General features: G+C 39.9%; 1 protein-coding gene across 1 annotated transcript; it reads right to left on the bottom strand.

Moving 5' to 3' along the window:
* Window positions 1-13,519: 13,519 nt before the first annotated feature.
* On the bottom strand, window positions 13,520-69,759 carry ATP10B (ATPase phospholipid transporting 10B (putative)). Its single transcript, XM_029998516.1, has 21 exons — window positions 69,119-69,759; window positions 56,451-56,655; window positions 53,243-53,328; window positions 50,392-50,498; window positions 46,634-46,765; window positions 44,008-44,135; window positions 42,626-42,878; window positions 41,475-41,710; window positions 33,995-34,174; window positions 32,860-33,439; window positions 32,221-32,327; window positions 31,342-31,468; window positions 29,635-29,819; window positions 26,021-26,333; window positions 24,746-24,822; window positions 24,083-24,208; window positions 21,923-22,123; window positions 20,034-20,114; window positions 19,820-19,924; window positions 19,175-19,362; window positions 13,520-16,213 (listed from the first exon to the last, which is right to left on the bottom strand). The coding sequence occupies exons 1-21, from the start codon at window positions 69,619-69,621 to the stop codon at window positions 15,706-15,708; spliced, it is 4,428 nt and encodes a 1,475-aa protein (XP_029854376.1). The 5' UTR covers window positions 69,622-69,759; the 3' UTR covers window positions 13,520-15,705.
* Window positions 69,760-72,089: the final 2,330 nt, after the last annotated feature.

Genomic DNA, 72,089 nt, shown 5'->3' with positions numbered 1-72,089 from the left:
CTACGGGAACTTTGCAGCATAAATAGATGTGTATACATTGGTGTCAGACCTTGTGGCATATAATATGTGCTCTTAAGGGAAAAAAATATATTTAACGACTGTGGTAGTAACAGTGCTTTTATCTTGCACTAGACACCCCCTAGACACTGCCACCCTCGCCCCACTTTGCAGGCCTGGCAGGCGGGAGTGTCGGCACGCCGGCGTGCCCCGCAAACCTGCAGCTCTGTGCTGAATGTGCTACCTCAGCTCTGCTCATCGCTCGGCTGCGGTAAGAGAGATTGACAAAGATAGAAATGAAAATGATATAACACTCCAGGAATAATTGGTATCTTCAAATATGTTTGTTGAGTGATTCCGGGAGTAAAATCTGCTACCCTACAAGTCTGATCCCACCGGCCCTTCCTGCGGCGGGGAGGAACCACGGGGCAGCCCGGTGGGTTTACAAACATGCACAAAGCCGTGTTGCCCCCGCAGAGCGGGCCTGGGTGTGAGAAGTCAGCGGCTTTTTTTTGTGATTCCTCAAGCTGCTGCCGGAGGCAGCTTGCTCTGAAAAAGTCCTGCCGCGAGCTTGGGCTCGCTCTCCCAGCTGCATTCAACACAGCCCATGCTTACCTTCCGGGGCACATCAGAGTACCGCGTCCCACTGACTACGCTGCAAAACACAGCATGTTGTTCTCCTGCTGAGGAATCAGCTCCTCAGTCCGTCCTCTCTTTTTCTTGCTTGTTTCTTCTGGTCCTGAGGCTCTGTGGGGCCGTGCAGAGCGGGACGTGGGTGAGATGCTCTCATCCCTGCATGAGCGGGATGAACCCAGCACCATGAGCATCTGAATGCTGAAGCAGATATCACGAAATCTGAAATTTATTTCAGGTTGCTGAAAGAGGACTAGCTGTGCCAATGATGTTTAACAAAACGTCTGTTTGTCCTGGGTCAGTGGGCACCAAAGGCAACCACCCACTCCTGCCCATCCGCTCCCACTGAGCAGCCTGGACCTGACTGCCAGCCAGGCTTCTAGGTCATGCAGCTGCCATCGGTTTTCTCGGAAGCTGAGGAAACCAGAGTCCTCCCAGAAGCAGAAGAAAGCCTCACGGCCAGACTTTCTGGCCGCCGCCGCTGGCAACTTTGTCCAGGAAATTGGGAACCTTTTCCTCTGACACTCAGGTTGGAAGGGAAAGAAGCGTGTGACTGGGACCTGTGTTTATCAATGTATAGAAAAGAAGTCGGTTGGTGCCAAAATAGTCAGCAACACCTACCCCGGTCCTTAGATGTACAAATAAGATATCCATGAGGATCAAGAAATTAAATCTAACAGAAATAAAGCTGTGACGCTTGCCTGGCTGTTGGTGTGTAGGCAGGCAGCGGGCTGCCCTGCCTGGCTAACCTTCCCTCTCGCCACTGACTAACCAGCACCACGCCAGGGAAGGGAGTGCGCGGGAGTTGTTTGCCCCTTTATCAAATTAGAGGTATGCTTGTGAAAAAAATGAAAGGCGGCAAAGGGATCACTAGGTATCACACACAGGGTAGAAATGATTGGTCCTGCTGAGCCCAGAGGAGCTGTGCTGCTTTCCAGCAGCCAGGTATCCAACCTGCTGATTCTCAGTTTTAATGCAGGTTAAGCCCAAAGGTCACAGGAGACAGGAGGAAAGCAGAAAGGAAAGGTTTTGGGGTAGAGCCATTAATAAATTCCTGTAAAATATTTTTTCCACTCTCTCCACTATTAAAGTATTTATTTTTTTTTTTCAACACTCAAACTGATTCCTCTTTTCCAGGCTCAGATTTGATTTAAAGCGCTGGTAGGCTTCTTAGATCTATTTTGGATTAGCCTGTTCAGACAAGTCTGCAGGCAGATCCCGTTAGCACCTACTCTTTCCCCCGCCTTGGCGAAGTCCCTTTGTGTGACCTGGAGGGTGGTGAACAGCTGGAAGTGTAAACTGGGAAACGGCCAGCGACCGCAGCGGTGAGCACACATGCAGGGACCAACTAATTCACCCACAGAGGCCGTGTAGGTAAAGAGAAAATATCACAAATAGCCAGACAATGCAATGCAATAGGGACCCACTTGTCTCTTTTCCCAGAATATTTGCAACTTCTGTTTCCCTTACTTTTAGCAAATGCACTGATGCATAACATGTCTGATAATTCTCAGGCAAGTTCCCTGTCTAAATTTCTTTTCTTCTGTGAAAGCTTTTAATAATTCAAATCCAACGTAGCAAATCACCGCAAGGGACACTTTGTCTTCCCAGCTGTGCAGAGGCAGGCCTAGACCTGCCTCTCTGACGCTGGACTACTCGAGACTCCCCCTTACAGATTACTAGGCCTAATTTAGCTTTTATTAATTCTGCTTTTTCCTAATTTTAATCCACAGACCAAAGAGACTGGGTGGTTGACATGATCCTTACCACAGCTGATCCATCAGCCAAAATCAGCCTAAGTTTTGCTGACCGTCATGTCTGTTAATTTTGCCTAAGCTCTTCCATAGACAGGGAATTATCTGCTCCATTCTGGCAGCAGCAATTCAAAGGGAAGTTACTGGATTTCAACACTACAGACCAGCATGGTGCTCCATGCCTCGATCTTCAGGTGGGCTGGCAGAGCAGGGGAGGTTATGAACTTACTGAAGAATTAGGAATTGTACATACTAGGAGGTATTAAATAGTATGGGCAAAATTTAACAGATTAATCTTTCTTCTTTGTTAACATAAGTACCTGGAAAAACATGGAACTTAGATCTAAAATAATATACATAGATACATTCATACATATATGTATATAAATCTTATGGGTATGCATATATATATTTCAAAGCAGGGATATTGGAAGTGCACACCTTTGCTTCCCAGGGTTACAGTATTTCATGATTACTCAGTTTAAATCCTCCCACTGCATAGCTGCCAGGATGAAAATTATGTTTTGGTTCCTTTCCTCCTGTACAGTGTTAATTTTTTAATGTCAAATGTGATGTTTTTGACACTAATAAAAAGTATTAATTTGTAAATTAATTTATTTATAGGCTTTTCTATAGAGTTCAGCACCGTCAAGTCTGAATGCCCTTAAAAAGTTGCTAGGTGACACTGTCATACCTCAGTCTGATGAACAAATGAGAGCTTGTAATGTTGATGCAGTGACTTCAGCCAAACATCCTGCTTTCATTTTGATAGAGGCTTTTTTCTTTTTTTTTTTTTTTTTTTTGCAAATCATTGTAGGTTTGTTATGAACTGCAAGCAAGCTCAAATTATACTCTTCACCAGTTATGATTTAGTTCATAACTAAACTAGTTCATAAAGTCAATGCAAATCTTTCCATGTTGTTTTCACGGAAATCAGAACAAATTCATATATTTGCATGAGCAACGATATTCATAGACTGATCCAAAAAAAAACATTTTCAAAACTTCTAACTTGAACTGCATTTATCGAAGATGTAGCTAATTCGTTGTTTTCCTGCCTGCACTGAAATGGAGTACAGCTGATCTGAAGAGCGCATCGTCTTTGTTACACTCCTTCGGGAAGACTAGTTAAAAAACCACACGTACAGTGGAGCCAAGGGCCTGCATACAAAAGAGAAACATATGTGTGTACGTATGTGCTTGTGAACCCAGGACAGAGGGGTCAATTCTGACAATATGGATCCTTAATCAGAACAGGCATATTTTTTTCCGGCTCCTTCGCAGTAGCTGGAACCATAATAGCTAATATTAGAGCTTTAGGGCAGGGAAAAGGGTGATAAGGGCAAACACCCTTTTATTTTTTCACATAATTTTCCTTCCTTTTTTTTTTTTCTTTTTTTTTTTAAAAAAAAAAAAACCCAAACATTTCCTGATTTCTTTCTTCCCTGTTTTGAAATAGTGAGGACGCTACATTCACTCAGAGTGGTCACAAGGTGTTTCCACTTACATGAAATCCATGAGAAATGTGTTTCTAACAATTTCCCTGCAGGCAGGAACCTATGGAGCTGGCAAATGTCTCAGTGGGGCTCATCTGCAGCAAAATTGTGAGTTTGAAAAGGGGCTGTCGATGGGCTTTCAAGGCTTTGGCCTGGCTCTCTCTAGCAACATTTTTGTGATCCGAATTGGCATTGATTCGAGATGTGTTCCTGTGCAGGGTAAACAATAGCTTAAAGCAGCTGCTAATTAGCACAGCTCTGTTCTGTTATTGCTTTTCATGTCTAGATACCTCCTTCAGAAATAAGAAGCAGAAGGAAAACATCCAAGCAGAAGAATCAGAAGGCAAAGGAAAAGAAATGGATGGGGATTGCAAGTGAAAAATTAATGAGGAGAGACCTCATTTCACAAAGCTTATATAAAGCTGGGCTGCTTCTGTGCAAGGAACAGTGACCCAGAAAGAGAAATCTGTAAAAACTGAGAGCAAGGTGCAAAGCTTGGTAGCTTTTTTCCCTCTGAGACGCACCTACATTCACAAACAAGGATCCCTTGTTTACGGCCACTGCGAGCTCATCTTTGAAGTTTCTACCTCTCTCTCCCTCCCCTCCAGCAGGTCCTGGCTCGGGAAGCAGCAGGGCGCTCTCAGCGCTCACGAAGAAGACTGTGGCCGAGTGTGAGTCCGGAGAAACTGCGCTGTGGGCTCAGCACGTCTTACCTCACATTTATTTAGGGATATCAAACCTCCTTATGCAGCCATTTCTTTTCTATCTGTTCTTCATATATGAATATATATATAAATAAAAGCACTTAGCTTCTGGCCCAGATGAAACCCTTTGTAACACCGCTGCTGCCCATCTGGCTGCCTTATAAGAATTCCCTTTCTGGAAAGCTTGGGATTGTTCCCAGTGTAGGTGAACAGGTAAAAATCTGTGTTTTCAGGTGCAGCAGAAGTCTGCAGAAAGTCATTCTTGCTGGAAAAAAAAAAAAAAGGCACATGGAGAGTACTAAAATGGTTGGGGAATATTTCTCAGTATTTCACAATTCAAATCCTCAATTAATGGGCATCTCCTTTCATAGCCGATCCCAGAAGAAAAAGACCTTTAGTACCTTGCATGAGAGGGCTGAGATTCTCACCCCAAAGGCTCGCTATTTAATACCTGAAAACCAGGACTCTTCACAGTTTCCCTGGAAGAGAGAGTAGCATCGGCAGGAGTGCCAAATCAGCATGCTAGTTTGAATTACACCCCTTGCTTACTTGCCTGTTGCCCTGAGTGGAAACTCAGGAGAATTATTTAAAATGAAACCTTTTGTCTTCTACATTAAGAACATCACAGGTAATACTGAGCAGCTCACTCTGCTATTAACGGTAGGTAACCTCCAGGTATTAACACATCACTTATCTCTCCTACTAATTTCTCCTGCCGGTCTTTGCCTTACAGTTCAAATAAAGGATCGAGGCATCATATGCTATCGCATCACATAAGCTTTTTCTCCGAGTAGCATCATCCATTAGCAGTCAGTCTAATTTGACTGTTTCCAAACCAGAAAGGACAGCTGTCAGCCACCTCCCAGAACGGATTCAAAAGCTATAATCAAGAAATCTTCTCCAAGAAGTTGTTTAAAGCTGGTGCTTATCACTCTTCAAAAGACCGTGAAGACAATAAACTAGTCAATTTACTCTAATGGACAGGTGCAATCTGAGTATTTAGTGTCTCGTTAATATTGACTGGCAAGACTTAAAGAAATTTGAATGCCATAGATGTCAGCTGCTAGACTGGCAGGACATGAAGCAGCGATGATCAATATTTGTACTTGCGCAAGAAGATAATTCCAGTTTATTTTCTGAGGTGTTAACTATTGAAATTAATGATGTTTAAAACTTGCATTTTGTGAATCTGTTCAGATTTCCCTTTGAAATAATTGCTGTTCGCATAAGGTTGCAAGGAACCACCATACAATAGCAGGGATTTCTCCTGATGAATCTGATCTGGTTCTCTCTCCATTTGGCACCAACTTTCCTGCCCTCTTCTGACTCCCCCAACTCTGCCAGCATCCCAGCCACCGACGACTTGAAGCATGCTTGTTCTCATATCACTTGTGCCAGGTAGGGCAAAGGATTATTATTTCCACTTACAGACTGGGAGAGCAACCGCAGAAAGACTGCTGCCCACCTCCTGGAAGGTATTTAGCTCTGTCAGAGTCACTGAGCGGCACCTGCAACCGATGAACCCTGAAGCAGCGTGTTTATTTTCCTCAGGGCCAGACCACCTTGGGGGACGTCAGCTGGCAAGGCAGCCTCACCCCGGCTGGTTTAGGGTATTTATGTATTTTAGTTTTGTTTAAGAATGCTGTTGCAGAAGGAAAGACTATTAAGCCATCTGTTGCACAGTTAGGTCTAGAAAAATACACACTGCCCAAAGTCTGGTTTCTTTTTGTTTTAGCAGCACGTTATCCATTTTGCTACTGGCACCTGCATCTCTCTGACCCTGGGAGCTCTGTGCTGAGGGAAGAGCATCCCTAGGGGCTGGCTCAGGAAAGCCTGGGTAGCCAGCAAGTGACTTCTTAACCTCAGGATACTAATTAAAAAATGCCCTTGAGTCAGCTCCAAGTCAGGTAACAAAAAAAAGGCCCCGAAAGGCCTGGAGAAGGATGGATGTTCAGTAAATAACAAGACCTGTAAGACCTTACGGTTGGTGACAGGCAGATAGTTTCAATACATAGAGCTTAAGTCTTACTGAAAGTTGTTTAAAACCACTTATATACAGTTTCTTTTTCAGAAATGCAGGCGAATTGTTAACTTTCCTCTTCCCAAATATCTGATTATTTAGCAGAGTTGAACTATTAGCATCTTAACAAAGAAAGAACTATACACAAGCTAATAACTATTTTTACAATAAATTCTCTGCTTTGCCTTTTGTGAGCTGAAACATCTTTTCGATACTGACAATGGATTAGAGATAGATAAACAGTATTAAGAAGACAAAATATTTCTTGAATGTGAGCATTTAGGGGATTCTGAATAATTTCCTATCCCTTATCAACCTTTAAAAGGATTTTCATTTACCACTGAACAGCATATCTAAATAAGTTGCAAAACAGAGGTTTGCCCGTAAACCGTTGACTTTGACTATCTGCATTTTATCAAACACAACTAATTTGCACTTTAACCTATTTCCTGCCCTTTTTTTAGGTGATTGTAACTTTCCAGTATGAGAATAAAACATTATTACATGTAACAAATAGAGCATATCTAAGGACATACTTTCAATGAAATAGTTTCTAAACTTTTGATGTTTGTGGTCGTTATCATGAAGGTTAATGATGATAGGAATAATAGCAAGCAATAGGTGCTGAAACTCTTACAATAAAAGAGCAACAAAGTGAATATGGAGCTTTGATGCACTGACATTTATCTGCATCTATTATCCTAGTATTTTACTAACTCTGCAAATTCCATTTTGCTTCAAGATTTCTGCATTTTTATAGCAAAAGCATTGTACGGAAAGCTGATGTTTTGAAAATGAACTGATCTCATATTAATTCTGCATCATGATAAAATTTTTGCCATAACCCACATGACTGCTATGACATATATGTTTCTATTTCAGCTGATTTAGAAAAAAATTATCAATTTCTATATAGTGGGGGTGATACAGAAATCCAGAAAATCTAGACTGTAGTGAAAATGATGAAGCCTATTTAATTAGGAAAAAAGTGAAAATATCGAAGACTTTCCTGTTTCTTAGTTCATGCAGGACCTGTCTCTATGCCATCGAATGCAGTAGAGGCTTTGCCATTGACCCCAGAGGGTGGCGGGGCGCTCCCTCCAGCACAGCACCTACCCCTCCTTTCACAAGAGAATTCTACTGTCTCTTCTAACCTGCCCTTCAAGTCTAGTATGTGCTAATGAAATTGCTTTAATAAATTAGTGATTACTGATCCAAATATTTAAATGTAGCTCCCCTCAGCGGAAACCAAAAATGATGAAGCCCTCCAACAAAAAATTCTGTATTTTCAAATGCTGTGATTAAAAATCCAGTTTCAGAAACACATAATAAACATAAACCAGAGAGAGCTCTTAAAGATGGGCTATAGCTGATTTCCCTGTACAGCTTGTCTTTTAGTTTCTCTGGTTGCTAAGATACTAGCAGTATTACCTTTCACTATGTCTTGGGATTTGAAGATGTATATTCTCTTACCCCCTGTAAAAGTCTCCTCCGTGTATTGCATCCGTACCTTTACCTGCACCTCTCCTTTCAGAAAGAGCAGGTGGAGAGTGTAGGTGAGATTCTCCACACATATAAAGCCACAGACCTCCAGTTACTCCAGCGGAGCACTCCTACCTTCCAACCACTTACAATCTGGCCTGGTAAATGCAACTGCTTTATTTAGAAATTAACAGTTTTGAGGTTGTGTCACACCAGGTAATGTAGACTCTTCTATAAATGCAAATAACTTCACTGTCCTAAAAGATGCCAGAATTATTTTATATGAGGGTTCTGATTTTCAAAGTTAACTTTCAAATTCTATGCTCAAATACCTGATTGCCTCAATCAAAATAATTTTGATGTCTAAACGGTTTTGTATTTTAGCGCTCTACCATCAGCCTTGAACCATCATGAAGCCTCCAGGCTGGGGAAGTTATCTTCAAGATTTTATAAATGATGATGTCCATTTCCAGAAGAACTGAAGATGGAGTGATTTGAAACAAACTCTTTAAAGTTCATCCCTTGCACTAAGCGTGATTAAACACTATATAATTTAACATTATTTGCTGATAGAAAATCAAAGCATTTGCCCCCAGCATGCTGACATTTACAGCAGTGGAGAACATTTACACATTTTATGCTTATAATAACAGATGAGGTATGAAATGGATTCTGATAATGCTTTGAACACCATGGAAGTCTTGTCATTTATCACAACATATAAGCTTGCTCTGGATCCCTACCATTATTGTGATATATTTCTATACAGTAAACGTAAAGAAAAGCTTTATTTCTATGGTGGATGGTGGATGAATCTTCAGAAGTCCAGTAAGCAGGTTCTCTTCAAGCAAGCCCCACTGTAGTGCTAGTCTCATTTCTTGCAGTTTTTTTTTTCTTTGTTTTTTTGTTTATTAATAAAGTGTTGGGTAGACAAATAGCTGATGTGGATCGTCTGTAACTCCTTACTGCAAAGAGATCAGATTCTCCCTTGAGATGCTCTACTGTCTTACATTTCTGTGAAACTATGATATATCACAAATAACCAGTTATGTGGAGTAATCTCAAGAAACTGCAAATCAGTCTAAATTTTAAGTGAATGCGAGTCAAATGCACACACGGTGCCAGAATATTCCTTTTAAATAAGCTGCCTTCCAAATCAGTATTAGGAATTAAAATATTTATTTGGTGTGTGCTTGGACTTCTTTATTGAAAGGTGCTGGAGAGTTAGATTACTTTGGGCTGTAAAATTTAGCTTTGGGTTTTTTTAATCTGAGAACTAATAGCTGCAAGCACAATTCTGACTCTTTGATGTCTCTGGACTATATTACCTCCTTACTGTGAAACTGAAGATTATGAAAAGGAGCAAAGGATCTTAAGAAGAGATTCCCATAATTTATATATGTTCAAAATTTTTGAGAAATCATATTTGAATCTTTACAGCATTATCTCCTCTCAAAACAAGATTAAAAGAAAATAAATTTAGCCTACTACAAGTGTGGGGCCATTCTTCACAGTCCTCCATACTTAACTGAGAACATACATGGATGCATACTTTACTCGTTTTACTCATAAAACGTGTTAGATAGAGACTTCAAGCCCTGAGTGACCTCTGAACAATGCTTGAAAGTAGTTTAAGAATTTTGTTTGGAAATGTCCAGGAGACCTTGGACATGTTCATGTCCTTCCTTTGTCATTATGGTGCACTCCAAGTCTTGGTACTTATTAGTCCATCTCCCACTCTATCCCGTGTACACAGTAACAGAATGAAGAATCTAATCTCCTCTCCAAATCTTGATTCAGACCATGACATCACTGACCACAAGCCGCCTAAACATTGTGAAAGAGGAACCATTCAGATCAAGCACATACAGAAGTTTGTTCTTCCTGGCAAAAGTCTTTAGAATTAAAGTATTAACAAAACAAGATAGGCTCTAATAAAATTTCAGTTGAAGCCAGCTGATTTTAAATGAGCTGTATTGACCTGCCTGCAGCCCATTGATTTACATTTGTCCTTTTTTGAATAAAACCAAAAAAAGTACAGGAGTTCCTTAAATTATCTGTTTCAGGTTAAATAGAACAACGTTAGTAAAACAGGGAGGAATACCAACATAAAAAAGGAAGGTCCCAGCTGTGTTTAGACTCATCTTCCAACGTATTGGCTACTTATTTTAAATATTTTTCAGTGTTTGAGAAAAATACATTCTTTCCATTTGAGGTTTTTTGGATGCCCACCACCTCAAGCAAAGTACAATGCCCACGAAGTCTAAGGTATCTGCTGACTCACTGGAACAGCCCATGGTACTACAAGCATAGAAGCTAATGAATTCAACATTAGAGCCCAGCTTCACTTTCTGGCTGGCTTCAAACTCTCACAGGGACTGCAGGCAAAATGGAGAACAAGATGTGAACAACTGAAAGCATAACAGAGAACTCTGACAAATTTCTTGTCAGGATTATCTGAAGCAGTTGAAGAGATTATCTGTGGTTGTTGTGCCACCCTCTTGATGAGGGCAATAAATTGTGGCAGAGAAATAGCCCCCAGGGCTGACAGCAATGATGGGTTAAACTGTTCCCTCTCCCCAGTCCCATAAAGATCTTGACTCAGCTTTGTGGGCTTGAACCAATGGCAACAACAAATCAGCAGCTAATGACTTGCTTTCTGTGAAGTCAAGGTCAAAATTCAGTTTCTGTGGAGCCAAGAATTGACCTTTTAGTTATAATGATGATCATTTATAGAGCTCTGCTCTCCTGTTGAAGAACACAATAACCACACAAGTTCTTTTGGCACTAACATGGGAAGAAATCTGCAAAGTATGCCTGGAGGTGGGAGCCTACTTCAGTAGCTGCACTGGGGATGGTGGATAAATAACCGTCGCCTTCAATGACTTCAGGCAACAGATGGCTACCCCTCTGATATTTTTGGAAAAATAATGATTCAGACTCTATTCAATCTCAGTCTTGTTTATGTAGCTGAGAATAATCAGGTGTTACATTAAAGAGCCGGGCAGCAAGTTCTGTTCACAGTCTTCTCATGTACTGATAACTGCAGCAAGTTCCAGGCACCGGCAATGTCAAAGTACTTTATAGATCTTCAGTGTTATTTGGTCAGCTCTCTAAATCCCACCCTCTGTGATCATTATCTTCAAGAGTCTCTTGTCTCCGCGTTTATATTTTTACTCATCAGTGCTGCTTACAAGTACCTAATCATGCCACATCCTGCCTGCAGTCACCTTACTCCTAAAGCAAATAGCTCTGTACTCGCACACCACCTCAAATGGCAATCAAACAAACGAATTAAACATTGCAGCATCAGCCAACAAAGTAGCAAAATATACACAATTCACCCTTGGGAAAAGTGGTTTCTGTGCTGGAGCACGATGCACACCTATCTCTACATAGTTTAAAACCTGGTTTTGCATTTCTGAGATATATAAGAAAAGAGAACAAACTGGATTCCTCCCTCTATCCCACCCGAATAATTCTGGATTTTAGCCTGAACAGTTATTGCTGATATCAAGCAGATAATCAGCTATAACTGTCAAAGACCACATCTCCAACTTGCTGTGCTAAGACAGACACAAACAACGAGTAGACATGTGCATGCGTTTCCTGCACCTTGTATTAACGCCAACCCCCCCCCCCCCCCCCGCCCCCGCAACAACTGGTCTCTGTTGAGAGCATGACGGATGGCTCTTCACTGACCTTTGCAAGCAGCCTGGGATTGCATCTGTTACTCAGCCAACAGACCTGGTAAGTCAGCTCCTGTTCACCTCTATATGAGATGCCACCTTCAGTTTGTCACATAGGAATAGCTCTGTATAGCTCAAAGTGTTATCAATTAATATGTATAATATGATTGAAATAACCAGGGAGCCACTAAAGTCCTGTGTACAGCCCCCGTCAGTTAATATTTAAAACAGGGAAACAATAACGAGATACAATTTAGGGTTTAGGAACTAACTACTAGACAATGGAGCTTTATATATATGTAAGAAAAGGTAATGGATTGTGATCTGGTCAATAAACCTTCAAGAACCACTTGGAACTGTCAAGACAGACTAAGAAGGTAATTCCTACAGGAGGACATCGCGACCACCAACTCATTGCCCACCTACTCAAATGATACCACCTACTCAAAAGAAGACAACGAAGGAAGAAGACAGAGTCTGCGCCCTAATTTACGTGAGGGGCAAAGAAGAAAGAACCAATCATTAAGGAAAATAACAATGAATATATATTAGTTAAGTGTATAAATGTGAGAATTTGTGAGACAAGGGTGTGCTGTCTTGAGACAGGCACCCATTAATGCTCATCAATGAAATTAATTTGAAAATACCTCAACTCTGTGCGTTATTGGCTTGCACACTGGGTAAATGAACCCCGTTTGTGGGACAACAAAAGCACTGTTGCATAGGCAGTATCATTATTATAATATCATAGATCAAAATAAAAAGTATGCAGTAATTTCACAAAAACCCATTAATTTTAGTGTTTTCTCCAAGTGTATGGAATGTTGAATTTCTCCAGAGGATACATTAAAAAGTGAGACACCTGTTCTGTTGTGAAGCATTCACATTAGAACTAATGGAACATACATCTTGACAGTATTATTAAATATGTCTTGAAATAAAAACAAGCTATCTTGAAAATCCAGTTAGGTCTAAATAACCCATTTAGTAAATGCACTTCCCCTCTTGCAAATAAATTCATTGGAGGGCTTGCTTTCTTACTGTAGGCTTGCTTTCATTGGAAAAAAATAATGTTTTTTAACTCTAGATCCTACTTCCCAAAGGGATTGATAGTCTTAGCTAACTTACCTCATGATCAAAGGGAAGTGCCTGTTCACCATCTTTTTAACATGAGATAGTTCATGATCACTGCTTACCCAGGAGCACAGAAAAGATCACACTGTTTAGCGGTGAATAGTAGGTCCTGAACTATGGCAGCATCTGCTTTGGGAGAGGGATGGTAGCGTTGTCACCCAGGAGGAGGGGTACCAGGGGAGAGCTTTATAAAGCTGCGGAGCCAGCTGGGAGGCAGAGGCCAGGTCTTGCCTGACGCTGCCTTTTGTTTCTGGTTGTTTCAGCTTTCTCTCTCCTCAAGGATCAGGCGTGCTTTTCCTCTATGTTGCAAACTCCCCAGGTAAATCATCTATTGGACCCTTTTTTTATTATCTACCACACAACAGAATTCACAGATTGCAGGTCTAGCTGTAGAATTATTTAAGGCAGCCATGCAAATTTGGATTCTTTCTTTCTTTTGACTGAAGTAACTATTTTTGGTTACAGCCTAGAAGCTACTTAGAGAGGGATTGTCTTCCACTTCTCTCATCCCCTGACACAGCAGGGACTCCATCACTATAGAGCTTTTAGGGGCTATTTTGCTGGAGATCATAAGCAATCCTTCCTTCATTCCCCTTCTTAAAAGGACCCTCCCTTAACTATATGCCATTTCTCAACCGAGGCCCAGCTGTCAGGGCAAAATGCATGGTAGAATGGTTTTGCAGAAGCTGTGGTGAGAAAATGTGAAATTAATTCTTGGCTTTGAATTCAGGAACGTCTACAGGTCTTCCAGATTTGCTTAAACATAATCCATCTGGCCCTTTTCCATATATGCTCAGTCCCCTTGCACATTCAGATAAATTTGTTACCTAGTTTTTATGATAAGCATTCTATAGCGCAGCCTACTAGGTAGAGGAGTGGCCTTGGAAAACATGAGTTTGCCACTCATGGATGACAATAGGAAATCCACTCCTCTGCCTCTGTTTTCGTCCTCTCAACAACACACCAAGTCACGACCATATTACATTTATTACTATAAAAACATTTCACATTTTGTAATAAAATGTATAAGAAATTGGCATCTTCTTTAAGTTCAAAGGAAACGGACCATTTAATGTAAGGACACGGCTGTGAATTGTAAAGGCTTGATCTTAAGTCTTGTCACCCAAGGTCCATTCCCAGCTAGGAAGCAAACATTTGAGCAATCTCACACTCCATTAACAATAATCTCAGCTATGCCTAATTCCCTTCATTTTGTACATCATGCAAAAAATCTCTTTCTGAATTGTTTTACAGCTGACAATTAATACTTTAACGATTGCAGTTCTATGTGTGCTCTTGCTCTGGCTACCAGCAATCCCAGTGGCAGATATGCTACTCAATTTTGCCTGAGTTGCTTTAAAGTAACATCTTGAAGACTCTAGTTACAGTAATTATTATAACACACAGACTTTAAATTAGTATTTGCTAAACAGATTATTAAACAGATCACACATTGTGATAGGTAGTAAATAGCTAAATTAACATAGCATGTATAAAAAAGGCTAAAAACCTACTTAAATCAGAACCAGTGGTAGATTCATAAAAGTACAGAGGGCTTGAATTTAAAACATAGTTACGATTTCACCCTACATTGTGAATAAAAACTTGGGAAATGGTCTTACTAGTTAACATTTCTATAAGAAATACCAAAGTCACCTTTCATTGCATTGCAATAGGTAGTGATGATAGTGACATTTTATGATTTTTTTTCCCTGCATCTTGTTGCCCTAAGATACTGAAAAGGATGAACGTATTATGCATATTTTGGTCATTCTACAACATGTACTTACTGCAGTGTGATTAGTAACCTTCATATATTGCTTGTCAAAATCTCCATTATTGAGCTCTCCATCAACTACTGGATGTAACCAACTGTGGGCAGGAGCATGATTTAGACTTGATTGAATGCAGCAACGCTACATAATAATAGAAAATGGAAGGAAGAAACTGAACTTCTAGATGAAAAAGCAGGGACAACTTTAGAATTCTAGAACATAAATTCTTGAATTTGACTTGTTATATCTGTCTACTTTTGTACGTATGAAGAAGTAGACTCCACTTACCCCTGAGTTATCCTGTCAGTTCTTGTACTTCAGTATTTGCATTCTTCTACTTCATAAACTCATTTGTTCTTTTCTTAACAGTATCAGGTCAAACCACTGCCTGCATAAAAATACTGAGCTTACTGTTCAGGGAAAGCAGACTATAGACCTGATATTGTTATATGTATAAAGTCCATATATTAAAACCCAGAACATTCTTTAGTCTCTTTCCGATGCTGTTATTCTGCAAATACCTTTAGTACCAGGAGGTAACATTTTTTCTAGGCAGAACTGTAATTTTTATGTTAGTAATGTCTTTTTAAAACTTTTATAGTAAAAGCTAGAGTGGGATGTGTTGCTCTAAGACTTGGCTTAATATAGAAAGGATTCTCTTTCTATTACCTCAATAGCATAATAACATTGAAACATCACTAGTACAATTATTCCCTATTACTGTGAAAGAAAAATATTCCTTGATGAAAGAAAGTAATTGTACATTTCTCAGCAACTGTGTGATGCTTATGTAACATTCCCCTAATGAGACAAAACCAGGAAGATCAAGAAGTCATGTAATGACAAACCCAAACTATATATGCACTTAGGAAAAGTTGCATATTAGAGATGTTATTGCACTACTCCACACGTCTCTCTCTCCTTTTGCAGTGAGCATCACAGTTAAGTACAAATAGACTTTTTATTTTCCCTATGGTATCCTTCTCCACATGGGCTGTGGATCCCATTTCTGAATGTTTCTTCAGAGTGTCACTGCACTCACAGACCGCCGATGGCTTCCCCGGTTAAAACTCTTAGCATTATCTTTAGTCAGTTTGCCACCGTCCTGTCCAGGAGTTGTTACCCTGCTGGGTACAAGGAGGTAATGGCCAGAGAAAGGTCCTGCTGAAGAGTCCGTAGCAGTAGGTTCTTCCTCTGCCCACTTATTAAAGAAATAGTAGCCTTCTTCAGGTGTCTGTTTTCTGAGAGGATTCACTTCAGAGGCGGAAAGTCCCCGAATTTCTGTGTCCCCATGAGACACAGCTGTTGCCACTGGATGTAAAAATGGTGACACACATAAGTGGCTGATGTTTTGGTCAAGGTCATCATGAGATGTAGGTGATGCTACAGGTGCACCAGAAGTAGTTTGTTTTCTTGACCTCAATTTCTGGATTTCATGATCCTGTTGCCCTTTAGGAAGTTTATCTATTTGCTGTGCTTTCAGAATCAGAGATGCTCCAAAGGTTCCTCGTAGAGCAAAAATAAAGAACCTGATGAAAGAGGAAGAGAATGGATTGTTTTACCAGTGGGTTCCTTCCATAATCTGCATCACATAACACAAATCCAGCTGTAATTTTCCAGTGCTCTGCAGGCATCTGGTAGACACCTTATAGCTGGTAGATTAAAGTTGACTCCTGGATCTTAACGCAACTTGTAACACTTATCTTGACCTGTATAGAGTCAAATACATGCATATAAATACTAAATAAATGATACTAGAACCATTGTTGAACAGTGCAAGAAAGATACACAGAAGCTCACCAAGAGATGCAGTATTTGAGGAGATTGAGATTATATTTATACTGCTAAAACAGGCTAAAGATAGAATATTAATTTGATAGATAACATAAGCCCAGAAATTTAAAAACCTCAGCTTGTTGATTTCTCAGGAAGCAATAAAAAAAAAAAAAAGTGTCCTATCTGCCCTTTGCAGGACAGAGAACTTATATAACTGTATGTTGTGTGCAGTGAGAGAACACGCTTCCTCTCTCCCTGTCTTGTAAGTTTTGTCTGAAAACCAAAGTCTCTTTCAAAGCATCTTTCTAATAGGATTTGACCTTTACATAGATGGCCTCAATATGCATTTTAAAACAAACACGGGGATTCTTTGAAATTGCATTAAGAAAGCTGCCGTCTTCACATCCTGCTGCTAAATGTATGCATAAATAAGTATAACAAGATTAAAAAGCCTAACAAGCTAGACTAAGTACAGAAAGGGCCTTTAAGGCAATGGATTTCCCAGGCCTATCTGCACAAGTAGGAGTGGATAAACATATTCGCTGTGCTTATGCTCAGGCTGGTCAATCCCATAGCATCTCAAGTCTGGGAACTGTGCAGTTGCTAGTTACAGTTGGACAGCTAAGAGCACAACTACAGAGATCCCAGGTCCATCTGTGTAGATCTGGTGTGGATCATGTTCTCTGTATCTTCTGTGCGAGTTCCAGGTGGACCAGACAGGATGAGAGAGAAGGGAAGGAGAACTGTGTCTTCCATCCCGTGAAGTGCTTTAATTTGCTCCTGCCCTTCCCACAGCGCTGCAGGGTACGAGACTCAATTACCTCTTGGGCCCCTGCGGGGCTTCCTGGCAGACTGCAGTCTGCCTTCCACAGCTGGAGAAATAGATTTGGTTCCTATGTTGAAATCCTCCAAGAGACACACTGCCTTCCCTTGCCAATGAATGAACGTGAAATTCCGATCCCTCGCTTCTTCTCAGACTCAAGGGTTTTGGTACCTAACGCTGTGCAGTCTGTGTCCCAAAACAAAGCTCAGAGGCAGTTTTGAGATGCAGGTGCACAGAGGATGCACTGCAAAGTCCTGCCAGACAGCGCTCCGGGAAAAGGCTGCGCGCAGGCAGGGCACGGACAAGCCCCCGGAGCACCTGCAGTGTCTCAGACGTGGCAGCTAGCACAGACGGCAGTAGCAAAAGGAAGAAGCCTTTTAGAAAGAAACCGGAATCTCAAGGCTCCAACTGGTCTCTGAAGGAGATAGGGAGCAGGCGGCACGGCGAGATGAACCAACTGAAACTTAAAATTAAGTGCATGTTAACAAAGGGTGGTTTCACCACTGCTGTGATATGCTGACAGCTAAGTTGTAGCAGAAACTGGGGGCTGGATATCCTGTGAACTGAGGACTCTGCAGAAAATAATCTGGGGTACCTACATGAAAGAACAGCAGTTCTCCAACTTTGAAGATATCAAGATACAAATCTTAAAGCTCAGTATCCTGCTGAGGCAGCAACAATCTTAACCTTGCTGAATTCCCAAGATGGAGATACGAGTTCTCTAACCACGTGTTTGATGTAGCTCTCGGTAGAAAGCTCAGGGTCAGAAATGACACTGTGAATGAGGGCTGATAGGAAGACAAAAATCACACAGGAGCAAAACAGACTGGAAAAGGATGCCCTGCCTAGAAGACAAGAGACCTTACTGAACTATATGTTGTTTATCCTGACCTGAAGTTATATAATGTAACATGAAATCACAAGAGCATCTCAACTCAAATGGGGAAATAATAATTTGAAGAAAAATATTATCTAGTCTTGAAAGGTTTCTTTTCAAAGTTAAACCTCAGATTCTAATGCCTTACAGCACTTACGAAATCAGATACTAAAAATATTTTCCTGATTCTTGCAATACCAGTGTGCTGCACTACTTCATGACAATTAGGATGAGAGAGAGACTAGCAAGATAGTCAAACCAACCTATTTCTTTCATTGTGCAAGCACAAATAAAGATTTTTAAATAAGTGGTGCAACTCAGACAAAGCATATCTGCTTAAAGAATGATTCATGTATCAAGCACCAAAAGTAGTAAGGTTACCATATACATATATGGGAGCAGAATCATTATGTTTTTCATCCTAGTTTTTTTCAGCAACCTATCAAAAGAATTATCCCTCTCCAAATATTATTCGGCTGCAGTTAAAGCTATCTTTAACATACCTGATTTGTTGCACAGAGTAAAACTAAAATTCTGGATGCAGAAAATGATTCCATATGGAAACATGTTCTCAAATTTGGCTTACTAATGCACTGTCACGTACTTAAGAAACAAAATACATTTTGTAACTCTCAAAACATACAGGAATATTTCAAAGACTTGCTTTCTAGTCTTGATCAGCTCAACAACGTTGTGTTTATGATTGCGAACAATCATGTAGCAGATTTGTACTGGTAAACTTTGAAGCACCCCAGAAAGAAGGGGTTTCCTGATGGGAAAGCAAAAGCAGTAGATATATAGTGACTTATCTAGGGTTATGTAACTGAATAAATTAATGGTTCATGAACTGGAAAGTTGAACCCAGGCATCTGACTTACACACTGATCGCTTATCCCTCTGCAACACGTTTGCCCGACATATCACATATCCGTACACATCACTATTGTTATTTCACTCAAATGCCTACAAATCCACAAAATGAAAATGGAGAGGAAAACAGTGCATCATTCAAACCTTGGCAAGAGTGCGATGACTGGGGTAATAAGACACAGTAAATAGAAGGTGGGATCTGAAAGCTGTTTCTCCATAACCCAGTAGGGGTTGGTGGGAGGGTTGCAGACCACGCAGGCGGCATTGTAGATCAGAGAGAAGATGAAGTAAAACACCACGCTGCCAATCATCGTTACCAAATGGAACAGGGTCTGTAAGCAGAATTGCACAAAATGACAGTGATGCTTGCGAGACCCTGACTCTGGGTGTAAGACAGGAGGTTACAAAGACAAATTGGAAAGAACGTATTCAATAGTGCCTGCTACTGAAAAGTATAGTAGGAGAAATACCTGGAAATTATCTTACAAAACAACAGTGACAGTGGATACAGTTCTTTAAGAAACACATTCTCATATATTGAAGTATGTAAAAATTGTGTACTGTCCTGTCCAAAGGCACAGTAGAAGCAAATTCTGTCGCTATGCACATGAAGGTATTATCCTGAGGGTAATAATAAATTCTGGCACATTGTGAAATCTCAGTGCATCTGTTACTTTTTGTGACCCAGAATTCAGGTAAATGACTCTGAAAGACAATGCCATGTCTATACAGCATGCTATGTTCATAAAAGAAAAAAAGTCATGGGAACAGGACAGGTCAAATACATACCCATGTTTTCATTTCTAGAGCCTGGTGCAAGAGAATGGTCAGGAGGGAGATGGTATTGATGGGGTTTCCAAAGGAAAACACATCTATGTTAGAGTCCTTGTATGTCTAGAAAACAGGCAGATAGACTGTGATGAGCCCCGACTATTCGGAAGTGAATTTTTCTGTTTTTTAAGGGGGATAGGAGAATGAGAATATTAATGAACCTGGTACTTACCAAATAGGGGACAAAGAAGCAAATGAGGCTTTGGTAGAAGGCATCCAACATTGTAATAATAAAAGTTGACAGCTTGTATATCTGCAGGAGTTTATAGATAACAGTCATTATGATTGGACACACATCTCTAGTCTGTCCTGCAGACATATTTGCTGCCTGTTTTTCTTCCATTCAGACTACTGATTATAGCTAACTGGTCTCCCTTCATGAGTAAATGGCTCCTGAGCAGCTGATTTAGACCACAGGCTTATCTCTGAGCTGGCGTTTTTTCTGTGTTAACTAAAGGCAGACCTTAGGAAGATTAGCCAGTCAACTAAAGGTCTTAAAAGCTGAAAGTCATGAATGCCCCATCCCTCTCCAAAGGACCCCATTCCTCAAATTATCTTTCAAACAAAGCTCTTCCTAGAGCTATAGAATTGGTCAAAAATCCTTTCTTCTAAGGTTCCTTCCACTGAAACATCTATTTTGTCCCATTTTAATTTGACTACTTGTCATATTTAAACTTATCTAGCAACCTGTGGGGCCACAGCTCCCATGGAGTGGGATGCATTATTGGAGTGACAGAAGGCTGGGCTCCTGTTGTTTCAATGCAGACAAAATGCCAAAGCAACAACAATGACCTCTTCAAAGTGGTAAAGAACATATATTTTGCATATATGTGAGGTCCAAGAGCTCCTAAGAAAAGGAATGGAAAGTCCTACAGAGAATCCTGAAATCCTGTATTCCCTTGCCTAGGTTTTTCAAAATATCATTAAACATGATGTGAACCATCAGTTCATCAGTGCTAAAAATCACAGTCCAGGATAATGGAAGTAGGTATTAGGAGAAAAAGGAGGAGAGAGAAGAATTCCTCAGTACCCTGCAATTTTGTGATTTAAAACTAAGGCTGCTTCAAATTTTGCTCATTAACAGTTTCATAATTTCCTATTAAAATGTTAAGGCAATTTGGGAATAAGTGCTACTATACTTTATGTATATGCAAAACCAGGTATGTATGTCTGTATATGTGTGCTCCTCGCAAACATACAGAGATCAGACTGGTTCTCTAAACCTGACAGGCAAACTAAGGTGAATACATAACATATTTCATGCATATTTTCTGATGGTTAGCAATACTGACTATTCAAAGAAAAAGAAGTAAACAAATGAAACAGTTCATGCCTGGAACAGCCTAGACACCAAACTGTGACAAAATCCTTTATGTGTTAATAGGTATATTTCTGAACCTGAGAATAGAAAAAAAATGTCGGGTTGTTTATTGATTTAAGGGTTTGCATTTTCTTGTCACTTTTTGCTGTAATCTTTTTAACAAGCTTTTCTTCTTCAGTAGGTTGAGACTGTTCAAAGCACCAAATCTGAGCAGAGTTTAATCAGGGACAAGCTAAACTATTTTACCCTCATTTGTTACATTTCTCACCCTGTTTTATTTATTTCTTCCTATGTCTTCACTGCGAAATTGTCTATATATTTTAGTGTGTACGTATATACACGCACACACACATATTTGCTCCATCATCTCTTCTTCAGATCAGAAACACCAAATACAGGGCTGATTCACTAGCACATCACTTTACCTATTATAATGCAGCATGCTGGTGCCAGACTGGCTTCATATATTTAATGGCAGAATAAATCTTCCCAGTTACATCTTCCAACTATGACCAAGCACCCAGCCTCATTTCCAGGAAGCAACTTCAATCATATGTTCCTTACCAGTTCTTCTGACAGCTACAGTTATACCTTCTTTTACTGGACATCAGTAAACTAGAAACCATAAATGGGTCATTTGGTTCCAAGTAAGTCTAAACTCTTTTCCTTCCCTCCTCACAAAACCAAAAAACTGTGGTCCTTTGGCTTATCAAGCAGTTATTTCAGCAATCAAGACATACCTCTGAATTTTGTCCATTCTTGTACAACTCGGGCAAACCTAGAAGTGTTTCTGCAGAAACATCTCTATCCAGGATTCCGAAGAGGAGAGGGGGCATCGAGGTGAAGAAAAGATTGAAAAAAATCATCTGCCAGTAATCTATCATTGTGCTGCCTGAGAAGCCACAGAAGAACTGGTACCAGAAGAGCAGGTTGACGTAGCTCTGTAGAGAAGCAAATACAAACACAACATACTGTTACAAGCCAAACCGTGGCTCCCTACACACGCAGAAGCACACCGTTCATGCTGATGCGATTTCATTTCTCTCTGGGTTGTGGAAGTCAGGAAGCGGCACCTTTCCTGTGGCCTCTTCTGTACATCCTTTTCCTTTCCCCATGCTGTTCCCTACCGTTACAGCTGATCTGGACCCTTTAGTTTGCAATGCATAGATGGTCTATGTCTCTCATAGTTTCACCTAAGAGGTTTATGTAGTACATTGGTTATTAACAGAGTCTCCCAAGAATACATTATTTTGGTTAAAGGTACCTTCAGTAGACAGCTCTGCACTTTATTCTGTAAAGAGGTATATCTTAAGGGTCTACTTCACATCAAGCCACTGTGATACAGCTTTTTAAAAGCCATTAGGTTTCTTTAAGAAAATAGCAGAGAATAATTAAGTAAACTGTTCACAGCTCTGAGCACCAGATTTTAAAATCCTTTTACAAACTGGTTGTCCCTGTGGAATCAAAGGCCTCCTGCTCCCTAATGGTACTGGGGAGATAATAGAACAGCAGCATCCCAGTCTGGAGAGCTATTACGCATTGCAAATAAATATCCTTTGAACTCTAAAAGGATGCCCAAACAAGAAAAAAGAAGTTTCCATTTCCACTACAAATTTTAACAGTGATAAGAATTAATCCTTATTCGAAATTATTAAAAAAACCCCCAACCAACAGATGCTTTGAATTCTAAGTAAATAGTCTTTCACGCTGAGAGTGTATTTCATGTCAAATGGACTTGTTTGCAGTCTTGTAGAAACTGTATTACTATCAGGTTTTTCCACTTCACATTATTCTTCAATGAACAGCTCATTTGCATATGCATTAAATTTTTAATAAAAATGCCAGATATGACTGCATCATTACTTGCAAGTGGTTCCTATCAAATTAAATGCAAAAATGCAGAGATTTCACAGGCAACCAATTCTTACTACAGAATCATCTTCTGTATTCTAGCACTAATAATCTGCTCTTCCTTATGCAAATTTTATTTTGAGGCCATGGGTATTATTAATAAAGTTTCTTGAACTACCATATAAAAGTTACTAGCCTTAAGTCCTTTTCCCCTCTGGAATCATGCTATTTCAGAATATTTAGAACCCATATTTTCCTCAATGCTTTATGCAGCACATTACTAAGAAGGAGGTAGCATACTATAAACTTGCAAAGTGAAGAAACAGGAACGGTAGCTTCATGAAAAGTAAGAGAGGTGTTCTGGTTTCAGCTGGGATAGAGTTAATTTTCTTCCTAGTAGCTGGTATAGTGTTATGTCTTGGATTTAGTATGAGAAGAATGTTGATAACACACTGATGTTTTCAGTTGTTGCTAAGTAGTGTTTAAGACTAAGTCAAGGATTTTTCTTTCAGCTTCTCATGCCCAGACAGCGAGAAGGCTGGAGGGGCACAAGGAGTTGGGAGGGGACACAGCCAGGACAGTTGACCCAAACTGGCCAACGGGGTGTTCCATGCCATATGATGTCATGCCCAGTATGTAAGCTGGGGGGAGAGGGCTGGGGTGGTGGATCGCTGCTCGGAAACTAACTGGGCACTGGTCGGTGAGTGGTAAACAATTGCATTGTACATCTTTTGTTTTGTATATTCCAATTCTTTTATTATTATTATTGTCATTTTATTGTTATTATTACAATTTTTATTTGCTTCCTTTCTGTCCTATTAAACTGCCTTTATCTCAACCCACAAGTTTTACTTTTTTCCCCAATTCTCTCCCCTATCCCACTGGGTGGAAGGGGAGCGAGTGAGCAGCTGCGTGGTGCTTAGTTGCCGGCTGGGGTTAAACCACGACAAAAGTATAACGTGCAAAAACCAAAACCAAAGCAAAAAACCCCCCATCCCTGGACTTGACCCTTGCTGGGCTGAAAACTTCCAGAATTTTAATAATCTTACCACATTTTTGTAGAAAAAGTAAATCACCATCTTTGCCAGGCGAGCATAACACCAATGTCCATGGACAAGGAGGAGTTTTTTGAGATGCTTGAATCGGGATATTGCAAAGTCACTAGCCATCACAGCCTTTGGTAAAAAGAATAGAAGTTAATTTACAATATATCTTTTTCCCACCCAACATGATGAAATTTGAACATGGACATTGAAATGATTTCCTACTGTTGAATATGGTAGAAAAAAAAAAAACCCTTGAGAAAATAGTTGGAACTTTCTATCTCTGCAGAACTCTCCATCTTAGAATGAGGGAGGAGGATGTGTGAGAAAGAATTTGGGGCAGAAAACACTGAAAGAGAATCAACAAAACCTGGAAATGCTATAGCAGAGATGATTCAGAAACCAGATGCTAACCTAACACTGGACAGGCATCTGCTAATTTTCCAGGCTTATGAGCAAACGCACGTTTGTCCATGCATGCTAATTGTTGGCTCAAAACACTCTTCTTTGGCTGGACCCATAATTAGAAACTGCATATTAATTTACGACAGTAATGATGCCAACTTGCATTTTTAAGATGACACTTGAGAGTACAGGGCTGCTATGAAACTTATTAAGCAGCAAGAGACCACGTGACAAAAGAGGAAAGGAAATAAATGGAAGGGATACCTGCATGCCTTCTTGGCCAGATATTCCAATTCCAACATCAGCTGCTTGAATCATACTTACATCATTTGCACCATCACCTAGAATGGGAACACAGGAGGGAACAAAAAAGGTGCAAGAAAGGGTGCTTAATACAAAATGCCTATATCAGAACAAGAAAAAAACCCTAGCTATGCTGACAAACAAAGGCTATTCTGTACAACCATGCATCTTAATTAGGGCAACTGATACTCAGCATCAAGCAATTATGACCTCTGGGGTCTGATCATGGTTGGAACATTCTCCTTCCCAGGAGACCTAGATCCACCAGGGCTAAGCTCGACATTGGGACCGGCTGGGTGGTGGCACGGACACCCCGACACCATCTACACCTGCATTGTTTTGTATGTTTCTGCTCGGTGAACTCCATATGCTCAGCATCATGCTTTGCAGCACCCTACTTCACTGAATTCTCCAAATTATATGATAAATTTGATTGCAGTTGACAACTTAACAAGCCAATTTCAGGAGTTATTGTGCTCATTTCAACTTGCAGCAATATATTAAATACATAACGAAATTTCCATGGAAAGAACAGCCATGGTTGTTGCCTGCAATGTGGAGACTGTGAATTAGGTTAGCTGGTAAAGCAAAATAAATGAAGCGGAGGGCTGAAAGCTTGTATTTTGAACTCTAAGGCAAAGCAAGAAATTTTAAAATACATCAGGCTCTTCCTTTTCTCTTTGGTCCGCAGAGGTGTATTTTTTAGTTTTAAGTCATAAAAATCAATTCTGCAAGGATTTTAGTGGGATCACTTATCAAGAGTGGAACAGGAAACTGAAAGTATTTCACATTATTTGGAGGTAAAAAGCAAATGAGTCAGCCCTTAATACCACTCTCGGGATAACTCTGTTTTCACCAGTTGGGAAAATCTGACAGGAAAAGGGCTTTATGAGAAGACAAAAGAGTGACAACTATTGACTGCTTTCTACGCCCAAAGCAAGGGCATTCTGGAGGGAATGTGTACATACGTTTGTACTGATGTGCATGAAAGGGACCGCTGGGAGATTCTGAATTTGGAGTGCCTTCATCTTCTTTAAAAGGGGGCCAGATTTGCTCAGTGAAAGCTGAAGAAGGACTTTCACATGGTTTTTGATCAGGAAAGACTATTCAATGCTATTTTCCCACTGTATCTATCTGAGGCACAAGAGATGGCTCATACAATATATTCCATACATTTCCATAACTCATAAGGAACCTGCTTCCCCCTTTCTCCTGTGAGAGTCAGAATGGAAGTACCTATCGACAGGGTCATCACTTTAAGCTGCCTCCGGACGAGCTTGACCACCATACTCTTCTGAAGAGGGGTGGCACGGCAGCACAGCACCGAGCGGCAGTGCTTCGTCAGCGCCAGGAACTTCTCCTCCAGGCCCCCCTGGAAGATGACGTTCAGCGTCTGTCCATCAATCACCAGTCCGAACTCAGGACTGGGCGCCTCAGAGGCTGAGAAAGATGTTGGGATAACGCCAAAAAATCTCCTCCATGGTTTTTCAACCTCATAATTCTTCCTCACCTCTTCCAAGGTTAAATTCAAGAGAGATTCACAAGTTTCCTGTGAGAAAACAGAAGCGGTTCTGGAAATAGTTATCTCCATCTCCCTTTACAGCACAGCACCTTACAAAGCGTATGTTTGTATAATCATGCCAGTGGTATTAAGTCTATCAGATAAACATTAGGGAAAACTGACTGAGAAATGCACCGATTCATCAGATTGGAGATTATTTCAGTGACATCATCAAATCCTTCAGTGAAAACACCACACATCTTATCAGCTAGTTAACTGTAGTAAGGAATTATTTAAAAAAAAAAAGAAAATAATCTTCACATCAGGAGGACATATTTGTATTTGCAATGCTGAGAGTTCAGAAATTAAAAAAAAATTCCTTTTTTTCTAAAGGAGATTTAAAATATGTCATTCTGGTACAAATGATGTGAGATATTGCAGCACTTGCTTCCCTCGGAAATAAACTGTGGTAGAGAAACAAGAGGTTCAGATTTTCAAAATTATCCAGTAACTTTGACAGTTTGGCCTTTTCTAGGTCACAGTTAGGGACAGAAATAAAGCTCCATATTGCCCAGCACTGTGCCTCAAACACAAACTAAGTCTTTCCCTCTTAGCAAAACTGCCTCATTTTGGACCAAAGTCCCCCTTTTGATGCAAACACCTGGAAATTGATTTAGTATCAGATACAGATAGATTTAAGGGGAGCACTTTTACCTCCCTCATACAGATCTCCTAAATTGGCACACCGCTATCAGAGAAAACCCAGAATCATCTAAATGTTATTTTGCTGCCTGTTAGTACTAAAAGTCCTCCTTCTGTGGCATGGCGCTGAATACCTGAGGAGCTAATCACTCCCTTTTCTACCTTTTCTGTCAGCTTTATTGAGTGATGATTCAGTTCTAAAACGTTATTTTCACTTTATGTTGCATAAGGTACATGTGTAGGATGTTTGCAAGATTTAAATTACACTTAAGTGGGAGGTTCTGGAATCAAATGTGCCTCTGACATCTAATAAAAAGCTGCATCTAGCCTGCACGCTTGAAACCTCTAAAAAATACTGAAGAAGCATCATCTTTCTGTGAACAACCCAAAAATTGTAGTGGAAATTCCTGGTTTGCCTTGGGTTGCCTTTTTAGATGAATCCCCCAAACTACCTCCTTGTGTTGCTTCTTCCTGGAAGATATTTAATTTTTAGTGTTTGGATAAGCTGCTGGGCTCAGGGGGTGAAGAGAGTCCCTTCCCACTGAAGGCAGTTCAGGGGTTAACTTTGGCAAAATTAACGGGTTAAACGCTTCGTATGTATTATTTGTTTTCCCCCACTGCTGCCATTGGGAGACTCTTTCAGAACCAGTGTCCTCGGCTTCATTTTGAAAGGGAGGGAACTAAATCTTATTATGGAGCAACTCTGGTGCCCACTGAACCACGGGTATTTACACAAGCACCCATATAGCTGCAGCTTGCACCTGAGCCTGGATCGAGGGCCGGGTAGGGTGCTATGGGTAAGTGCACACGCCTGTGTTTCCTGGAGCCGGGGTGGTCCCGCCTGCAGCATCGCTTCTCTGACAGAAACCATCTTCTAATTTCCATCCTCAATATATTCATTCTGCCTTCCATTAAAGCAGATATGCGTATCAAATGAAATTACACATTGAAGCAAGGAATGTATTCCATGCCAAATTCCATATCGTCTTTGCGTGTTTCCCTATTTCCGTGACATTAAAAGAGAGAGACATTTGCATAGGATTTTATTCTTGTTTGGAGAGCTACTAACTGCAGACAAAAGCAGTTAGAAAGTAGGCCATCTAACTGCTCTATACAATTGCCTATCACAAGTAAAACAGTACTTTAACTATATTTATTAATCCTTAGAATAGCTTTACAGAGAAAGGCAAGCTCGTATCGGTAACCCCCGTCTGTGGGGAGAAAAACTGAGGCAACCGAGACCAGTGACTTGCCCAGTTGCAGAAGGAAGCCCTGCCTTCCCTCCTCAACCTCCTGTTCCCCCCCAGAAAGGCTCGTCTCATGGTAACTCCTGTTATTGCTGAGTATGGGCCACAAGTGTACGCTGCATGAAAAGGACAGAGCAGCACACTGGGAAAAGGGCAGCGGCTGCTGCCTGGGGCATCTCAGGGGCATCCAGGGCTATATGGGAAGTAAGAGGTCACGAACAAGAACATAAAAAAGGGCGTTGCAGCTGGCATTTTGGACCCTGCTTTTGGGCTTTAGTGATGATCAGGGCTGACCTCTCCTTAGCAAAGGGGTCTGGTTTAACTATAACGCCTGAACTCCCTCTCCCTTACATCCGTCTCACAAAGCCGTCTGTCCCACCAGGACGCCCGGAGGGATGAGACGCTAGGCTGTGCACAGTGGTGGCCATTCTGCTTTCCAAAAGCAAGGCATGGTTTTCCTGGTACCCTACTTATGTTGCTTCACAACCTGCAAAAGCCAAGGTTGCTTTTCTAAAGACTTTTACTTTCACCAGCCTTAATTTGCCCTCTTCAAAAGTTAGGACTCTATTTTCTATCTTCCGTTCAGACAGTTTCAGGAATAGCCATAGATTGCACCACAGACTGTTCACTGGATTTTAGTGAGTCACAGGAGCTGACAGATGCACCCTTGAAATGATTATCCCCATTCTGGAGTACGTTTGCTTTGCCTACTGCCTGACCTTCTTATTGCCCATGGAAATTTGGGGAATATCTGTGCACGTCAACAGTTACGTGTGCCACATGGAACGTCAAGAAAGTGACTGTGGTTTTACCTGGCCCACAAGAACCATATTTAGGTTTCCAAGAAGGTGAAATGGTGCTTGCACAAAAAGATACTGGGATAAATTGTTCACTAATAAATTTCTGATTAAGCCTAATCCTATTAGAGAACATGTGACTAGAAAGTTCTGAATTTAATTAAATCTACACCTGCATAGTTTTCCTAGACTGACTCATACAGTACTTTCTAAATATCTTCCTACAGATATGACCTAGGGTTAAAATATCATTGTAACTGAAATTTGCTTTGCAAGGTAAAAAGCCAGATATCAATATTATTAAGGAATCAAGCACTTAAACGGCATATTACCTTCTTTCTAAAGCTCACTATTCAGGTAATCTTTTAAAGAATATATTCATTTGGAAAAATCAGTGTAATTTAATTGAATAAAACTCTACATAACTGTCTTGTGTTTCAGTTCACAGTTACGTGTGGTCTAAAGAGTTTCTGGCCTAATGCTGCTATGTGGGTTTTTGGTTGGCTGTTTTGTGTTGAATGCAGCCTAAAGAAAAACAGTGCCAAGCTGCAAGACACAAAGAAAGGGAAAGACAGCAGATTCTGTGCATCTCTCTGTACTCACCTTACTTTCAGTGTTAATGGTGAAGACAGTGTCTCTCTGGTTCAGGAGTTTACAGGAATATGCAATGTTAACTGCTGTTTCTTGTTTGTCTCCTGTCAACACCCAGATTTTTATCCCAGCTTCTCGAAGAGCCGCAATAGTGTCAGGCACTCCATCCTGCAGCCGATCTTCAATCCCTGTTGCTCCTGGGCAAACAGGAAAAGAAGTAGTGAACTAGATTTCTTTCATTTGGAAATCATGTTGCTATTTTCTTTTCTAAGAAAAGGTCTTTGACTTCCAATCGTGATCCTGAACCTGTCAAGACCTGAGCCAAGGTATTGTCCAGCAAATAAGCACAGAGGCACAAGATCTGCATTTGGATTAAGATCTGAATGTGTCAGCAATCAAGTTCTGGCTCTTCATTTTACTTGTTGCTAGAACAACACCATAACAATTCTTAATAATTCAAAATGACAATGCTAGAACAATTCTTAATAATCCAAAATGACAGTGTACTGGCAGAGGAATTACACCATATGCATTTTTAAAATACTGCATTAAGTCCCATCAAAGCAACCAGAAAAGATGAACTTTGACTATTTAAATGAATGTTATCCCTATTGTCAAGTTAGGGGCTTCACCCGTCAAAAGGAGAAGAAAAGGTACAGTAAGTTTTCTTTTTGAAAATGCACAAACTTAGAAGCAGATGCCAACTCTCATCCTGATGGTAAATTACCATCTGAATGTTCTAATACTTCTCTTCTTATCTCTTCCACTAGAGGTCAGTTTGAAGATGCCGTAACTGTGATACATTAAAGATAGATTTAAGCTAAAAGAACACTTTTTGTGAAATAAAGTATGAAAGCACACAGAGCCTTAAGAGTTGGCAAAGGTAACATTCTGACAAGATCTACATTACCTCTTATGTGGTTCTGCTTATGCCATTTACTGTTATTACTCTAATTTTTTAAATCACTGCAGAGATTATGAGAAGTCATAATGCTAATAGCTTGCAATCACAGAAATTCAGGATAATGAAGTATGGGCACAGATTGTATTCAGAGAAACGTGAGAGTGAGACAACTCTGAAAATCAAAGTCCAAAAGAGCAAAATGTTTGGAAACAAAATAGAAAAGAAAGCACTGAAGTGCTCCATAATTTAACAGAATAGCGTTAGATACGACAGTGATGGATGATGCACAAGTGCCAATGAATGTAAGTTTTAACACAAAATATCCTTTTACAAAGTGCAGAAAGCAAACGTGACAATGCAACAACAGCAATTCACTAGCAAAAATGCCTATGTGTTTAAGTCACCATTTTTTAGAATACAGTTTAATTACCAAAATTCCCTTGGAATTTGTGCTCAAACTGAAGTTAATTTATAGTATTTTATAGGTTTATCTAAGGACACAGACACATGATTGAATTATGGGAACTTAGTCATCTACTGTGTCAGCTGAGCCACAGTAACAGCTGATGTACATGTTCTTTGCTCCTGCCACGTGATAATTTCAGTACACTTTTTCAAAGTTACTGCTGCTCAAAATGCACAAGAACTTGTTTAGACACTGTCATTGGACTGTATACCCTAGGCCTGAGATTTCCAAACCTCAGAGGAAGACTTTTTGACATAAGTTAGTATAAGCTGTTGTCTGTGTGATTGCCAAGAATATCACAGGAGAGCAAGTGATACTTCACGCAATGATGATTCTTATTTTTAGCTACCCAGCAAGGTGAGTTTGGTCTCCAGATGCTGCGCTGTCTCCATTAACAGCTCATCTCTGTTGTCAATTGCAGCTTCTGCCTCCCGACGAAAATTGGCCCATTTTTGAAAGTCATCTTCATTCAAGACCTGCATAACACAATTTAAACAGAGCTCATTTTAAATTTAAATAAGAGAAGAATGCCAACATTCTGGATCAGAGAGACTTAACTCCTATCCAGGCTGGTAAAGCACTGTGCTACTGTGTCGTCTTTAAAATGACACAAACTTTTCTAAGAGAAGACTGCAAGAACTAGTAGTAATGAGAAAAATAGACCTGCCTTCCTGTTTGTCTAAATGGCCTACAGCTGAGACTTAAAAACATGACCTAGGGAAACTCTTGGTCACACAGCCCTTAGCTGGGACTCTGAACTGGAACACACAGTTTCTGAAGGTTGCTCTACATTTCTCCAGAGCTTGAATATGACCTATTTGTTGCACATAGACAACTTCTGTATTAAAGTATCGGGCTAAGATGTACTAACCCAGGCTGACGGCAAGATTTCTGAAAGCTGAATGCAAAGCAAAACAGAAAAAGGTTGGCTCCTCTGCGGACTTTTTATTTCTTGCTTAGAATCACTGTAGAGAGGGTCAGCCAGAGTTACCATGAGAGAAAAAGAAAATGAATGTTTTTGAGGCTGACCAAAAATCCATCATCTGCTCACACTGAGGAAAAAGAGGAAAAAAGGACTGCAGAGCAATCAAATAGAGGGACAAGAAGATGGGCTGTATCTGGCTTGTTCTCTGAAGCAGAAAGACTTATAACCATTACACTTTTCTAATAAATCTATTGACATGTGCAGAGTAAAGCTGTAAACAATATTAGGCTAATGCCCTCCTACCTTCTTAGCTATGCACAGAGTTCGTAGGCCATCACGGGCATAGTAATCCAGATGTTTCTGTGTTTTTTCTTTTATTCTTTTCATTCTCTTCTCTGCACTAATTTCAGCTGTGAAATACAAGGAAAAGATTCCGTATTTTAAGCACAGATTAACTTCAGACCTAATGGCCTAAGATTAAAAAAGAGTGGGCATTAGAGAAAACTGATTCCAGTATAATAGCAATTCCTTTAAAAGCTCAAAAGTGTTGGCTGTGCATAAGCTGAAATCTTGCTAAAAATCCTTGTTTTCTTTAAGATAACATTGCTTGGGATTTTTTGTTTGTTTGTTTGTTAATGTTATAGCACTCTTTCTGACAAGCTGAAATACAATGGTCAGGCCCTTATGACAGTATTACTGCAGAGTACACAATCCACATGGGTTAGCGCTGTCAGTGAATTTTAATAAGCCCATTCCTTATTCTAAGCACTACTCAGCTTAAATAAATACCTCAGTTCTCATCTGCAAGGATAACACTAGAGAAAGCTTATTCTTTTTTTATACTTCTAATGCCTAGATATAATATTTCATGCAGAAAAGAGTACTGCAAACTTCTTGTGCTTCTTTATAGGAGACACAACAGAAAGCTCATTGGCTAATTACCTTTGGAAGAGTCTTCCAGCAAGTCCATTATCACAGAGTCAGCTCCTTTTGTGTAGACAACAATTGCCTTGGTTAGAGGGTGTCTCACCACCACAGACATCCTTTTCCTTACTGAGTCAAATCCCAAAGTGTAGAGAATATCAAAAGTCAGGAGTGTGCCTTGTGGCAGCCGTACGGTCACCTGTTCAGGAGTTCGGGACACTAAAGTAAAACTATATGCCTGCGCAGCATAGACAAGCGCTGCCTCATCTGGGCTCTCAGCCTCATAACAAAAGTCTGTTGGCAAAGAACTGTTAGTCACGGATTTAAAAACCTCATCCAAGGAAGCACTACCAATATCTGTGCTGCCCTTGCCCTGGAGCTCATCGCCTCTACTACAGCAGTTGTCGTCATTGTCACAGCAATCCAACACAGCAAGATGCTCCTCGGTGCTCTTTGCACTGAAGCTAGCACCTAGGTCTGAACTAGACTGAGAAGAGGAAAAAGACTGACTAAGGCTTGCTAATTTTAGCCGTTGAAATATCTGATGAATCTTCTCCAGGGTGATTCCTGAAGGTTTTATTGGTGGTGGGACTGTGACCTAGAAATATGAGAAAACCTATGGTTAAAAAAAAATAAATGTGAACTAAAAGATAGTTTTCAAAACCTCAATATATTTTTCTGTATGTAAATGATGCTAATTAGAAAAGCAATTTTTTTTTTTTTCCTATTTAACTGTGGTGGGGGAATTCAGTAGAGGAGTCATAGGTGAGTTGGCATCCAAATTTGATGGTGATTTGTATCTCTACCTCTGAAGCAGAGATGAAACCAAGCCCCTTGTGGTTCTGTCAATGGCCTGGGAGATCAGAGAGAACCCAGTATCTTCAACATACTTCTTACAGTACATATAATATAAAATCTAAAAGAAAAAGTGCGGATACTGGGGTAGCCATAGCTGTTCATCAAACATAAAAAGCCATGTTAGGAAGGGATATACACAGGCAGGGAAACAGCAGATATTACACAAAAGGTAAAAGAACTAGAGGAGAACTCCCAAACAAACTATTTTTCACCATTTCAGGTTTCACTGAACACTGCTCTGTCTTGTTAAATGGAAGCATAATCAATTTTCCTCATATACTTAAAGTTAGATTACCCTTTGTCTTGGCTCGGTAGCTGTGGAGACCAGGACGGTATTGCAGATGGCAAGGGCAAGAAAAAAGTCCGTAAAGGATGTGGAAGTCTTTGTATGCATAAAAGGAGAAAGATTTTCAGTCTGGAACGCAGCTTCTCTTACTCGCCTCAGCAGCCTACTATCTGGAGTCACATCCTTTTCCTGGAAGAAAAATTACTTAATTAGATTTATTCCCATTTACCTTTGTCCTCAAGGAAGAACTATCAACTTGATAACTTCTTCTTGCCCCTTATTGAATTTATACCTAGAATTATGTAAGGTAAATGCCTTTTGTACTTAACATCTAGGGAAAAAATCTACATTTCTAAAAGCTGCATAGCTAGATAATTAGAAGGAAATGCATCTTGAAACAGAAGATGATTTCAGAATTTTATTTCTTTTGAGATCTAGAAATGAAGAATAATCTATACTGTATCCCCCAACTTTGAAACTGCTGACTACTGCATTAAAGGGCATTCCAGATGGAAGTGGACTTGGGATCTCCCATTTCAGTGGGGGGGCTGATTGTTATTTCAACAGAGAATATATTGCGCTTATGGCTTGGTTACAGCAGTATCACTTTTTGTTTCCAGAGTCATTTTGCTTTGCACCCAGAAAGAGAAGCTGTCTCAACCTGTTCTTCCTCAGTTTTTACAATAAATAAATAAATAAATACATAGTTGATTTGTTTCTGAAATGTTACTGTAATTTTACTACCACTCTCTTTCTAATCAAACCTAAATTTGCAAGCCAAACTACATAACTATGTCACTTACCTACAATTTAATTTGATGTAGGGCTACGGGAGTATTACTTTTAAAGGAAATTTCGTGTTAGCAGAGTCTGGTTTGGATTTAATTCAGGGCCATATTTAACAAGAGCTTCCAAATTTAGAAGACACCTTCCTGTGAGCCAACACTTTTGCATGCTTTCTTTAAGGAACTGCCAAAGTGATTTAGCTGCTTTCTAGTTCATCTCAGCTATTACCCTCACCTCTTTCAGTCTGGCACGGTTTTCCTAAATTCCCTAAATATGCAACAGAAGCCAACCAACCACCTTCACGGCTGTGTTGTCCTGAGCTGTACATGTTGCACTGTAACTCCTACTTGCTAAAGCGAACAGCACTTCTTAAATCATTCTAATAATTGCAAATAAATCTACTGCTCATTTTGCAGCACAGAGCTCAATTGAAATCCAAAGATGAAAGAAGGTTTTGCACTTTCTCTGCTGCAGGAGGTTCTGGTTCCTTTGGCTCAGTGTTTTCATGCTTTTTTGTTTCCTATATGGGGAAATGTTTTAAGTATAGATGCAGTCCCTTCTCTAGCAAAGTGATACATACTGAGGATAAGTCTGATTTTTTAGTTGTCTTCTCAGGTCTCTTAAAAGCAATCAGAGGCTGAAAAATTAAAGCTGTCATTCTTTAGAAACCCTTTCACAATGTTGCACTGTAACAGGCAGTTACTGCAGGTAACTGTGTCTGTTGCCAGTACTGTGCTTTGTATGCATAGCAATCCCAGGTAGGTTAACTGGACAATTCTGTCGAAGAACACATATGTGCAGACAAAACCGTCAAAACAGTTATGTTGGGAATTATATTAAATTCAAAATATGAAAGATTAGAAACTCACTGACTGTTTGCCCAGCTATTCATGTAATTTCCTCATTCCACAATGAGAATGAACCTCACAAATTATTACGCATGGATCTCAGCCTACCCTATCCATCATCATCCCACCGAATTTCTTTTGCATCTATATCCTCAATACCTGCCAAAAATGACAATGCGCTAATGGATATTCCACTTCAGCAGAAACTTTCTGAACTCAAAATTTTCCTCTGGAAAAATAGAAAATTGTCACGTCAATTGTGGCAGAGACAGGTTTCAAAAACAAAATAATACAAAAATCAATATTTATCAGAAAAGTTTTTCTCTTTTTCTTTTTCACATTCAGTGAAAACAAGGCTGAGCTGAATTTCCAGCCTTATGGAACTTCAGGAGATAAAAACAAATTCAGACAAACAAGTCTGTTCATTGACCAGCCTGAACATATATAAACCCAAGGAAACAAATGAAAAAAGAAAATGAAATAAAACAGTGTTAATGATGATGACGATCAGTTAAATTTACCACCTTTTCAATGTTAGCGATTTTGTTAGTGAAAATGCTGATGTTATAAAATGGCTAGTGCCATTCAGGTTTTAAGATTTCCTCATTAATTTGATAGCATTTCTTCTACTTGATGGCACTAAAACCTGATGACAATAGGACAATTGAAATCTTCATGAAATGTTTCTAATAGCAAGGCACTATTTATTGGAATTATTAAATCTAGAAGGAAATGTGCTGTCACGATCTTAATTCAGAAGAACACCTAAAGGTAGACAGAGTAAATATTAATTCTCTATCTTGTTCCAAATTTGCTTATCATTTTATATTTTTCCTACTCTTCTACAGTTTCCTTAAGTCCGCCTGTCAACCATAGCTCTGTTGTTTTATAATACATTATTTTATTTTTTCCCTCTGAGAAGTTGCAGCTGCCACAAGGGAGCAAATTAGTAAAGTATACCGGCATGTCTCCTTTTAAGGTACCCAAAGAAACCTGTAAGTTGGCCAATGCCACCTCCTAGGTTCTAAAATGTTGGGCTAAAGGCTGTCTCTCCAGAGGGTTAGACAGGCAGGATGAAATTCAGTTTCTGTTTTCACAGGAGGTGTGACAGAACCGGTAACTCTGTTCTTTTTCCAGTTGCATTAGACGCTTTAGATATGGACATATCCATGAGCAGTGGATATTTTCTATCTGGACTTCAGTAAGGCCTCTGACACTGTCCACTCTAAGATCTTCAGAGACGAGCTGTTGCTGTATGGGCTGGATAAGCAGGCGGTGAGGTGGACTGAAAACTGACTGAATGGCCGGACCCAGAGTGTGGTGGTCAGCAGCGCAAAGCCTAGCCGGAGGCCAGTGACAAGCGGTGTACCCCAGGGATCAGTACTGGGTCCAGTCCTGTTTAACATGGGTGGAGTGGCTGATACACCAGAGGGTCGTGCTGCCGTCCAGAGGGACCTCGAAAGGCTGGAGAATTGGGCTGACAGGAACCTTATGAAGCTCAACAAGGAGAAGTACAAGTCCTGCACCTGGGGAGGTACCAATATGTGCTGGGAGCCACCCAGCTTGAAAGCAGCTTGGGCGGAAAGGACCTGGGGGGCCTGGTGGACCCCGAGTTGAACATGAGCCAGCAACGTGCCCTTGCAGCAGGGGAATGATGGTATCCTGGGCTGCATTAGACAAAGTATTGTCAGCAGGTTAAGGGAGGTGATCTGACCCCTCTACTCAGCACTGGTGAGACCACACCTGGAGTACTGCATCCAGTTCTGGGCTACCAACTACGAGAGAGACACGGACATACTGGAGAGAGTCCAACAAAGGGCCACAAACATGGCTAAGGTACCGGAGCATCTCTTTTATGAGGAAAGGTTGAGAGCCACAACCGTTTAGCTCAGAGAAGAGAAGGCTGAGGGAGGATCTTATTAACGTATATAAATACCTGAAGGGAGGTGCAAAAAGGTCAGAGCCAGGCTCTTTCAGTGGTGCCCAGTGACAGAACAAGAGGCAGTGGGCACAAACTGAAACACGGGAGGTTCCATCTGAACATCAGGAAAGACTTTTTTACTGTGAGGGTGACTGAGCACTGGCACAGGTTGCCCAGAGAGGCTGTGAAGCCTCCATCCTTGGAGATATTAAAATGTAGTCTGGACACGAACCTGAGCAACTGGCTGTAGGTGAGCAGTGGGATTGAACCAGATGACCTCTGGAAGTCCCTTCCCTCCTCAACCATTCTGTCATCTTTTGATGTCTGCCTCCCTCCAGATTTCTCATAAATGTTTATGAAATTAATAAATCAGTCACTATCTTTCTCTCTCTCTGACACCCTAGGAGATTTCTGAAGTAAAGACTACACCGTTCTTCTTTCCTTTCCATTCCACATAAAACCTAAGATGTACACAGACATTGCACATTTTTATGGAATCAATATAAACACTATAGACTTGGCAGCAATTCTCGAGTGAGTTTTTGGAATAGCTTGAATTTGTGTTCAAACAGATCTGTTCAGCTCAGTCTCCTGACTGAGTGCAACTGTTAATAGGTAGATCTCTATCTCTCTGTATTTACGTTTAGTAAGAGTAGCAAGAGAGATGATTGCTGACAATAAGCTAGGACTTTGCTTTTCAATCATCTAAGACTTGGTCAAGCTCCTTCACACTGAACAGGCTTTGCCATTGAATTTTTGGAAGCTGTAACTGGACATAAGATTCATCGTTTCTGATGAACTGCATAAATTGTATATAAGGAGGCTCCACAAACTGCCACGGACCATGAAGACTACAGACAAAAATATTGGAAGGAGCAAAACAAGAGGGTAAGCCCTAGGAGTTAGGCTCTGCATCATACCTGTGTTACTTTTACTCCAGACAAGCAATGTTATTTAGTTATTCTTCTAGGATCTGCAGGCTCCAGTTTAATTAACTTTATCAAATGCCATGAAAAACCCATCATCCTCACCTCTATCTCAGAGACACACTGAAATGAACATGTTAATTGATAAGAGCTTCTCGGATTTCAGCAAAACATCAAAACTTGTCAAGCAGAGAACACTCTCACAAGCAGGCAGGCTGAAATACATTCTGTAGCTGCAGAGCCTCCTAATTGCAGAACTGCTCAGAATACTGAGACAAAGTTCAAACGTGCTGATTTGCAGGCACAATCAATTACCACTGTACAAATGCACTTAAAATACCATATGCAACCTGCTTATCACCGATTCATGTAAGGCTGATTGAGAGTAAGTAAATTTTGTGATCACTGCATAGATAATTTTCCTTTAAAAACTGTTCACATATAAATTTGACATTTGTAAATGATTATCTTTTGTTTGGCACAGTTACTTTCCAATTAAACTCTTTACATTTTGTAGGATACTATTATGTTAACCCCTCTTGCTTTAAAATGCTTTTCTTGGCAACAGTTCTGACATGCAGGTGCTCATAACAGATGCTGTGCTAACCCTTACCCAAAACCCACTGTGTCTTCTCAGCAGTGCAAAGTTCTTCAATTTTACTGTTACCTGAGGCTACCAGTTTTCATGAATAGTTTTCATGCAGCTGGCGCATCAGCCCTTGGAAACTCGACATTTATTAAGAAAAAAGCCATCAACATCAAATTGTACAATGCCAACTGCTGGCCTTTGGATGGTACGTTGTTTATTACGTAAATCAGTTTTTTTTTTTTTTCTCTTGCATTTTGTTGATCTGAAGCTGTGTCTCACAATTTCATAGTGAGGATTGTGTTTGACAATCATTGACTGCTACTGAATACTTCAATGCTTTTATTTTAGCAGAGCCATTCATCCAGAAGGGCTCTGCAAGCCTTAAATTAATCAAGTTAAATAGCAGTCTGTGTCTTCACTCATACATTGTTCAAAGATGGATTTTTCTTAAGAAACGTTGAGTCCTGAGATACATTCAGGCCCACAATACTATCTGTATAACTGGAGCACTTAAGATGCTCCAGATTTGTAGCAAAGTACAAATGCATCAGACAAGGTGATGTAAGTTCCAAAGGTCAGGAACCATAGAGACACAGAAAATTTTATTATCCCCATTTTATTAATAGGGAATTGGCTTGGCTGGTAAAGAAAGATACTACTATGCATCATTTGAAGGATATCAACATACAGGACAGCCTCTGGGCAATATCCAAGTGTTTCCATTTTTACTACGTCTTCATGTTTGTCATAGAGGTTAAACGATTTATCCAGATAGAGTGACACCTATTAGCACCTGAGGCTGGTTATTTCCATGACAGCAGCTTAATCTTCCTCTACAAAGGAGATGTGTGATACTAGTTCCTCAGATATTGCTTTTACAGTGGAAAAAAAAAACCCCAACATGGCAGTTTATTTATAGAAGAGAATGAAGAGGTCTGGCAGCAAAAAACATAATTGGGGAAATATACTGCAAGAAATTCCTTTATCACACTTAAAGAGTCATGACCCATAAGAGGTTCTCAAAAGGCATGACCCATGGGTTCTCAAGAACCCATGGAGAGGTTCGCAACATCCCATGAGGACTGGGCTGGAAAATGCTAGGATAACAACTGACAAACCCCCCATATTCCAAGAGCAGGAGGAGTACTGACTGATATCCACTACATGACAGAGGAATTGAATGAGGCAAGTAGGATCTTATCATGAACTTAAACTTACATCCTCCAAAACAACCAGTCAGTGAGTTAAAAACTTTGCCAAGAAGAACAACTGCAGAAAATAAAGTTCTGAGAATTCTGTATTTATCAGATTTTCTTTTTTTTAAAATCAAGATTTGGAAGGGTTTTCCAGGCATTTAGTTTTAATTGGAAGTCTAATTCTGAAAGTGTTCTACCTTCTCCTAGAGTCCATAAAAGCCTTGTCTGAAATGTCTGTTAAAAAACTTTCAAGAAGAAAAGAACAGTCTGACTTAAATTATGTTGTATTAGATTTTGGGAAGTTTCAGATCTAAAATTCAGCAGAGTCTAAGATTTTCCTAGAGTTGCAATGCAGACAACATGTACTTCCAAGTCAGTACTCCACGTGAGGCAGAGGCCACCTAGCTACTGAAGGAGGACAAGGCTCTTCAGCATCTTGCAGAGTTCAAGAGCTTATTCTGATAAGCCCTTTTAGCTTAATTTCTATTATCTTTGTGAGAAGTGCCACTTTTTTTTTGCCTTGAAAAATGCAATGTTTATCTTTTGACACACTAACAAACTCCCAGAACTGCTCTGGAGAGTGCAGCTTGGACATTTTGCCTGCACGGCACAGGGGTGGCTGAACTTTAACAGAGACGGTATGTTGCAGTGCTAGTAGCAGAAGTAGTTTGTGGCTTTCTGAGTTATGTTCAAACTCAGACTTCAAACCCATACCCTCTTCCAGACCATCATCTCCTAGGAGGACCTGTGCCTCCTGTTTCTGCAAACCCAGGCCCAGACTCACGTCCCTAGCTCCTCTTGCACAATCCCAGCCCAGAATCCCCACCTCATTTTTCCTGGCATTTTAGAGTACCAGAACAGTACAAAAAGCTCATTCCACTTTGTGCAAAGTACCTCTTGCTGTTACGAACCACAGCCTCAGTCCTTGGACCCCAAATTCATGTCTCCTCCTCCTATCACGCAACCATCACAGAAACTCACCCGTGTGCCCCCACTCTTCTGCTGCAGTCTTTGATACAAGGACGCGGATTCCCAAATCCTCGCTAGCTCCCCCCGACTGCAGCCTGCACACCCCAAGCGAGGACCCCGGTGCTTTGTCTCCCCTTTCCCTCTCCTAGCTCCACCAGGGCTTGCATTCCTCCCGCCCGCCTGTTGGCTTCCCATCACAAAATGCAACAGAAAGGAGAACTTGAAATGTGTTAGCTCAGTCTGTTTGTACTCACAATGGCACTGCTGAACGCCACTTGAGACTGGTTGCTGTCACGACGACCGAGCGACCTATTCCTTGTATGTCCCTGAAAATGAGGCCTGGCACTCTGGCACCTCCTTAAAGGTCTCACGGTCCTTTGCTTATAAGTGGCTGGTGTCTCAATATTCATGGGAGGAAGAGTGAAGTGTTGAAGTTTTGCAAAGTCCTCATCATCTAAATCCAACTCTTTGTGGGTTTCCAGGCGTCTGGCTGTAAAAAGGGAAAATGAAACCTTACCTCTTCTTTTGTTTTTAGCATTGCTAAGGAGGAATTCCTTAGTTGGTTAAAAAAACTGAAACAAACTAAACCAAAGCCAAAACATCTCAAAATCCAGCACCAGAAAAACTTCACTACCCACTTCAGTTTCTGGCAACTCCCACTCTCCAATGTTTATTATTGCAAGAAAACAAAAATGCGTTTTCAAAGCGATCGGTCACTTTTATGGACTTCTGCTAATGCTTGGTCTCCTTAGGGGCATTTTGCGGTTGACTGGAACAGGAGAGTGAAATATGGTAATTCACAGATTTGCTAATGTTTTCAGTCACAGAGCACAAACATCTTTTTGGCAGCTGCTTGCCAGCTTAATAAAATCCTTTGCACTATGCAGAGAGAGAAAGTAGTGACCAAGAATGGGCCAGAGACAAACCCCCAGATTCAGAGCACCAAATGCCAAGAGACTTCAGATATGGACTGCAGCTAGGGTCGACTCAAGAAAATGTGTAGCTGTACCTTTCGTATCACACAGAAGACTGTGGTAATTACTTTTGGACCCACTGAGTTTAATTACTAACTAATCGCAGTTTGTGAGCTTATAATAAGTTGGCTGGCATTCATTTAGAAATGAAAGAGAAAATGTTCTCTTTGCACTTTCGAGTGGGTATTGAATGCGGGGCAAAGCCTGAGATGCCTGCAGTGGGAACTGGAAAACCTTTCCCATCTGACTTCTGAGTCATTTAAAACACCTTCACTTTCATGAATCTCCGTAACAGGAGTCCCTCACAAAATGCAGACGAATCCACAAAGCTCTACATTCAGTCAGGGCTCAGTAGGTTTAAATATTAATATTTAAATAAATAACATTTATTTGCTAAGAGAGAAAAGCAAATATAAAAAAATGTCTCTCACCATTTTCCTGATGTGAAAACTCAATCCCATCAACAGTACAGCGTCGGAATACCATTTTGTTTTCCGTTAGTGTCCCAGTTTTGTCTGAGAAGATATACTGGATTTGTCCAAGATCTTCAGTAATATTTAGGGCACGGCACTGTATGGGCAAATCTGCCTCTTCATCATACAGGTCAATGTCATTGTGAATTAAGAAGACTTGGCCCAACTTGACTAACTCAATGGACACATAAAGAGAGATGGGGATTAAAACCTGAAAGAGAGTTTAAATTCTCAGTGAGGGGTGGGACAAGTCTTATTGCTTTCTGTCAGCAACGTCCTGGCACAGATATACTAACAATTTTCAGAGAAACAGTTCTTCCTAGAGACTTATTGTAGGACTGAATAATAATAGTTCAGGGAGGAAAAAAAATCCTGCACATAACAGAGATGGATAAACAGGGACAATAAGTGATAAATGTAAGATAAAATTCCTAGAATACCAAATGCAAAGATGGGTCTTTCAGAGGATGCTCTTACAAAGCACATTTTCTGGACTGCAGAGCATGCTTGCTCCTACCCTCCTGAACCTCTGACAGGATGCACTAGCACAGACTAACTCTTAATGTAAAAAAGTTTCACAAGCAATTACTTTGCACGCAACACTTCCCACCCACTAGCTTCCCTGCCCTGAAATAATAATGAATTCTCAAGATGCACCAATATTCTGTTTCTGTAATGAAGAATAATCCCCCAAGGAATCTCTGAGCAGCTCGGAAAGTTATCTTCACATTTCATTCATATTAAAGAAATGCTGTCCATTTGAATCTCAGCAGTTACATCAAGAAATCTGAAAAGTAAATTTCCCCCCATCCCATAAAATTTCTCTCCCAATTAGGCTTAATCAGACTTGTATATACAAGTATCCTACTTCTAATTTAGCTTCTTTCCTAAACCAGCTGAACCATATCTAGTTATTATTCCCCATTGGCAAAAAATGACAATTTTATTTTCACTGTTTTCTTGAGATATTAAGTGACATCCTTATTTGGGAATTCTGGACATAGGCAGAAAAAAAAAAAAAGCTGACATTTGGATGTAAACATCCTCTTTATTGCATATGTTAGAGATTCTGGAGTTATTTAAAGATATAATAAACGTCCTTCCTATCTATATCCTTGTGGGGTTTCAACAGCAAGAAAGAAAAATCTGCAGTTAGAAAGAAAAAAAAAAAGATACATTATTTCATGCTTGGGTGATTTGAAACACTCCTAGCAATATTTTCAAATAGGATTAAGAAGGTACTGCACAGCTGTTAGTTGATATTAATTGTTCATTAGTGATTATACTCAGTTTTGAATAGCTTCTTCCTTGGAGGTAACAGAGAGGGTTTTGTCTTTTACCTGTAACAGGATTATCATTGTCAAGAACATGTAGAAACCAGCAAGAACTGGAGACAGAAAATTGCCATTCTCATCTGGGACATCATAAGGTGGATACTCTGAGAAGTTTCCAGTCCAAATGCCATGCCCTGTAGGAATGAGATACAATATTGAAATACTCTGAGCAGTAAGGTGATTGACAACGCTTCTGAAATTTGCAGATATGGACTGCTATGATAATTAAAAAGAAAGAACATTTCCAAAGCAACAGCCCCTGAGCAATGCTGTAAATCTATTGGAGAATGCAAAGTATACGCAGAGCTCTGTAGCACGTGCATATAATTGATATGCTAGTAAGAAATGAGCGGTCATGGATATTTTTATTCACTTCTCCTTCAGCAGTTGTCCCCCAGGGCTCTCAGCTCTGCACAGATCTTTCCTCATTCTGCATCTTGCTGCTGGAGGACTCCCATCTCTACCACCTATCTTTAAAAATCCTCAGTGCTGAAGACTCCCATTCCTCTTTCTAACAGAAAGAAACCTTATAACCTTTATATAGACAAACGGAAATCTTCCTTATCCTTCCTGATCATTCTTGATTTCAATCTTTGTGTAGAGTTGACAAACCCCCTATAATTCAGTCTGGGCAGCTCATTTTTACATTCCCTTCAATTAAGTCATACCCCAAAACTGCTTCTTCCCTTGTGTCTTAAATATCAGTAGATATCATTGCACTACTACAACAAAGCTTCCGTTTCAGGACTTAACCACATCCCATCACGATTACTCTGCCACCTTTCATACTGCCCTTACTGAAATAAACTTTGCTCAAGGATGCTACCAAATTTACAGCATCAGAAACTTCACACAGAGCTAGGACAAACAACTCGGTTTCCCTCATTACATCATTGCTCCAGATGCCAAAACCCTCTATTAGTCCACTTTGCATATCCAGCTCTGATAAAGCTTCTATTAGCACTGGTTAAGCAAGCAGTTGTTTTGCAGCATCTGCCTGCTAAAATGCTGCCAAAGGAATTAAAATTATTTCAGCAATACTTTCTGGCTGCTAGAGACCACAATCACATCTGAGCAAGGACAACTATGTTCTACAAGCCACTTCTTACCCCAGTTTTTCACAGTGTGCAAGAAAAATCCTGATAACTAATCCACCAGTGATATTTCTTCCTAGAACCCTACATTCAGACAAGGTTGCAAAGCAAGAACTCATGGTAGAGCTACAGGACATTTTGAATGGATGAAAGCTAATAGACTTGTTACTGTTTTACATGTTTCACTTAGACTATGAACATTTTATATTCTTTTTTTTTTTTTTTTAAACCTGAGCAAATAAATTGTTTTTTAAATGCTGATTTTTTAATCTGAGACCACTTTAAACCTTAAATTAAAGGACTTTATCACTCAAGGGCCCCTACACACCAGACAAAGACAAGTCTCAATCTACATGACGGCAGCCAGGGAATGAAGAAAAAGTCTCTCTCTTTCCCTCACACAGAGCTCAGTTGTCAAACTGAAATCCCATTTCTGTGCCAAAAAAGCCCACTGCAACATGAAACAGCAAAATTAAAAAAGTGATTAAGTCAGTACAATTGGTCATCTTTTTTGGATGGCCCTTACTTCTAATGGTATTACACTGATGACTGGCTGGTGTGTCACATCATGTGCCTCCAGGGCAGGTTCAGGAAAACTTGACAGGGCCACATGATTTAACTCTGTTGCTGCAAAACTAAATCAGAGCAGTAGCACTAAGCAAGTTATCACCGAGATGGAAGCGATAAAAAAGAAAAGGGGCTTTGAACACAAAAACGCTCATGGGAGCCTCTGTTATCTCTTTACAGCAGTGATCCATTCAAAAATCAGTGGGCTTAAAATTTGGCCCTTTCCTCAGAATGATGAGATTTTATTAATCCTGACCTGCCTGGGACAGATTGCAATCAGAGCTGGAAGGCAAGCAGGTGCTTACATGCAGTGAAGATGATGTTTTTGAGATTAGCAATCTGGTAAACTCTAGTCAGGTAACCCTAGTTACTATATTCAAGTGTGGTCTCTTGCAAGGACCCCAGAAAAATGCAGGCTATTCCTACCTAAACAATTAATCCATCTCACAGCCTGCTGTAAAGGGGCTTTTGAGAAGGAAGGTAGCTGTGGAGACTGTAAACTGGATGAATTAGACATGTGCAGCTCATGGATTGTAAATTGGGTAGCTCTGGCTAACATCACTCCTGAACATAACAGAGGAAGATGTTACTGAAATGAAGGTAAAGCTACATCGTTTTACTTTTGTTGCTATACCAAGGAACAAATGTCTGCTCAGGAACAGGATCCCAGTTGGCAAGTACCGATTTCTATAATGCATTAACCCAATGGCTTTCACTTTCTTGCTTTACACATATTTTATCACAGGGGAGATGAGTCTTATCTGAAATATTTATAGCCATAGATGAGGTTTCTTCCATCTGAATTGCTCAGATTTGCCATTTTAACTTGTCTATTGAAAGACCAAGGAGCCTAAAGACCCCAAGACCATTCAGCTCTAGATCGGATCTCACTCATGTCTATAAGATCAATTTTAACCACCATTTAGAAAAAAACAATGAAACAGAAGAAGATTTTTGTCAGTGCTTCATACCTACAGCTCCAACAAGACACATCACCAACAGAAGTCCCACACATAAGAAAATATCCATATTCATCCGTCGCTCTATCTTGCTGCGCTTGTAACGAGGACCGTTGTTATTTAGCATAGCCTTGGTTTCATGACCTTCAACACACAAATGAATATCATCATATTTATGTAATATTTTGTAGTTTGCTTTTTTAAAAAAAAGTATTTCTCTCACAAAATGAAAGCAGGATGCTCATGACTAATGTTAATTTGACTCTAGTTTAATTCAGTAATTTTATTGCCCATCTTCTCATTTGACTGAATAGTAGAATATATCAGAGACTAAATCTAGAGGTTTGCAAAAGACCCTCATCACATCACAGATTTGAGCTGTCATATACATTTTACTTTCCCAAAGGCAGCAGATTCAGTAGGATCACAAGGTTTATATAAATATTCCAAAGCCAAATCTCCTTGAGAATAAAAGTAAAAAGAACAATAATTTTATATTTTTATGTTTCACAAACAACTTGATTAGGTGCTATACAGATTCCTGAAACCTACATTTGAATATTTTTCAGCAGCTATTTAAAAGCCACTAGACACATTTCATGTATTAACTTAAATAAAATCCAACATGTCAGATCCAGCAGTGAAAGACACTAATGTTAGTTAGTTTTTCGCTATGTGGTTGTAAAGTGCTAACAAAACAGTAGGACAAGAAATAACCCCCCCCCCGATCCTTAAAATTTACTGAATTGGAATTGAGCTGGTATATTTGTAATGGAAAAGAGGAGTGCTGTAAGAAGCCAAGAAGAAATTGCTTTTTCTATTCTATTAATATTATCTAAACTGTGGCTCCACAATTGGGATATCTGGATACCATCTGTTGCTATATTGAATGGTATCTTTTATGTTTATTTCTACAGTCCTTTTCCCTGAAAATACAGACCCTGCAGACTTGTATTTAGTTTACATTTGTTTGTGCGTGATGTGTGTGAGAGGGACTGTTTTCCAAGGTACCTTTTGGCTTTCTCTAGGGAAGTGATTTGAACCAAAAGCTGGAAGTTAGTTGCAATTCAGTCATGCCTGCTGGATTCATTCCAAGTTTACATCAAAGGTTATTAATTGAGGCAGAGACCAAGAGAGCAAATTACCCTCCAGCCTTATGTTCAGGACGTTCACCCAAGAGCTGGGACCCTTGGTTCCTGTTCCAATGAATATGTAATTATTTACACAACCTGGAGCTATGTCAGTGGGACCAGCTTATACTACCAGTGCTCCTTCCTTTCCAACTCACGTCTATGTACCTACCCACTCGTTCCACACAGTAAGGTATTCAGAGTACAACTTGTGAAGCAGGAGGTGTACGTTCACTCCCATGCAGGCAGAACTGAGAACAAACCCCAAGTCTTCCCTTCGGTGAACAAATGCTCTAACCACCAAGCTACACAGAAAAGGAGGGTACTGCTGCCTGCAATTCTGCTCCTCCAGCAGCCCTGTGAATCTTGTTCCTCACTTTTGTTTTATGCCAGGCTTAATGGAATCTTTTGTGTTGAAAACAAAACAAGACAAAAGCCTCTAATCCCTCCCAGAACACCCTCAAGGAAATGTTGATGGATTTATTTCAGGAAGAAAATGGGAAGAGATTTCTTTCCAAATATCAGCTCTATCATTCCCTTCCACTTCAGCTGACCAACAGAAAAAGGACATATCTGTAATACAGATACCACCTTGCAAGAAACAGAATATCAGAAATAAGAGGAACAAACTACTTTGTTCTCTTCTAGTCCTCACAGTTTCATATGCTGTGCAACACAGCACCTTACCTACCCACCCCACCAGTACCTTGTCTCTCTATTTCCGGATGATGATGGGCTTATCTAAAACTTCATTCTGGTACTTCATTGTTTGGAAAGCATACAATTCTTGCTGCTGTCCCTATCACAATGAGAAAACTACATTGGCTGTTGCTCTGTAATGAGGTTTTTGTGCATTAGCGCTATTGCTTTGTGTAGAACCATTCGGGTAGTCATGAAAAGTATAACCATATTTGGGTCAGACGAGAACTGCACAGGCTAAAAAATCACATTAAGTGATGGCTGTACTCTTCAGAAAGGCTTCCATTAGAAAGTAAGTTTGAGGAGTAATAGAGTTATAAAAATGGAGAATGTGCCATCTTATTACGTGACTGATCTTGATTGTTCAGAAAAGGTCACAGACCACGATTAAAAGCCACAGTATAATCAATGTCAAAGAACCCTAGAAATTAAGATGGTACTGGCTCAAGTGACTCTAATTTTAGAAGAAAAAGAATAAACTTTTATACTGACATTAATAAGATGTCAGTTGGAAATTGAATTGAAGACTTATTCAGATCAAAGATACCATATCTTGAGAATGACTTTAAAACACCAACCTTTGCTACTAGCAGCTTAAGCAACATTAACAGAGATCCACGTTAGGATCTGTGCTGGTGGTCAAAGGATACTGGGAAATCTTGGCTAAAGAGAAGAAAAATAGGAATCCTAACAGAAGGGAAGACAAGTTACTCCAATTCTATAGGCAATGATCGCTACAGAGATTTTTATATAGTAATTACTTCCAAAAACATGGGTGATGAGTTCGGCTCTGGCTCTCCTCCTCTGGCTGCTAGGCACCATCCTTACATGTGGTGTTCAGAGAGATAGGCAATGAAAGACCCACAAAGTGAAGGCTACTTTGGAAACTCATGGGAGCTATAGTAATTTAGAATCCAATTCTGCAGTAGTGAAATAAAATGGTACATTGTCGGGTAAAATAATCTGGTTTGTGGAGATTAGTCTAAGCTGACTCATGAAAAGACGGTGACTCCTATTTTCTCTTAGGTGGCTTAGCCTTGAACCCCTTGCTGCTGATTAGACATAAAACAGGTGAAATGACTCTAATGGAAAGGTAAAAATAACCAATAATATGATTAATTGTTGTATTTAAATTGACTTTTATTTAATCTACAAATAAAGAGGGTAGCTGATACACTCTTTCTGAAGCAGAAGAGGGCACAGCTGGCAAAGCCAATGATAAATCATGCTCACTGAGTAAAAGCAGTGGTAACATTCCAAAAGTAAAAGATGCTGAGAAAAAGATGAACTGACCCACTGCTGAATCTGGCACCGTTGCATTTGATCTGGGCACTGACACTATCTTGCTTGGTTCATGTCTCTACTGCATGAAATTCATGGTTGCATGGACACAATATGTCTATGTCAGCACAAACCTGTGCTGCTGCTGCCTCTTCTGTCACCTCCAGCTGCAGCTCTCACTGCCTCCTGTGTGCTGGCACTGGCACAGCTTGGCTTTGTGATTTTTTTTTATTTTTTTTTTTTTCTGGGTAGATCTTCAGCTGCATCAGTTTCTACCCTGAGGAGCCAGTAAGACCTCCCTTAGCACAGCCGTGTAGATTTTGTGCCTAATGGAATTAGTACTATAATCAGAGCTGCAGAGATGAGAGTTCAACTCACCTTAGCAATTTTTTACTCGTCTGGATATTTTTGCAAGATATTTCAAAGACAGCAAGATATTTGACATACACAAGGATACTGTCACTTGCCAGACACCCAGCACAGACTTGCTGGCTTTGGAGTTGGATGAGTAATACCTTTTCTTCAAAAAGTTATGTAATTTTCCCATGCACTACCAGTTCTTAAAACAAAATGTCAAATTCTGGTGCAATATTAGACTACATGTATTTACTTAAGGATATTTACAGGGAAATTCTATGTTTACCTAGATTTACATCTTACCTGCATATATAACAATTCCTATTGCAGCCTCAGTATTTCTGATTGTACATCCACGAAGCAAGAGGCTTTCAATGTTAAAACCAATCCGTTCATGATTTGGCTGCTCCCTAGAAGAAAGAAAATAAAATAAAGCAATGCCTTTTTCTATTCTAATATACTGTTAAGCAAAATTTTTGTGTGTGTGTCTGTTTCAAGTTGAAATCAAGGAACTGTGAAGGCCCTATTTTGCTTGTATTTCACGCAGCTTCAATAAAGACTCCAGTAAGAAGTTACAGAGAAGCCCAACTATCTCTTTTAAAGACAACTTGCATGGTGTGTGTATCATGATGTCAATATGAAGGAAGTTTGGCTTTCACTTGATACCTTATCTGACAGGTTCAGTATCTCATAAATGAAGCCAAGATATATTACGCGACTTCATTCAGATGAAATTCTTTTAGAAACCTGAGCTGGGTTTGCCTTCTGCTAGAGGTTCAGATGAATACATCTGCACCATGTAAGAGCCTCTGTCTCTCTGTCAGCCACCAAAGGGCTTCTCATCTTTGTGAACCTCAGTTTGCTTGAACAGTCTCTAGGCTGAGGCTCTCCTCCTCACTCTCACACTGGACTTTTCATCCTGCCTGAAGGTGTCCCATCGCACACCAGATCCTTCTGCTAGCAGAAGAGACCGATGAAAGCTTAATGGAAATTTTAAGGTCAGTGCTCCATCAGGCAGGCGATTTGTTACTTGGTTCTGAAAATGAAAGCATAAAAGTACTTTTGCTCACAGTTTTTATTATACACTCTGGTAGGGTCCTCCTGAGATCTTTACCAAAGCTGAGATTTTTCACTTCAGTCACTCCATCTGGTTTTGTTATGTAAATATCAGCATCAGAAAAAGATTTTTTTCTAGTCTATGTATCTTTTACTACTTTCTATTTGATATTTGGCATTGCATTTACCAGTGAACTGCAGCATCACTTAAATGGAAGACAAGGTTAGGTGCTGTCTCAGGGCTAAATACAGTCCTATGTCTATGTGCAGCTGCACATGATTACATGACATCAAACTAGAGGAGTGAAAAGGTTTGGATGCCAACAACCTACAGCTGGTAGAATTGTAAAAAATAATGAAAGCAAGCTGTTTTTCTGGGAATCTAGATTCAGCCTTGGTGAACTCATTAAATAGAAGCCTTCTTGCATCCCCTTGAGCAGAATTTGCTGTGGTCAGGCATGTCAGATGGATGTCACTAGCTTCTTTCTTATCATTTTTAGCAGAGAGAGTACTGCTACCCTTTTATAGCAAGGCAATAGAGCCTCAAAAATTTGTTAAGGTTTCTTGGAGAAAAATGTAACCTGCTCCAAGTAAGTTGTGTTTACAAAATAGCTCAAATAACAGCAGACCAAAGACAGAAACTCCACTGTTAGTAGTAATTTTCACTGGCAAATTCTTTCGTCTGCCCCTGAAGCAGGGAGAGAAAGGCAGCTAATTCCATATTCCACCAGGCAGGTAAGTTAATAAGCATTTCTGAAAGAGATTTCTCTTACAGACTTTCAACAGAGATTTGAAGATTTTTGAAGCCAGTCTTGGGTCCTAAAGGTGTGTATTTGCGTGTGTTTTCTTATGACGTATCACCCACGTTTCTATAATCTCAGTGCTCTTGTGTCATATTAGAGCAGGTTAATTGGAAGGATTGCTGTAATTTAGATTATACCCAGTGGTCCTCAAAGCCAGCAATCACAGGCAGTAATCAATACAAACTTGACCTTTTCTTCCCTTTTAAGATATCACAGTAGAGGGGAAATGGCATTGCTAATAGAGGCATCATTTTTAAAGGGCATAAATTCTCAAGACCAGATTAAGCACAGCCAGCGCTAATAGACTAGAACCCTCTGGTTTGCTCATGTCAGAGGATCGGCTGTTTTCAGCTACCTCAGGTGCAACATTCTCACTGCATTCTTACAGAGACATTAACTCCTAGTTTAGCTACTAGTAAACTTCACAGAAGCTGGGGCATGGATAGGGATGCTGGCACGTTCACACAGTTAAATTATTCACATAACGTGGGGCATGCATTTGGTCTGGGGCAGCAGGTATTTTGGACAATTCTCTGGTGTGGTGTGGGAATCAGCATGGACCGGTGACCGCTCTGAAGAGGGCCTTGGGAAACAGCTGCCCTGTATTGAAGGGTAAGAGAATTTTAGGACATGAGCCGTGCCATAAAAATGGGCCTCATAGCCAAGGAATGGCCTTAAATCTGCTGAATTTTCTAGTATAGATTTCTCTGTTATGCCTGTGCCAGAATTATTTAATGAAGGAAGAACATAAGGAACAGAGAATGTGGCTTTTTCCTCACAAGCATAGGCTTACACTAAAAAAACCCAAACACTTTTTTATACTAGTCTAACACATTGGTTCAGTAGGATTTTTCTTGCTTGCTTGCTTTTTCTAGCTGTAAGGATAAAATCTGATTTGTTTGTTAGATCCTGGATACCGTTTCCCTGTGGCTGTAAATATGAAGAAACTAGAGCCATGCAGCTGAATATCTTTAAACATTAGGAAGGATTTAGATTTAAAATCTAGCCTAGCCTAACCCTCAGGTCAAACATAAATGAGCTTATGTCTGAATTCTGAAAAGAGCTGCAGCCTTGAGAACAGTTTGTGTGAAACAACCGCAAATTCAATGTCAAGCCTTGGTTCTGCCTTGCCTCAAAACAGTTTCCAGTCTACATTTTATACTGACTCCTGAATCCAGGAATAGATAATAGTGACATACATCAATTTTTGCAAAATATGTTCCTTCCATCCAGTTCCTCCAAGAGAAATATTAAAGTTCAGATACAAAATATATTTATGGATAACAAATACTTACATGTACCCTTTGAATTTATTGAGATCATTGTTAGGCATTTCACAGATGATGGTGTTTTGGAAAAATTCGGGTTCAAACAAAGTATTCTGGAAGAGGAAACACACTGAGAATGAGTGTCAAATCCAATGAGTGCTTGAAACTCAAAACACTAAGAGCAGCTAAATATAGGCCACCAGGATAGTTGGGGGCTGGAGCACTATGAGGAGAGGCAGAGGGAGTTTATCTCAGAGGGGCTGAGTAAAGAGCTGAGATTTTCCTCTCTTGGATTAATAACTGGTTAAATGAAATGAAGAAAATGCTGTGTATTGAACAAGACATCACAGGTGCCAATTAGTGAAAACATCTGTCTTAATTTAAAGTCAATGTAACAAATAGTTCAAATTGTTTCCGAAAGGAAAACAGCCTTCAACCAAAAGCAAGCTCAAATGAAAATCATTTCAGGTTTTATCGGGATTTTGAAATATGTTAGAAGAGTTACGTTACCAGCCAGGATAGTATAATCATAAAATAGGAGCCCAAACATTTGAATAAACATATCACATTCAAATAAGACTAAAAGCAAGACTAATAGCAAAAGAAAAAATACCCCCCAAGATGAACAAGCAAACAAACAAACAAACCCAAAAGAGGGAAGGCAGTAGAATAAGTCCAAACCCCTGGGAGAGACAAAACAAGACAGAGCTTTTCAGGCTAAGTGCTCACTCAAAAAGAGCTTGGAGCTGAACTGAGACACACAATTTTGTTTGATTTCCCCTGTGTTCAAGGAAACAGGCTTGGGTTTTGGACTGCATGAAGCAGTCTGGAAAGCAGACAGCATGAGTGGTACTTGACTGTCATAAGTAGTGTTTTTTTCTTAACTGAAAAAAATACACAAAACTTTGATTTTAGATTAAGAAAATGTAATAAAAATGAGATGTGAGAAATGTGAAAGAGAATCATTATTGCTGTGCCATAAAATCTTTAAAAAAACTGAAAAGACCTCACTTTAATCTAAACTCCTCCCATTAGGAAAGCTGGAAATCAAGTCTGCTGCTGGGCCTCCCTACCTTTTTCTACATGAAGAGAGACTTCCAGAGATTAGATTCCTTCAGAAACTCAAAATCCTGGGAATCCTTCATTGGAATTCAGAAGAACTTTGCCAGACTGCAAGACGACTTCCTTACCCTGCCAGTCCTCAAGTCTCAATTTTTTCTTCACTGTGCTTTAATTTTTACATTATTTTCTCTCTCCTGTTCTTTTTTTTCCTGAGCAATACATATATTCTTTTTGTTTTAAATATATATATAATATCTAAGTACAAGCAAGTAGAGAATCTAATCTAAAAAAAAAAAAAAGCTGGAGGAAATATAAAGGCTTGATGAATATAAGGGCATTTTGTATACCTTCTGACCCGTGTGGCTGAATATTTTTAGAATCTCTTTTAAGAGATATTGTTCATCTCTGCTAAATCTTGTTCAACTCAGTAAACTCAAGAAGAAAATCAGTGCATATTTGGTTGTGCTACAAATATTTGTACAACAGAACAGGAAGATGCAAAAGCTGCCTGGAGGACTGATTACTAATGAAGAAAACTAATAGGTTCTCACTAGAAAGGGGTATAGAAGGATGATTGTTGTCTCAAATTTTTTTCTTTTGATGACAAGAATTTTACATTTGAAAATTCAAGTTAGAAAATGGCATAAAAGGAAAAAAATAATAATCCTTCCTCTCAGTCTTTTACAGATAGGTAAATTCAATGTTGCTAAGGATATCCTAAACCAAAGAACTAACCCCAGTTCATACGTATTTCCTCCCTCCTTATAGAGTCACACTTTATAGACACCATTAAATCTGAGTAAGTTTTATACAGCACGTGAATTGCAGGAATAAACAAAGCTCAAAGAACAAGGAAGAAATTGGCACACTAAAACCTGCACATACGATACTTAGTGCACTGGGGTTTTTTTAGTTCAAAACCTCAAAGTCGAAGGAAAATAAACGTGACTAGGCAGTCTGAAGCATAATTCAGCATGCAGAGATTTTCTGATTTAAAGAAAGACTTCCTCATACCATAAATGACTGAGGCAAAAAGTTTGCATTTTGTATGGTAGCAGAGCACTCTCTTTTCCTCAAAAAGCAAAAATACAAAACCTAATGTGTATGCTATGACTACATGACACAAATGCAGCATTTTTATTTTTTCTATTTAAGTAACCAGTTTATTGGTTTTTTTTCTAAACCTCTACATGTTAAAAATTTTCAGTGTTTCTCAGGAAATAAAACTCCCCCTAATCATCATTGGAAAGCGCTGGAAAAGGTATGCTTTATACTACAACATCCACAACCTGAGAAAGCCCTTAATTGTGCTTGCAAAGTGATTTTCATTTGAACAAAGAGCAACTAACATTGGAGTACAGTACCTGACCACAACTGGCCATGGAAATGGTGTACTTTAATTAATCTGGGCGCTCACTGGCAGCAGAGTCCCACCCACCAATAACCCCAAAAGATCCTCCTAATGGCACTGCTACTAATGGACGTAATTCCTAGAATTACCTGCCAGGTTTTTGGATTTCCTGTCTGCTGGAGTGATTCCAACAGAACAAAATATTCCTCTTCACATGCTACAACTCCTTAAACTTGTTCTGTGTTATTTGAAAAACTGCCCTGCTATGTTTGAAAAGATATCTAAAAATGTAACAAATACAACTCCCCCTAAGTCATATTTTCTTGTTTACTTCAGGTTTATCAAACATGACTCAAGAGAACATACCAGTAAAGTGTGTGTAAAAAGGAAATGATACGGCCTATGGAAAAAAAATGGTGATTTTAAGCATTCAAACTGAATCTCTGCTAACAGCCAAACTGATGTCAAGCATAGAACTTTTATTTAACTTTTTGCATTTTAATTTACCTCGAGTTCCTATTCAATTGCTTATTATACTCCTATAAAAGATTCCATTACAACTTAGTGTGCCTTAGAGCAATTCCTAGTTGAACTGCCATACATCTACCTGCCTAGCAAATGAGCCTGTGCCAGAATAACAAAGATCTTTTAGGACAAGCGGCTGCTTTCCGTAGGAGGTGTTAGCTCCAACAGCAAAACACTTCCATAGCTGCACCAGCGCAACCAGCCCGTCAGGACCGGTGCACTTCATGGCTGGAGCTGGTGTGCAAATGGGCCCAGACCAGCCCCGCACGGCATGGGCTGCGTTTTCAGCAGCCTTACCTGGCTGGAGAACCCCATCACAACTTGTCGTTGTTTAAGGTTGGTCTCCCCGTCGAGGTTGGCAGTTTCCAAGTGACAGATCCCGTTCTGATCAGAGGAGTACAGCAGTAGGATATCGGCTGGGATGGTCTCGTTACACTGCAGCTGCACAAAATCCCCCACTCGGACATCTTTCCAGCATTTCTCAACATAAGCACGTTCTTCCCTGTTGCATTAAAAACATGTCATGGGTGAATAGCGACATTAGGAAGGCTGGCCTCCTGGTTAGTGGGGCTTTAAAAAAAGAAAATAGGGGGGTGGTGACACATTGCTGTATTTTTTTTTAAAAGACACAGCACAACAGCTAGAAATTAATGTTAGACACTTTCATAGTGTCACTTCACCATATATCACATTCAAATAAAGTCTTTACACGGAATAAAAAGAAACTACAACAAAAGTTCTCTTTCATTCTAGCATTAGCCCTATAATCTCCACAGCAAAAGACAGAAAGTTGTTCAGACTAACAGAGGTGTTTTAAAGTATCTTATTCAAGAAATTTAGACATTTCACCAAAAAATATTAATTGTTTTTGACTATGTGACTATTTTTCAGATACTTTCCAACAACAGCATATGGATCCTGACAGAAGGAAACTGATATCTCAGCTACACTTGCTTCAGGTCTTTCCAGTTTGTAACTCTCGAAAGGTAATTACAAATCTTGAGCTTAGTGCACAGAAACAACTTCAAAAGGTAGAACAGCAGATAAATAACCCCTTAATATTAAGCAAAAAAAATGCAACTAGAGTTCAAGTTTAATGGAAAAGTTAAGGTAAGAAACAAAGAGCTTCTAAATAAAAAAAAAAAAAAAAAAAAAGAAGAAAGGAAAAAGAGCCCATGGGGTTCAAGGAAAAGAAATTACTATTACATCAACAAATCAGTGCTCAATGGTTCAGGAAATAGCAAGCTTTTTTTGACATTACATTTTCAATAATTGATCCTTTAACTGCTCTCAATCATCTAAGCAAACAAAAACCTGCGCAATAAGCTTTAAAACTAGTTAATGGGAAAACTACATGGGCAACAATAGCCCAGTTCCTCTAACTCTTTGGGAGGAAATTATTTTTTCAATATGAATAATTGAATCATCTTATGCCTTGCTCTGTAAGAGGGAAAATGCTCATGATACATTGCCACACAGACAGTAAAAGGCTTTTTGTAATGACTCAGAGTCTCATTTTTGCTTAACTTTTTAATCATCCTCATCTATTGCCTGAAGAATACTGTCTTTCAATTAAGTGTTTGTATCATGAGACGGGGAGTAGTGATATAGCAGATAAAGTGTTTTGCTACAGTTCACGCATCCAAGCACTGCTTCAGAGTCAGGCCAAAGGCTATTTCCTGCTCACCTACTTTCCTGGCCTTCTGTAAAGGAGACCCAGCCACGATGCTTGCTGTCAGGCAAACCCTTGCACTTGGCTGATACCCTTATCTGTAAACCAACATGAAATAACAGCTTCCTGCAAAGGTTATGCATGCAGTTAAATTCTGTGCATTTCCCAGTGGTATCTACTTTTTATTCAAAAAAAGAATGCCCCAAACTCCCCACAACCTAACTATTTAAATCCCTTTAATGCTAGATGTGAGGTGCTTACTAAATAATGGTATTGTAGCAATAATTTTTCCTTCTTACATTAGCTTTTCATTCCTGAATTTTTCATTCTTTTCTTGTTTTGTCTGACTTATCTGCATGTCTTTTTTCTCAACAACAGACATGAAAGACCACAATGAAGAACAGAGGTTTGTTGTAAGCTAATTTGATGTTACTATGCATTTAAAAAAAAATTCCAGCTCAATTTCTATTTGAAAAGTATTTAAGCAGGTGCGTGTTGAGTATTCATTGCTCTACAAAGTAGATACTAATGTTAATATAGCAAATCAACTAAGTAAGTATGAATCCTTCCCATGTCAAACACTTTCCGGGTAAAACTTCTTAATTTGTTTGTTCAAAACATAAAAAAGCAGTTTAGAGCAAGCAGATGTCTTGTCTGGCTATCCTAGACATTTGGATGCTGTGTATAGTTTTCATGTAATGTTTGCTATGATTTGCCCTTCTGCAGGGCAATCCTACCTCTCTGTACGTCAACTCCTGCACAGTTCTGAAGTTTCTTGAACACGCTTCTGATTTTTTCTGCTCATAAAATGCTATAGAAGGGCCTTGCCCAGCTGGTTGTCTTCCACATCAGCCTAAAGAAACCAGGTTAGCAGAAATAACTCACAGTAGTCACAGATTTGTAATGTTTTTTCAATAATTCCTTATGAAACATCCATTACACATAAAGCTTCAGGTTCTGCCCATTCACTAATTACAGAGGAGACGGTGAGTCAGAAAAGCCAAATGACCCCTTTCAGATCAGAGGAAAAGTCTTACTTAGCACAGGTCTAGAGTTCAGGAATTGCTAGAATCCCAAACCTGCAGTCAGGTGAACAGAATGTTCCTCTCTCCCAACGAGCATTGAATTTGGTAAAGAAACACATTTTCTTTTCCTGAAAGAGCCATTCAGCTGGAGCTGTAAGATTAACAATTTCCTACAGTACAAAGGTTTTCTACAACTTTGTAGAGAATTACCAATGGATGGAAAGAAGAAAAATACTTCACAAGGAACCTGCTGCACCCCACAGCAGCACTGGCTGGGTTGTCTAACAAGATTTTTTCAAATGAAGCAGTTTCCTTTTAGCAATTCCTGTAACTGGGAACACTGCCCATTTTCTGTTCAATGATTAAAGTTCATAGCACAAGTTCCGGCTGCTAAATAAACAGAGGAGCTTCATAAATCTAAGATGGTCTGATGAGAAACATACAAAAAGGGCAAACACATTTATCCAATAAAATAAACAAAATGTGGTGATTTACAATAGGTGGAAAGCTGGAAATCTGAATCTTATAGCAGCACAAAGGAATTCCAGCTGCTCCAGCCAGTAAGTCAGCTTCATCAGGGGCCCAGCTTAAATGCCCCTATGCAAATGTGCGTAGGATGGGGAATAAAAAAAAGAGGAGTTAAAGACATGTGCACGCCTGCACAGCTGTGATCTTACTGGCATCACAGAGATGTGGTGGGATGGCTCCTATGACCGGAGTGTTGGAAAGGAAGGATACAGGCTCTTTAGGAAGGACGGGCAGGGGACACAAGGAGGCCGTGTCACCCTCTATGTCAGTGACCAGCTGGAGCGCATGGAGCTCTGCCTGGGGATGGATGAGGAGCCGACCGAGCGCCTGTGGGTCAGGATTAAAGGGAGGGCAGGGATAGGTGACATTAGAGGGGGGTCTGCTACAGGCCACCCAACCAGGAAAACCGAGCAGATAAGGTCCTCTATAGACAGATAGGAGCAGCCTCACGTTCACAAACCCTGGTCCTCATGGGGGACTTCAACCACCCTGATGTCTGTTTTTAAAAATGGAAAAAAGGAAGACCTGGGGAACTACAGGCCAGTCAGCCTCACCTCTGTGCCCAGCAAGATCATGGAGCGGATCCTCCTGGAAACTATGCTAAGGCACATGAAAAATAACAAGGTGATTGGTGACAGCCAACATGGCTTCACTAAGGGCAAATCGTGCCTGACAAATTTGGTGGTCTCCTGTGATGGGGTTACAGCGTCAGGGGATAAGGGAAGAGCAACTGACATCATCTACCTGGACTTGTGCAAAGCATTTGACACAGTCTTGCACGACATCCTTGTCTCTAAGCTGGAGAGACATGGATCTGATGGATGGACCACTCAGCGGATAAGGAATTGGCTGGATGGTCACACTCAAAGAGTTGCGATCAACGGCTCGATGTCCAAGTGGAGACCAGTGATGAGTGGCATTCCTCAGGGGTCGGTGGTGTTTAACATCTTTATCGGTGGCATGGACAGTGGGATTGAGCGCACCCTCAGCCAGTTTGCCAACGACACCAAGCTGTGTGGTGCGGTCGACACGCTGGAGGGAAGGGATGCCATCCAGAGGGACCTTGACAGGCTTGAGAGGTGGGCCCCGGTGAACCTCATGAAGTTCAACAAGGCCAAGTGCAAGGTCCTGCACATGGGTTGGAGCAATCCCAAGCACAAATACAGGCTGGGCGATGAGTGGTTTGAGAGCAGCCCTGTGGAGAAGGACTTGGGGGTGTCGGTTGATGAGCAGCTCAACACAACCCAGCAATGTGCGTTTGCAGCCCAGAAAGCCAACCGTAGCCTGGGCTGCACCAAAAGAAGCGTGACCTGCAGGTCAAGGGAGGTGATTCTCCCCCTCTACTCTGCTCTTGTGAGACCCCACCTGCAGTACTGCGTTCAGCTCTGGGGCCCCCAGCGTAAGAAGGACCTGGACCTGCCTGAGCAGGTCCAGAGGAGGGGCACAAAGATGATCAGGGGGCTGGAGCACCTCTCCTATGAGGACAGGCTGAGAGAGTTGGGGTTGTTCAGCCTGGAGAAGAGAAGGCTCCGGGGAGACCTCATAGCAGCCTTCCAGAACCTAAAGGGGGCCTGCAAGAAACCTGGAGAGGGGCTTTTTACAAGTGTTTGTAGTGATAAGACAAGGGATAACGGAATTAAACTGAAAGAGGGTAGATTTAGATTAGATGTAAAGGAGAAATTCTTTACTGTGAGGGTGCTGAGACACTAGAACAGGTTGCCCAGGGAGGCTGTGGATGCCCCATCCCTGGCAGTGTTGCAGGCCAGGTTGGAGGGGGCTTTGAGCAACCTGGTCTGGTGGAAGGTGTCCCTGCCCATGGCAGGGGGGTTGGAACTAGATGAACTTTAAGCTTCCTTCCAACCCAAACCATTCTATGATTCTGTGGGACTTCAGGGCTGTGGGATGCCAAAGGCATGATCTAAGATAAAAGTTTCTCAGTACCTTCTCTCCTTTACCAGTCAATTTATCAACAGCGCACTTAAAAAGTGCTCCCTTGCTGTCCTGGGATAATGGGTAGCATGATAATGCCCATCAGAGGATAGTGCTGACAAAAAGAGGCATTTAGCCTTGAACAGTCGAAGTGAAGTCTGCCAGAATTTGTTATTGGACTCATCATATCTGACCAAAAGGCCCGAACGAAATAGACTTTATGAAGTCATTTCTGGGAAGAAAGGATCATAAAAAAATCCTGCTGTGGCTGGAGATTGTGGGGGAACATGAATAAATTATTGACTTTGTGTCAACAATTTCATTTCATGTTCTTGGATTCAATAAAGATAAATCTCAAACAAAAACTGGGTCAAAATGGATGGTGAATGGGAGCAAATAAAAATTATTGGTCTGCTCCCCAGAGGAGATTAAATAAAGGTCATTTTTCATGTGCACTCCACAGCATGTCTATGAGTCCTAGACTGTCTTAGAGAAAGATCTTCAGAAATCTTTATCACCTAGAAGTATCATATCAACCAATTAGTTCAGTGAGTCTTATTTCCTTGAATTACTGCAAGCTCCATCTCAGGATCCTTTGCAGCTTGAAGTAAAGACATTGTTTGCTCAACCTTTCACTCCCTAAATTCCCACAAAGTTATAACACTTAGAAAAAAATATCAGTGTCACAAATAGACAAAGGCAAATGTTTGTACGTTATGTTATATAAATTCACTAGAATGTTATATTTGAAAATGGGACCCCTCAAGCATCACCTACTTTATAAAATATTCTAATGTTCGGAGATTCTCAGTTCTACACAGACAACAGGTAGAATCACACAGCTGCTTACCCTTTACAGTCTATTTGTGCAAATCGAAATCCCCCACATTTTTATACTATCAAAGATTACACCAGCTTTTATACGGAAAAACCTCACAAAATGTTTTCAAATAGCACTTTGTGGCCATGACCTCACAGTTAGGAGCTACTGTCATAAAACTTTGAAAAACTGACAACAAAGGAGCAGATTTAAGACTTCAAGAAGGCACTAGACTGGAAAGGGACTGATTTCTGAAAGCTGTCCATAGGTCAGAGTACAGCACAACTTGGCTGATAGTATTCCTGAGCTAGAGATATTATCTGACCATGAGAAGGTACTGTGTTGTCCATGCCAATTCATCACCTGCTTCTGCCATGTTACCATTACAGTGGCTGGGAAGGTTGTTTTTGTGACATGGACATCAGCCCAGCAGCATCAATGATGTCATTTCGCAGCGGCCAGTCCTGTAACAAGCCCTCATTAGCAAGCAGCTTTAGTCTTTCCGCGTAGCCCTAAACTCTCTCTCAGGATTTGAATACTACTTTAAGATGGCAATGAGCATCTTTTAAAGATAACGGGAGTGAAATTTTTCTGAAGTTTAATAAAATTCATCTTTAATTATACTGTTTTGGCACTCCAAATTCCTCAATGCTAGCAACAGGTCCTACCTTTTTATGTGCCAAAACTGCCCATAGCATCCTAACAAGGAAGTTATTCTCTCAGTGATAAAAGAAGCCTATATTCAAACTTCCGTAATTGTGCTGTACTGCTCAGCAATAACGAAAACATCCCTGTATTATCAACACTGTTTTCAGCACAAATCCAAAACATAGCCCCATACTAGCTACTGTGAAGAAAATTAACTCTATCCCCTCCAAAACCAGCACAGCAATCAATTCAAGTTTATGTGAACTTTAAGTAAGTACCAGAACTTTATAAATGTATTATATGTCCGTATACAAGGTTTTCGATTTCTTTTAACTCACATTTTTAATTTCTGTCTCAATTTTATAATGACCTGTACCAAATGAAGAAATAAAATTAATATAAGTAAAAAGTATTTTGAGAACACATCTCCTTAGACTTTACTGGGTTCATTTTGTAAGTTATGGATTACTGTATTTAGGAAAATCTATTTTTTTTTTTTTTTAATACTGCATTGAACAAAATGTTATTGCTATGATTCTGCCTGGCACCAGCTGGAATGAACAGGTAACTCCAAGGTTACTTACTTAATGACTGCTAATCAGTAGCATTAGTTTCTCAGGACTCCCATTAACTTACCAAGTTTCTGGAAGCTACAGCCTAGATCAGCTTTTTTGCTATACTCGTGTCCTTACATGACCATGTAGCTCTTGAGGTCACGTGGCAGAAAGCTGCTTCTCTCCAGGTTTTAGTGGTGTTTTAAAAACTCAGACTGATTCAGACAGGATGGAGCTTAATGCTATGAGGTCATGATTCTGCAGGTCTCTGAGCCAAACCCATAGGTTCTCATTTATTTGCCCTTTGTCTTTAGTCATTAGGTTCTGCTGCTGTCTGCTAAACCATCGAACCTTTTCTGTGAAGCAGCTTTAAATGCCTTGGCAGGTAATAGATCTTGAAGAAAGATCTGATAAAGCAATATACAAACCAGTAGTAGCATTAGTAATGTATTTATGGATTTTCTTCCACAAAGACCAAGGATCCTCACTGTAGCAATACACACTGACTGACAAGAACTGCTAGCTTGCTGCTCTTTGACTTTCAAGTGTTGCTGCCTGGACCAGCTGAGTGCTGAAAACTCGACATTTTTCTTTTGCATTTAGTCAGTGCAGCATGTCACGTATTTCTTCACCACACACTCAGCATGCTCATCATAAGATGAATTCATGTTTTAACTATTTCTTCACAATTTTGGTACCACTGGTTTCAAGCAGGTGCATGGTGACATAACAAACCTGAGTGGACTGTTGGTTAAGGCCATTTTCTCAGCTCACTGGAAGTTTGAAGAATGCCTCAGCTTGCACAAACAGAAGGCACTGTTCCTGCCTTCAGTAAAAGCCGCTGTTAATTCAGGTATCCATAGTTAAACTAGGTACAAAAATTCCATAGTACCTGAGGTACATACAAGAGTTATCCAGATGGCAGAGCAGAGGATGCCCACTGGCAGTGACAGTCCCACGCAGAGAACAACATAGTCATGTTTGACATTAAGCAAGGGAGTGGCATTGGATATTTCCTGATGGATACTGAGTTGCAATAATATCATAGCACATAATAATCATGCAGTCATTGTAACTTATTCATATTGCTACTTTTATAAGAAATAATTCATGTTTCAACTGAACAAAGTGCATGCTTTGTGGCTGTCATAGGAATGCACCTTCAGCCATATAAGAGCTGGAGATCTTCAGAAGACCTTCAGCCTCCAGCTGATGAAATTCATGCACTGTTCAGAGAAGGCACCACTGAGGAGTAGAAGCCTTGATATTGCTATGCCCAAGAAAACTGATTGCAATTCTGCCCGAGGGAATGTGGTGGGACTTGAAGTGAGCCACAGGCTTTAGACTCTCTTTTTTTTGGTGTATAAAATGAGCCCACTAAAGCCTCTAGCAGGCTCCGAGTCTTTAAAGTTGTGCTTTGTTAGAAAACAAAAATAATAAAGCATAAAGAAAAGGCTCTTTAACAAATGAAAACTCAGTGCTGCTGAACAGGACTTTAAATTAAAACATTGGCAACAAATCTCTTTCTGCTTACTATGCCCTTGGCAGGATGGTATTTTCCTCTCATCCTGCTTTCTACTCTACAAACTTTCAGGTTCACCCTGGGTTGAATGAGCTGCATGTGATGTTTCTGGCATTCAGAGGAAAGCTTTCTTTTCTCTTTCACCTCCGACATTTGACAGTAGGTCAATTCCTGTTTTCAAGCATGCTCCCTACCCTTCTCTGCTGTCTTCCAGACACCACAGAGCTCCGTTGGTCGTTGCATCCCTGGCCAGTCCCAGTTGCTCTCCCAGACATGGGGAGCATCCAGGGGAGGTGCAAACTCTCCTCCCTTCAGAAGGTCCAGCTGATCAGAGCATATGAAGGAGGCTGAAATAGAAAAGCAGCCTTCATCCTCACTACCCAACTTCCCTAATTTTAAGAAAATAGAAAGTATACTATATATACACACAGTAACCTGTAGTCAAGCAGATCTCCATTGCTGTCAGAGAGATAAATTACAACACTGAATTAGAAAACTTCGGTTGACTGAAATATTTTAATTGTCTTTCAAACCAGTGAGTCTAGCTTAAGCCACTTCCAGCTTTTCAGCTGTTGGCAGTTCTGACTTTGTGCAACGCAGAGATGAGTTCTTTGTTTTTTCCTTATTTCCACATCACTGCTCTAGGACTAACTCAGAGTTAGTGCTGATGCAGAAAACTTTACATCTTCTAAAACCTTACACTAAGCAGATAAAGGGTCACAGTAAAGGCCAGCCTGAATTTTTTGTATCACAGACATCGGTGAACCTCCAGAGGAAGAGGATATTGATGCTTATAGGAACTACTTGAAAACCACAGGGCCTGAAAGCATCACAGAGGAACTTTCTATTGAAAGAGTAATCAAGCTATCTCATTTAGGATGCCTGTTGACTTACCTAGTTATCCGACAGCTCCACAGGATGATTCAAAGCATATAAACTAGGCGTCTCTGAGTCACTGTCTCAGATATCTAAGTTTAGGCACTTAAAATTAAGCAACGTGAATAGCTTAAATAACATTAATGTTTTTATGGCTGCTGCTGTCTGATGTACGTGCATTCAGTCAAGTGTGTTGCTGTGCCATCTTGAACTGTGCATAGTCCTTGCATTTGTATCTGAATGTCTATTGAAACACTGAGAAAAAATTATGTTAAATCTTCCAGAAGTGTGAAATTGATGTAAAAACCTGGCTGGATGCTATGGAGTACTTACAGACCACTATAGCTTAATCCTAGGGGTATATCAGATCCAGGCCATACATTAATTACATGTCAAGTAGTTCCTTGAACATTATAGGACTTCAAGACAATTAAATAATAGCTTTTAGCAACTGTTGGGTTGACATTCATATACAGGTTTGTATACTACGTTCAGTGCTGGCCCCTGTTGTTAGTAAATTAATGACAAACTGGAGACAGTTCAGAGAAAAGTAATCACAGTAGGTTTGGAGGGACTGGCTGACAAGAAAGATGAAAAGAGTGATCTATATACAGATCTTGACTAAAATGTGTCTGGGCATAGCAAAATGAACATAATAAAAATTACACATATTTGAAGATTATAATTAAATGTTACGGATGAAGAATAACGAATTAGGGTTGCATGAAACCAGGTGACTTGAGGAATTTAAATGCAATTAAAGAGGGATAATAAAAGTATAGTATCATAGAAAATGCTTTGACAATCATGTTTTGTAGTAATGGAAGCCCCCTTGCTTGGAAAATTTAAAAGCAAACAAAGTATATTTTAAGGAATACCGGGAGAAAGGAGGCAATTAAACTTAGTTCTGTACCACCTGCAATTGATTTTTTTGTTCTCTTTTGGTGTTGTGCGATTCATTCTGACAGCACAACAGTTTGTACACAATTGTTATGATTTCAAAAGTTTTGGTTCAGAAATTAAAATTGCCACAATCAAACGTTAGATCTAAGTTATTGCATCTCCCCAAAACACTTCAATGCCTATTAATTGTCTCCCATTTTCTCAATTAAATGCTCTCTAAATACACTACTTCAAGTATCTTTTCCTTCATTTGACTAGCAGACTAGATTTCCCATTTCAGCTGATCTCTGCAAAAAGAAAATTAGAAGAAATGTGTTTACAGGGCAGCCTATTTAAATTCAATTTCCCTTGCTCTATGTTGAAAGAAGGCAAGAACTGCATTTCTCCTAGTCCTCAAGAAAGTTTTGGAGAACACTCAGCATTTGGAAAAGATTGTTCTGCCTTTGTACTTCTTTTGGAACAGGATCCAGGGTTCTTGTTATTGAAATCTGAAATAAAGACAATACACTCTCCAAGATTAACTCTTAAAATCTAAGTAATCTTTCATTTTAGGATGGAAGATCAGTTGTTCTATCAAAAAGAATTTTTTCCTGCCACAAGATTAACAAAATTTGCAATGTCTTAAAAAAGACTTTCACCTATATTCAAAAATTACCTAGAGCAGATGATTCATAAGGAAGAAAATTAGAAGACATCAAGCTCTTCCATGACTTTGCAGCTAGCAAGAAGAACAAGAAATATCAGCTTCCCAAAGCGCTATAGAAGCCTGATTAAAATTATTCATGACATAATAAGCTGTAGCTACTGATCTGATGGCAATTGTAATTACCTACGATTTTTCCAGGCAGGATGAGTGCTATAGTCTGAAACCCTCCTCATTTTCCTTTCCCTTACATCACTTTTTTGGGCCATAAAACCTTGGTGAAAGACAAGATTCTAGACCAGATTTATTCATAGATCAAAGTCTTTTTTATGGGATGGGATAACCAATTTTAAGAAAGGCCCATGTCAAGTTTCTGCATAAGAAAGTACTCATCGTTGTAACTTGAATCTGGATCTGTATGTATGTTGTAATTCCATGATGGACATTTTTCTCTTATACAAACCAAGTTTTACTGTATTCCCCACTTCTCGTGTTCTGATGGTAAAAGGCTTTCAGGTATAAATTAACATGGTTGCTTTATGTAAAGAGGAAATAAATAAGATTCCTATGCGGATTCATTCATTAGTACCTACTGTACCACCTATTCTCTTTCATACTGGTTTTAACAAGTGTTAACAAATAGTCGATTGCATCATGGGTTAGTGCAATATTGAAAAGATTAAAAAATCCAACTAGATTGCAATCTCAAAGGTAGGCAGAAGACGCAATTTTGCCACCCTACCCAAAGAGCTACAATTATTGACATTCTTCATGGTGGAAAAGAAATCTCAAATGAACAATATTTAGAAACTTGTAAAATGCCTGCTTTTTCGGACAAGTTGGCAAGGAGAGCAGCGCAATTTTGTTTCTGACAAGTCATTATCTATATGTGGGGTTAAGTTTAGCCCCCAGACAAGCAAATCCATTGTTTTCCTGTTCAACCAGCAGGATATAAAAATAAAAATCTGACAAACACATGCAAGAGAAACAAGCAGAAATGACAGCACTGTGTGATAAAAGCCAGAGTTCTGCAAGATCTTGCTTGTGAAAGCATACATTATATAAAGCACTGTTGATTAATTTGAGGGATGACAGGCAACATTCACAGAGATGGAAAGTTTTGCTCTTTGAGATGTGATATTTTAGCAGGGAGAATTAATTTTCTACTTTGCTGAGAGAACTGTTTTGATACAATAAAACATACTTTTCAAACTTCTGAAAGTCCTAAAAGCAAGAGGTCAAGAATCATTTTGAAGAAGTGAGCACAGACACATATAGTTAATTGATTTAGAGATGACTGAACAGAGGCACATATTACCATCTCCCACTTTTAAACTGCATTTTTTCAGTTTTATTTTACATACAACCTAGTAAAAGAAACACAACTAAAAGCTAGTCTACAGTGTAGAGTATAAAATCAAATGTAGTCCAAAGAACTACATTTTTAGGAGGTTTCTTGGCATCTAAGAATGCAAATAGGTCTCATGACAGATCTTGTTCTGTGTTACCCTATATTGATAGTATTAAGGTCTCTTTAAAATTCCACAGAAATCCGGGTGTTCATAGCTACTTAAGCACCTGTTTTCACTGCACTCCATGTTTAAGAGGCCAATAGACACACCAATACCATGAAACTCAAACTTACCTTCCCAGTCTGAAAATGAGGTTTAAACAAAAAAGGAAATATCAGAACAGATACCAGGTGATATATAGTCACTATCAGTTTTTCCTGTTTCACTTAATCATTGTGATTTTCCAGCAGTTATTAATTTTTTTAAACAAAAAGCCTCACCAATGATAAAAGATCTCAAGCTTTTTTGGTAATAAAAGCTGTGTGAAACTCACCTGCTGTAAATGTAACATCCCATATGATTGATTTCCTTGTCTAATTTATACCGCCGAAAGTCCTCCCAAGCATCTTTAATGGCTGTAATGGCCATTATAACACAAATTGGGATCACAGAAACTTCTGGTTGGAAAGCATTCACCACTGGCACAAAATTCAGCAGTGCAATGACCACAAAATAAACATTGGCAAAGCGGTGAAACTGCTCATAGATATTTTTAGGGAGGAAAGTCAAGATGGTATATTTTGTGGTCTTAATTTTATTGGAGTCATAGTATATGTTTGGATTTTCCTTCCACTTCTTACTTCCAAAGGACAAATTGGAGATGATCACTCGTTTATTTTCATTTTTCTTCTTTCTTTTCTTTACTTTTCCTCTCTTTTCCAGCTCTTCATTTTGGATTTCAGTGTCTGGAGCACCACATCGGCAGCAGGTTTCCTTGAAAAAATGTTTTTTCCATATCATTCTAGAGAAGCAGCCTGGAACACTTTTCCTTGACATCTTGCTTTCCTCTCAAAAAGTAGCCTCAAGTTGAAAACCAACAAAGTCAGAAGAGTTCAATAATCCAGATAAACTCCTAAGTGGTGGAGAGAAGAGCCCAGATGTCCGAAGCCCAGGGCTGCCTCTCCTTCGACTCCAACCTCCACCTGCCTAGGGACAGGTATCATCCTGACGCAGCTGCACCGGGTCCTAGAGCCTGCTGGGGAGGCTGCACCTCACATATGACAAAAGCATCCTGAATGTGTTGTTATTCCTGTTAGCATACGCCTGGAGGTCCTGTTCAGAGCCTTTCCCTGGCATAGACTATCTGCTCACAGGAAGCGTCTCTGTTTTAACAGAGCAGCGACAAAGCTAAGAACGTACACACACTTTTCATAGTTTACTCCATGAGTTTCGGAATCACTTTATAAGCCTGGGAGTTGCCAGGAAGTTCAAAGGTAATGGGCAGAGCTCTGCGTCCCAGAAGTCAACAGAAGATTGCTATAAGCCTCAGCACGGGCAGTATTTCTCTCCTTTACTTCCTCTATCTACTATTTGTTTTCATGACCACAACATGGATTATTAAACACCCCCCCCCCCCCCCCCCCCCCCCCCCCCCCCCGCCCCCAAACCAAGCAAACCTATGGTTTGGTAGTTGTGAGAATTATACGTAGACATGGGCAATTGAAGGGCAGTTTACGTGGATTGCCCTCAGCCTCATGCTTCTCCTCTGATAGACCTCCTGCTTCTGGACACCCAAAGCGTCCCTCTCTCACCTAGTAATCCCTTCCAGCCTCTCGTTTCTTCTTCCTCATTGGTCCTTGTGCCTCTGACACATAAGTATGTAAGCACAGATGAGGGCTAATTTCCAAGAGAGCTAATGAGGTGTGTACAAACCATAGTAATAGTTCTCTATGGCCTGGGCTTAAGGAGAGGTGAAAAAGGGAAGAGACCCAAACTTTTAAACTTCTTTTAAATGAAAACTATCTATTGCATTATGTAGTGACAAGCTTAGTAGTTTCAAGTCAAGTTAGTGCTTGGACAAGAAACTCTGATGAAATCGAAATGTTGCAATAAGAATTGCACATGAAAATATTTCTTCCTTTTGAGTCAGTACTGAGCAAACATCACAGTTTACTGCTGGTGTTGTACTATCTCCAAAGCAAAACCATGCTGTATTGATCACCTGTATTTACTGGAAGTCCTATAAAATATTTTTCAGTTCCTGGTTATGCTTCACCTTGAAGATAGTTGATTATTAATTTTTGTATTAATGGTTTTAGCGTGAAACATTTGAAAGACATTGCTCCAGTTTGTTAAACAGCCCCAGTAATCCTTTCCAGACTTGGATACGTTTCATTGTTCTTCCAGATCCTTCTGTCACCTGGAGAGGATGTTGTGTGTGTTGGCAAGCTAGTTTGGAAACTTGGAATGAAAACTTGTATATCAACACACACTTCAATGATATCAGGATGACTTAAGTGGGATAAATGAGTTATTTTTAAAGGCAGAACAAAACTCTTTTATAACAGCTTTTCCAAACTTACGGTACTCTAAAGGGTCAATGAGTGAATAACTGCAAAATCAGATAAGCAGTTTCCACCACATCGAATGCAAGGAAGAATAATTGGTTTAGTTTACTTACTTGTCATATACCCTGGTTTTAGAGAAGTTTATCTTCTTATCAAATTGGTATTTTCTATAGTCTTCAATAGCATCCTTAATCATACTGGCAAGCAACACCACAATCAGAGGCAGCATAGTAATCTCCCTGTGGAAGACTTCCACTTGTGGGAACCAGTTCAGAACCACCAGAAAGAAGAAATAAAGATTGCCTAGCCTGAAAAGGTATAAAATAAATTAAAAGTAGTCAGAATTTAGAATGTGTCCTTTCCTTAATGAACATCCCCCATTTTCTGTCAAAGGAACATTAATCATTCCACTCCTCTACCCTCCTCTTCCTTTCCCAGAATGAATTTATCAGTTGCTTAACTGACATGCTGGTTTTTTCTTTGGAAGAGCCTGTGAGATACATTTTCATAATATTACAGCTATGTCCATTTTTCCACATATTACCAACACTTTTTATCTCTAGGAGCTAAAACTTCTTTAATGATCCCCACTGCCTCAGTCTTGAAAATAAGCACAAAATCAAACAGAAGCCCAAAAAATCTTAAAAAAACAAACCAATGTAACAGAATGGGTGTAAAAACCCACATGTTCAGAATCACGGAAATGTCATCATCAGGAATCCATGAAGGATTCCACAGGTGGAAGGTCAAATTATGAATGTGTAAATGTAACATATAGAATGAAAATTTCCAAGCTAGAGATGGATATACAACTTTCATTTATCTTTGTCATAATGATATTTCCCTGGGCATCTTATTGACATGATTCATTATGCTGGGGGAGTACATAATTTCAAACCAGCACTTGGAAAGAAACCTGACCTAGCACTTGCATATACATGTATACTGTTTAGAAGT

The sequence above is a fragment of the Aquila chrysaetos genome, chromosome 22 (assembly GCF_900496995.4).
Source record: "Aquila chrysaetos chrysaetos chromosome 22, bAquChr1.4, whole genome shotgun sequence".
Lineage (NCBI taxonomy): Eukaryota > Metazoa > Chordata > Aves > Accipitriformes > Accipitridae > Aquila > Aquila chrysaetos.
Note: the sequence above shows the minus strand (reverse complement) of the source record. Positions and strands in the feature narration are given on the sequence as shown.

Coding starts and splice junctions, on each gene's coding strand:
- ATP10B (XM_029998516.1), bottom strand. CDS start 69,621: ATGTCAAGGAAAAGTGTTCCAGGCTGCTTCTCTAGAATGATATGGAAA. Junction 44,136..46,633: donor GTGTCTTGTTGGAGCTGTAG/GTATGAAGCACT, acceptor TCATTCCTACAG/GGCATGGCATTTGGACTGGA. Junction 22,124..24,082: donor ACTTTTTCTACAAAAATGTG/GTAAGATTATTA, acceptor GCTTCTCTACAG/AGCTACGTCAACCTGCTCTT.